Consider the following 65,577-nt stretch of genomic DNA (forward strand, 5'->3'; position numbering starts at 1 on the left):
GATATTTGAGAATGAATCAATGAGTTTAATTGTTTCTTGTAATGATGATGGGGGGTCTTGCAAATATAGTAATATATCATCAGCGTAAAGACTAATTTTGTGGTGCATGTTTAGTGTTTGAATTCCTTTAATGTAACTGTTTTGTCGGATGGCTGCTGCTAATGGCTCAATGAAAATGGTGAATAATGAAGGGGAGAGTGGGCATCCTTGTCTTGGTTTTTTGAGTTGATGAATAGTGCATTAAATTAAAAAGTCTGCGTGTGTTATTGGACGAAAGTCTACCTTTGATGAAACCGGTTTGATCTGGATGGATTATAGATGGTGTGACTTTTTCTATTCTATGTGCTAGTGCTTTGGCGATGATTTTAATGTCTACATTGATTAGGGAAATCGGACGATAACTTGACGGTGATGTTGGGTCTTTATTTGGTTTAAGAAGGAGTGAAATAGTGGCTGTGTTCATATTATCTGGGAGTTTTGATTTTTGTTTTGATTCACTAATCATACGGATGAAAAGTGGTGATAAAATGGACCAAAAATGTTTGTAGATGTTTTTGTAAATGTTTTTAATTTAAAACTTGCATCAGTATCATGGATAAAAATGTTAGTACACAAACCCAATGTAGCCTAAGGTTTAAAGGTATTTGAGCACAAGTAGGCCAAATAGATTTAAACACTATTTATACTTTTTTATATTCCAATAATAATAATAAAAAAAAATCATTCAAGATTGAATTTTCACTTTGCTAACCCGCATCGTACAATGGCATGTGTAAGGGGCCCACTGAAATTGAGAGTATACAGGGCCCAGAATTTGGTGCAACGCCCCTGCCAACATTATATAGCACAAAGGCATATCTGATTTTTTTTTAACACAATGTGTGTGCATGGCGGTGATTAAAACCTAATTTACTTCAATAAAGTTTACTATACATGCTATTCTTGTAATGAGCGTCAAGGTGTGGAGGCGCTGCAAATTCCACATATGACAGTACGTCATAGATTCGTAGAAAAAAATTACAGCTGGAGGCCATTTATCGCGCACAAAGTCCTTAATTCATTCTGCAGTTATAGCATCATAGCCATGGCAAAAAGAAAACAAGGCAGTTTAATTAGTTTTGGTTTTATTAAGAAATTGTGTAGTGATGACTGATTCACCTGCTGCAAGCACTTAGAGCTCCCACTGTGACAACGCAAGAAGCTGAAGAAAAGTCATCTCTGGCTGAAGATGGTAACAGCTCGTCAGAAGGAGGTCATTATCCTAACCCCTCTTGCTCTGAGTCTTCTCTCCCGTTAAACTGGAACAGCCAGCAGTGGAGAGACTAGAAGAGCCGAAATACATGGCTGTTTGTTAAGGATGGAAGCTTGGCGTGCATTGCATGTAGGGATGCAAAAAACCTGTTTCTGTCTGAAAAGGTACCTGGCACGCACTTGTCAGAGGAGTGGATTAATGGGGAGGAAACAAGCAGCTCTGCTCAGAACAAGTTGCGAAAAAATATATATAAACACAGGGACAGCATTGCACACAAGAGGGCCATTGATTTAGCAAAAGGTGATTGTGCCAAATAAAGTAATTGAGGTGGATTCTAAATTAATGGAGGAGACTGCAACGTCATTCAGGTCCGCCTATATGGTGGCTAGGGAAAGGCTGTCTTCTTGACCTATCAATTTGTGTTGATAAAGTATAACAGTGCATATACAGTTGTAGCTGTTATATATCTTTGTAAGTCATTGTAAGTCCTTTTCTGAGACACTCGTGTCGATAATGTATAATAGTGAATACACTTGTAGCTGTTGTAAATCCTTATTTGAGGCATGCACAACCCCACCTCCCCAAAACAAAAAGTGGGCTCCCCCAAAAGACACGGTATAGTTTGAAAACTGCACACATGAATATTTTTTTAGCATATATAAATTATTTAAAGCTCTGTATGTTTATGTAAATCTCCTGTTGCATATTTAAACAGCAGGCATGAGTCAGTTTACACATTCATCTGATCACTAGAGGGAGTGAAGAATCACTTCAGTTCAGTCAAACTGTGCTGAGAAACAAACCATGATCTCTTCATCTTTAGTGCTGCTTCTGGCCGTCATATCCATAAGTTAGTCTGATATATCATTTTGTTGATCGAAAGATCATGATCTCTTATTTACAGGTATTATTTGATTTGATACAGGTATTGATTCATATGAACTCACTCAGCCTGAGTCTCTGACTGTCCGTCCTGATGCCACTCTCACTATCAACTGTAAAGTCTCATATTCAGTTACAAGTGAGCGTACAGCCTGGATTCGTCAACCTGCAGGAAAAGCTCTGGAGTGGATTGGAGTCATCTATTCTGGTGGAAGCTTATATTACAAGGATTCTCTGAAAAGCAAGTTCAGTATCACCAGAGACACTTCTAGTAACACAATAACACTGCAAGGAAAGAATATGCGAGCTGAAGACACAGCTGTGTATTATTGTGCCAAAGAAACACAGTGACAGACTCCAACAGACTCCCTGTACAAAAACACCATCATCATATCACAAATTAAGTATTTATTTATTTATTTTTTTATTTTATATAATTTTCCTTAGTATGACTTTTACAGGTGCATAGCAGTTGTCTGAAGCTCATCAAAAATTCTAGACATTAATTCAGCTGGTCAAAAAACAAAAACAAACCTCAAGGCAAGCCTAATAAATATGTAAACTTATACCTGGCCTTTAAATATGATTATTTATTATATCTCGGACTTCCTCCAACAATGCTAAATTTTTATAGAAATGAGAAACGTTAGCAGATTATCATACTTGAACTGGTATAATGGTTTTCTATGCTACGTAACTTATAACATTTTTGGCTTGTCCAGTGACTGTTGCCAAAACTAACGTTATGACCCACTGGTGCCGAAAGTTTCTTCATTCATTTAAGATTTGTAACTTACCTTACCAACTGCAGCCATATCCTCTTCTCTTTCTCATCACAGGGAAAGCGGTAAAATGAGAGTTGAATGTGACTTGTTTGTTTTTTTTACTCTGATCTATTCAAACAACACAGGACACAGCACTGCGGCATGGTACAGTAAATAAAAAAGCAAGCGAAAGCGGTAGAAAGAGGTCCTGGTTTTTGGACCCCGGAAATGGAGAGGTTACGTCACGACTTAACAATCAGGGCCCGGTTCCCCAAAACATTCTTATCACTAAGTAGTTCTTAACCTATTCCTTAACCTCTCTCTTAACCTTATGGCACGATTCCCGACACGTTCGTACGCTAAATATATCTTCTGTAAGTCATACTTTCGTAAGGTTGGTCTGGACCATTCGTAAGCTCTCTCTTAGCGTTGTTTGAGCTCAAGATGGTACTGTACAGCAGTCTTTAGAAATCAGCGCAGCGAAGTACAAGTCAAACTATGGTATGTTGACAATGTTTTGGCTCAATAATGATTTTATGTTATTTTTTAAGACTCATAATAAATTATGTTCTCAATGGATACAGGCCTATTTATGAAGTTGACTTTATGTGGTGGTAATTAGCCTAGGCTTTTTCGTAATGTAATTAAAGCGAATTGACAATAAATTTTTTGATAATTAAAATCTGCCAAACAATTTGGCTCTAAATGGCTAAGATCTATAAATGGATAATCATGGTTGTGTCCAGTAAGCGACCATAGCAGCGATCCAACGTGTCCTTGTATTGAATCAAAGACGGAGCCGGACGCGGAGCCATTAAGTCCATGTCAAATTGAGATCATTTCTACCCAGCCAATCACGGCCGTTGAGCAGCATTAAGCGTCATCGCGACAGCTGCTCTCCTCGCCAAGCCACACATCGTGGCCAATAGACGTGCAAACTCCAGCTCGCCTCGTTTGATACAACGATCGTGCCGCCCGAGACCGAGCTCTCGTTGAGCGCTGGATTGCAGCAGAAAGAATCCAAACAGCCTGGGCTGAACAGTTCTCACCGCGGCTCAGCCTTTCACCACGGCGTTCCGGCCGAGTGGCAGTTTGAGGCCGCTTCCTCTAGGGGCGCAGACCGCGCGACGTTAACCAATACATTTCCAGGTGAAGACGCTAAAAACAGGTTCTTCTTTTTCTTCATTGGATTTTTACGGCAGTTGGCATCCAAAGCGTTGCATCTAAAAGCAGGTTCGCGGCTTATGTTTGTTAAACGACGTCATAACGCAGTTTCCGTCTTCTTCTACTAGTGTTTTATGGCGATTTTGGCAAACCAGCGTAAAGGTGCTTTACCGCCACCCGCTGATCTGGAGTTTGGATTGTACATAGATTTGGACTACAGGTACAAACGTTCCTTCGGATGATTATGCCACTTTTAACCATGAAGCAAAGGCATTACATTCGCCTTACTGCGCATGTTTAAACCTCACCGAAATGATACAGACATAAGTTCGATGATAAAAAAAAAAAACCTTGTAAGTCTCTTGATAAAAGCGTTTGCTAAATGCTTAATTTAATTTTACATTTTAATTTCTGTGCAAGTCTTCTGGTAGGACTAAATCATTTAGGGACCTATTTCACCATTCACTGGCGTGATCACTCAAAATTAATCTAAAACGCATCTGCCCTCGTGTTTTGATGCAGGATAGCAAGCCTGAGTAAAATTACTGTCGCCTTTTAAGGACCGTAATACGAAAAAACTGGCAAGTAAATATCTTTAGAAACCACTTGGAAGGGAATAGCACATAACTGCTGTTAACCCATTTGCTGCAAGCATCGCCAACGGCCCCAGTCTATTATCGTTCCACTTTCACAGCACGTTAAACATCACACTCTTATTTGATCTGGATATTCTAAAGACTTGGCTTTTATATTTCACCAATATTTCGATAAAACATAATTTCAGTGATAATTTTCCATCATGTCAGGAAAACTATTCCCATTCCTGAACGGTAAACGTCGAAGTGTTAGCTCATGGACAAATGTTGATCATGGATCTAGTCAGAAAGAATCATGAACAGAAACATCTTTATTTTGGGTATGTAATTTCTGTCTTCTGTCCAAAAATGGGGGGTGACTGGTAAGGGGTTAACGTTACTGCTATAATCATGTCTTTAGGTACAACGTCTTACAAGACTAAACATGCTTCATCGTTTCCAAAAGCCTCTGTTTCCACAGTACATACTACAACGTGAAAACAGCGTTCCAAACGTATCCGCTCGGGAGACCGTCTAAGAGCCCGGAGGCAAAATGAGAGGAAAGATGCTTTTCCAACAGGAACATAATAAGGTGGACAAGGCTTGCGGAATTGTCAAATCAGGCAACCAAATGTTAAGCTGGTTACACAGTAGGCTACCCATTCATTTTTAGCTTGCCCCATCAAATGTCACTAACCCTTTTTTCTCTTCCCACAGCCAACATCTACAGCAGGCGAAGCAAGTAGCCTTTCCTGTACCTCCTCACTGCCGCAGCAGTGTCTGCTCCCGCAGGAGCCTTTCCCGTTCTCCCGACTGCTGCAGCACTGTCTGCTCCCACAGGAGCCTTTCCTATAGCTCCTCACTGCCGCAGCAGTGTCTGCTCCCGCAGTAGCCTTTCCCGTATCTCCCCACTGCCGCAGCAGTGTCTGCTCCCGCAGGAGCCTTTCTTATACCTCCTCACTGCCACGCAGTGTCTGCTCCCGCAGGAGCCTTTCATGTACCTCCTCACTGCCGTAGCAGCGTCTGCTCCCACTGGAGCCTTTCCTATACCTAAATATATATATATATATAAAAAAAAAAAAACCCACACATCACCTCCGCTTAAAGGCATGCCATGCATCCGTGGTTGCGTTGATAGCATCATGTATCGACAATAGCCAAGACGATATTAGGCCCATTCTCCAACCAACGTTTTTTATAATAATCATTAGGCGGCCTATCATAATTCGGCTATCAAACCGCTCCGTTATCCCATCTCAGCACTGCATTTCACGCTCGCCCCTGTAGGTGGCAAAGAAGTCTCCATCCACAAATAGACATACATCGTTTGCAGATATAAGGTATTCCATCGTACTTTAACAGGTAATCCGATATGTGCCATTTTTTAAAGGAGCTCTCACTTACGGAGTTTAATGCCACAGTTACATTAGAACACATCTCATTCTGGTTTCAGTGGTGGCGCGTTGGTCCCATCATGAGGCATGTGGTCCGGAGCGCGTACAACCAAGGCATCATTTCAACCGCACTCACTCCAAATATATGCACTTACCGGTTTTTGAATACCTTATATTCAAGGCATTAGTTTACATCCATATTAGAATTAAATCATTGGACTTTAAATGGAATCTACTGTCGTATATATATATATAAAAAAAAAAAAAAAATTCACAGGACAAGCGAGATGACAGTAGTGCCGACTACATGAACTAGCAGTATTTAAATATAGTATTTTATACTTAATGCCAGTTATCAGTACGTCCAAAAGTATATTTTTCGATTATTGGTGATTCCATAGGCTCTTTTTCGTGCACCAAATAGTAAGCTCAGACAAGTATAAGGAATCTTTCACTTACTCCACCCATGCACGATTACATCGTTGATATGTACCATCAATCTCACGTGCTGACAATGACCACATCGCCGATACATGGCACCTATTTGGGGTACACTGGCACAGGAAATCCAATTTATTTTTGCACGCTTAATTTCGAATACTATGACTGCACCAAGATTTTTTGGACTCATTATCGGAAGCAGCTCATTGGATTTGCTAAACAATTATTCAAGTAAGCCTCACAGCGTCTACCCTCGTAGACAAACAAATCATCCTTAGTATCGAACTCCCTGTCAGGCGCTGCAAGAGTGCTCCCGTTTGAGCCAACCTTTGCCTTCTCCGTTCAACTATAAGCAAAGCTTACTCGTATGAGACCACAAGTATTAAAATCCTGTCAGATGCTTTCCCGCTTAAGCAATTTTGGACTTTCCATCCGACCACCAGCGAAGCCCCCCAGAAAAACAAATTCAGTCAGCAACACTTACCTATCGAACACCGACGAGTACATTGCAGCTAAAACAAATTTTCCCTCCGATGGCAAGATGTACCCATCCAATACCGCAAGTTACACTTTTGCCGAACACTAACGGGTGCTTCGCAGATAAAACAATCTTAATTTTCCCTCCGATGGCTGGAGAGACTACTCATCTGGTGTCGCAAATTTAATAAAAAAAAATGATAAAAAAATAAAATAAAAATAAAAAATAAATAAATAAATAAAAAATAAATAAAAAGACACTGGATGCCGGCCATAGCCTCCCGGCCAGATAACCTTACCTTTTTCATTCCTATGGCCGGCAAGGCTTCTTTCTTCGATGCCAAGAGCTCGAGCTCCCATCGGATGCTGACGAGAGCTCCCGACCAGACAACCTCACCTTTTCCATTCTGCGGCCAATAAGGCTTAACCGTTCGTTGCCAGGAGCTCACACTCCCTTCGGACGTAGGTGAAAGCCCCCGGCTACCTGCTTTGCCATTCTGTCTTACGTACGGAAAGGTTTACCCATCCAATGCATTGAATCAGGGCTCCCATTGAATGTAGGTGAGAGCTTCCCGTCTAGACAACCTTACCTTTTCCGTCCTTTGGCCAGCGAGGCTTAACCGTTCGATCCGGGAGCTAAGCTCCTGTCGGATGAAGGTAAGAGCCTCCCGGCTGGACAACCTTTTCCGTCCTTCAGCCAGAGAGGTTTACCCGTTCGATTCCTGGAGCTAAGCTCCTATCGGACGTCGGTCCGATCCTCCCGGCTAGACAACCTGACCTTTTCCATCCTTGGCCAGCGAGGCTCACCCGTTCGATGCGAGTGCTCCCATCGGACGCTGGCGAGAGCCTCCTGGCCAGCCAACCACGACCTTACTACGTGGTTTAGGTTACAAACCTACAAGCAAGCTGTTTGATGCCGTAAGTACCAAACACACAACATGTCTCTTGCCGGGAGTAGCAAACTCCCATAAAATGCTGACGACAGCCTAACGACCACACAAACTTACCTTTTCCATCCTACGGCCTGCAAGGCTCACCCAGTTTTTGGGGAACAGGAAGTCCCCGCTGGACACTGGCAAGAGCCTCCCGGCCACCTATGGTTACCTTTTCTGTCCCACATCCGGAGAGGCTTACCCGTTCGATGCGTGTGCTCCCTTCGGACGCCGGCGAGAGCCTCCCGGTTAGACAACCTTACCTTTTCCTTTTCTATGGTCGGCGAGGCTTACCCGTTCGATGTGTGTGCTCCCTTCGGATGCTGGCGAGAGACTCCTGGACAGACTTGCTTTACGTTTCCACTCTACGGTCGGCGAGGCTTACCCGTTCGATGTGTGTGCTCCCTTCGGACATCGGTAACAGTCACGCAACTTACCTTTCCATTTGACGGTGGGCGAGGCTTAACCGTCCGACGCTACGAGTCTCGTCCTCTCGCCAAATCCTGCAAAATATAAAAAATAAAAAAAATATAAAAAACTCTCAGCTACCCTCAGCTACTCTCACATCTTTTAACCCCGCCTGGCGAGGCTTACCCGTTCGATGTTCTGAGTTCGAGGCCCCATCGGATGCTGCGAGAGTCCTCCCAGTCGGGTTTTCCTTTCCAACTCTCCCCGTCCGCCGAGGCTTACTCGTCTGATGCGTGTGCTCCCTTCAGACGTCTGGATAGAGTTCTCCCGGACGGGCCTATGCTTGAGTCGTGAGTCTCATCCATCCAATGCCATGAGTCGGGATCTCCCTTCGGATGTCGCCAGAGTCCTCCTTGTCGGCCAGCCCAAATGTTTTTATCTGCCAAACCGAGAGGACCCAGACGTCCGTCATCCTGAGTCTCAATCTCCTGTCGGAGGCTTCATGGGCCCTCTCGGTCAGTGTTAGGCTCTTCACCCACTGAATAGCAGGGGCTATCAGCCAGTAGGGCCCGTACGCCGACACCGTGACCTATTCTGGTTGAAGCAACTCGGGTCCTCCCGGTCGGGCACCACAACCACGCTGCTCCTCCTCATCGGCCGGTAGGGCTCACCGTTCATTGCCAAAAAGCTCCAGTTGAGCATCGGCTCGAGCCTTACCGACCGGGTGCCAACAACCACGTAGTTCACTAGCTGCAGCCGGTAGGGCCTACTCTCCCAATGCCCAAGTCGCTCCCTCCGGAGTACGTAGGCCCTTCCAGCCTGCCTATGAGATGACTTCTCAGAAACCAAATCAGCCCCCGCCAGTACTCTATGTTTTTTGGGGGGGCATTCTTTAAACTGGCGGCTGTCCTCTTGTACATTTGCCTTTTTGGGGGGTACTCTAGGTTCGGGCCATTCCCGAGCTCGGAGCCAAATACGCATACAGCACGCCAAATACGCATACCATACCTCAGCTAATTATATGTAAGCGTGAACTAGTGAAATGTAATTTACTAATAAGATTTTGGAGGAGCGCGTCAGAAACTTATCCTAATCAGCACAGGTGGACCATAATCAAGTAATCAGTCCCATAGTATAAATATCGCTTACTTACCTCTATCCATTGACGGTTTATTAGCATCCCTCCTCCACCCCATCTCCTCACTTCAAGTTCACTCTATAAATAGATGGGGAAGGGGGGGTACTCTAGGTTCGGGCCATTCCCGAGCTCGGAGCCCTTCCCCGGACAGCACGCCAAATACGCATACCATACCTCAGCTAATTATATGTAAGCATGAACTAATGAATCAATACACACTTTTCATCCAGCTGAAAATGCTTTACAATATTGAATAATCATAGTTGTGTAACATTTCTGAACATTAAAATATGTTCTCATAAATGTCCGATGTTCACATCTTATTAATTTCTGTTAAAATTTCTGTTTTTTATACACATATGCAAAGAAGAGGCTGGAGGAGGAGTTCATGCAAACCTGGGATGTTTATCTCTCATAAACTATTTCTGTTCACTGATTGTATGTGGCTTTTGTTAAAGAACATCATTAGCAATGGCAACAATAATTAATTCAGTCCTGATACTACTGTTTTTAAATGGTTGGTTATTTTCTGAATAATAATATAAAAAATTGTATATTACTATATAAATAATATTTGCAAGTACATAGTTTAACCTTTTTTAAACCTTTAACCTTTTTTTTTTTACAGCTATTCATTGCCAGATCTTCACTCAGTCTGAAGCTGTGGTAAAAAGACCAGGTGAATCTTTTCGTCTGGTGTGTACTGCCTCTGGATTTACATTCAGCAGCTCCTGGCCATCTGTAGTGAGACAGGCAGATGGTAAAGGACTGGAATGGGTTTCAACTATCGACACGTCCAGTTCGAAGTACTACTCCCAGTCAGTTCAGGGCAGGTTCACAGTGTCCAGAGATGATTCCAGCAGTCAACTGTATCTACAGATGAAACAGCCTCAAGACTGAAGACACTGCTGTGTATTACTGCGCTAGAGAGTCACAGTGAATGAGTTCAGTGTCAAAGCAATACAAAAACCACCTTCACTGTTGACTTCACTGATGCTCCAGATGTACTGTTCCTTTTCCAAGAGGTGGCGCTCTTGTCAAGCAATTTTTGTTGATGTAACAAATGCCACCGACTGCTTACATTTACTTGTTTTCGTGACAGAGAAAAAGACAGTCTGATTTTGAAATTCTGATGAAACAAGAAATTCTGAAGAAACATGAAAGAGGGGAAGATGTGGCCTAGTGGTTAGAGAGTTTGACTCCTAACCCTAAGGATGTGGGATTGAGTCTTGGGCCGGCAATACCACGACTGAGGTGCCCTTGATCAAGGCACTGAGCCCCCAACTGCTCGCTGGGTGCTGCAGCATAAATTACTGCTCTGTGTGCGTGTGCACTTTGGAAGGGTTAAATGCAGAGCACAAATTCTGAGTATGGGTCACTATGCTCGGCTTATGTCAAATAAGTAAGCCTTAGAGTAACTTCATCACAAATTATATTCTCATGTTTATTCGTTTGTAAAAAAAAAAAAAAAAAAAAATGATGCTTATGATGCAAATCTCCTTCCTTATGTAAACAGGTGCATGCGGACACAGTAACGAGCTCTTTAAGTCCTGCGGTCTAGATAGAGTCACAGGTCCCACCTGAGAGACAGAATCATGTACTTTAGATTATTGCTAATGTTTTTATCTACAGCATCCAGTGAGTAACAGTATCAACACTATACGGGCTTATAAGGGAGTGACAATAAGTGCACAACTCATTTCAGTTAACATTTTTTTTTTTTTAATGTAGAACTGTATGCCAGTTCTCCACTTGCTCTTTGTACAAAAGAGGAGTATCTGCTTTGTGGATCAATAGGACAAATAAAGCTGTGTGAACTTCAGACCATGATCTTCTCTTCAGTTCTACTTCTGCTGGCAGCAGCTGCATCATGTGAGCTTCACTCCTTTTTTATTTAAACTCTAAACTAAAACAATGAAATAAGCTTTATAACTGTTAGCAGAAGTTTTGTGACACAATTAATAATAACAACACACTCTCTCATTGTTATTTTCAGGTGGTGTTTTCTGTGTTGAGCTCACTCAATCTTCATCTATGGTTGTAAAACCTCAAGAATCATTCTCCATCTCCTGCAGGATTTCAGTATTAGGTCATTGCATTAATTGGATCCGTCAACCCACTGGAAAAGCACTGGAATGGCTTGGATATATTTTTTATTGATGGTGGCACTTACATTAAACACTCAAAAAAAAAAAAAAACAAGATCAGTTTCACCCAGAACACACGGGGAAGAATTGAGAGACCTCAGAGTCAGCTGTGTATTACTGTGCAGGATACACACAGTGACTAAAAAAATAGCTACAGTTGTGTGCAAAAACACATTGAACTACATCAACTTGTTCTATTCAACTAAAAATATTATTTATTATGACTGAATGAATATGACTATACCAACAAAAGTTATTTTTATGGTAAGATCAAGGCATAAATAGTTCTTTAAGGCAACACACTCATTGCAGTGTACTATACAATTCCACTTATGAACCCTGTCTTATCTGTGTGAGGGCAGCGAGATTTGTGAGTAGCCTACAGTACATATTTTTCAAGACTTTCTTTTATTAATCAAGTATAATCAGATAAATAATTTTGCATTATCATTAACAATTACTATAAGAACTAATATCCCTACGAAAGTTCTAAGTGGCCATTGCATTATAATTTTTTCCTTCTTGTTTTCTCGTTATAACGACTTAATTTTCTCTAAGAAGTTACAAAACTGCGCCAGCAGGTGGCACTATAGACCTGAATATAACTTATGGGGTGTTGTACACTATCCACACGGACCTTCCTCGTGATCGCTATAACTTGTGCATTCTTGTTCTGACATTTAATTAATTCATAAATGTTAATTGAATCAATATGATTATTTAGTGTATTAAGTTCTTGCTAGATGCATGAGTTTCACCAACGCGTTCTGTGTCATAAAATAACTGCTCATCAAAACCAAGGTTGACGTCACTGTATTCTGTTTGCACTTATATCTTTATTTGTGCTTCATTCAGGCACATGATAAGCGGAGATGTTCTTTTCATCTAAAGTAGGCTATTTGTGATGTGCTTCTTTTCCTTATTATTAAATTTTATGGTTAACCATATTGGTGAGAAATGTGATGTATATGTAAAGTGCATAGGCTAATTTAATTCAGTTTTGTTCTATAGTGTTGTAATCTTTTTTTCTGCACACACACACACACGCACACTTCACGTATACATGAACGCTCTTTTCAAACAGAAACTTGTAACGCACGATATATCTGTCACAGCATATAATAACTACTAAAAATGACAAATTATATATAATTTTATTACAAATAAAGGTAGAATTAAAAGTGAGGTTAATCAAAGCAGCTCTAAAAGATCTTAGAATAGTTTTACATCCTTCTGAAGTGTTCGCGGTGTTGCCATTTAAACATGTTAATTACAAAAACAAAACGTTTAGTGTACTGTCTCTGGAAAAAATCAACAGTGATTGATCCGCCTTTATTTATGTATAGACGTTATTACCTATATATAGGCGAAGCAAAATTGGCTGAAATAGGCTACAGTAAGAGCGCCGGCATGGTTGTCCATCAGATGCCTATCAAAGTTGAATTCGTTACTATAGCAACAGTAAAAACTGTCAAGTCGTTATAACGAGAAAACGAGTTCTTTATGTCGAGGTAACGAGAAAATCAAGTCGTTAAAACGCAGTGGTGTCAAAAGTACTGGCATTCATTACTCAAGTAGAAGTATAGATACTAGGGTTTAAAAAGACTTTTGTAGAAGTTGAAGTATCAACTCAAGCTTTTTACTCAAGTAAAAGTGTAAAAGTACTGGTTTAAAAAACTACTTAAAGTATAAAAGTAAAAGTAATGTAAGGGAACAAATGCCATTAAGAACAAAAGCTTAGGCCGCACCACAGGGGCCTATTGTGCACTACCCCACCGCCTCAAAAAACATTTTTCTAAAGGCCATAGGCCATAATGACTATAATGTTATATTAAAATGTTAATGTTGAAAAATTTGGGATGCACTAGGATTCCTGTTTCAGCCGCATATATGAAAATACAAAAATGGTGTGCACATCCCAAACATCCAATTAGGACACAGGTGCAAGACAACTAAATGATATAGACAAATAAAGAAGTGAAGTCTGAACACTGAAAACTACTGCTCCAGAGGAATTTAATTAAGCAACGTTTTGACCTTCAGGTCTTCCTCAGCCGCATATATGCCCATTTAAAATGAACGCACTTTAGTACAATGCAAATACATTAAAGGACTAGAGATATGATGAATGCCATTAAGTATTGTTATGGTGCAAAAAGTCAAACTTCAGAGGCTTGTCATCAATAACTTTTAATGGAATGTTTATGTACATCCAAGATTAGCTGCAGGAATCTGCGAGGGCAATGGACAAGAACATTGGTGCAGGCTTAGTAACAATTACACTTGTATGGTTGTCTATTTACAGTAAACATTATAGTGCTGTCAAAATGAATGATTAATCCAAGTGATTAATCAAAAACTAAAACTGAAAAAGAAATCATAATCCTGATACTTTCTTGATTGATAGCTTCTTGTATTTGGTACATACGTCTGCTATGTCCAGTGTTCGGGGGGTAACGAGTTACAAAGTTGGTATAGCCTACTTATCACAACATTGTCAATCGCATCGTCAATCGAAAACGCTAATTTATTAAAACGTCTCGCTACCGAACTACGTACAGTAGCTTAATTTGTGGAGGACGAAGAAAAAGCACTCATTTGGTAAATGAGCCAGTGAGAAATAATAACTTTTAATTAGGGTCCAGTGCCTTTTCAATACTTTTAAAACGGTACCGGCTCCTAAACGGTGCCTGAACCGATACTTTAAAAAAAGAACCACAAAAAAACTATGGATAACTTTAAAGAACATTACAAATATTAAAAATAAATCCATAGCTTGTTGTGCAAGTTGTGCTTCCCTTAATCTAAGGCTAATAAATGTATTTCACAGTCTGGGTCATTATTTAATACAAAACCACACATAATGTTTCTACTGTATCTCTGCCACTCACTCTGATATTTAGTTAAGATGAGTGCTGTCTGTCACTGTCTTTTATCAGTTCTGTGAATTACTGTATGGTCATTCTTTATAAAGTAGCAACAATGTCGTTTTTAAAATACAGTACTGTGCAAAAGTATTATGGAAAAAATAGTATTTTCTCCCCAAAAAGGGTTTTAAGCCAGTTATTTATATCTGTAGTGTGTCAGTAGGAAATATCAGTTTGCCATTAATTTTAATAATAACCTAGTGCGATTTTGAATGCACAAGCAGTCTGACAACGGCAAAATGAATGTTTGGAAATGTAAACTGATATTTTATACTGACACACTACAGCAAAATATATAAATAACTGTCCGAACACCATTCTTTTAAGTGAAAATACTAACGTGTCTAAGACTTTTGCACAGTAGTGTATGTATAAAGTACGTATGATTAAATTAAGTATATTTAAATAAGTTTAATTAAAGTATGTGTTCGTTCATATGTGTTAAGGGCTAGATTTTCGCTGGAGGAAACGGCTGTGGTTTGATGAGCGAAAACTTTACAGACGAGAAACCGACTGCTACCTCGTGACCTTTTGTAAACTGTATTTATGACAAAGAACTGCACAGATATGGATATTCTAACAATCTAAACACATACCTTGTGTCCTCTGTTTGTTTAAGTGCGCATGCGCTACTCCCGTTCGCGGTCTGCGCCTCTGCGGATTGAAGAGCGCGCTGAAAGACGGGAGGAGACCGGTCTGACGCTGGTTTCATGTGAAATTTAAGCCGACTGACTCTGAGGCGATCGGATACCGGTTCCATACCCAACCCTACTTTTAAGAAATATATTTTTTTGATAAAAGAACCCAAAACTGTCTATGTCCTGGTTGGACTGTGATGTGATTTATGTCACGTGCAGGTGCGATGGATCGCGTACAGACCAATAGGGTGTCGGAATGGTTTATACTTATCCAACCACAATCAAATTCACTCCATCCGGATGGCGCGTTTTATCTGGATAGGTTTTTTTTTTTTTTTTTTGAATGATGACAAGCCGGAATGAAAACAAGCCGAAATGAAATAGCAGTAACGAAGGTATTTTTAAAATGTAAGGAGTAGAAAGTACAGATACTTGCCTGAAAATGTAAGGAGTAGAAGTAAAAAGTCGGCTGAAAAATAATCACTCAAGTAAAGTATAGATACCCCAAATTTCTACTTAAGTACAGTAACGAAGTATTTGTACTTCGTTACTTGACACCTCTGTTAAAACGAGAAAACGATTTCGTTTTGTCGAGATAACGAGAAAATCAAGTCGTTATAATGAGAAAACGAGAAAATCAAGTCGTTATAATGAGAAAACGAGTTCATTATGTCGAGATAACGAGAAAATCAAGTAGTTATAACGAGTAAACGAGTTCGTTATGTCGAGATAACGAGAAAATTAAGTTGTTATAGCGAGAAAACAAAAATTATAATGCACTGCCGCTTAGAACTTCTGTAAATATCAGATGTTTACGTCAATGCAAATCTCAACCCTTAACAGGAGGACACAGACAGAATAAAAGCTCTTTGTATTGTGTTTTAAAGCAGCACAGTGAAAATACAAGCATCATCATGTACCTTACATCAGCACTGCTAGTTTTAGCAACTGCACCCTGTGAGTATACTACTCTGTGTGTATGTATATATATATTTGTGTATGTATGTATGCATGTGTATATATATATCAAATGTGGAGTTTAGTTTGTATTATAGAAAATTTATATTTGTTGTTTGTAGGTCTTTTCTGCATTGAGCTGGATCAGCCTCCTGTAAAGGTTGTAAAACCAGGAGAAACATTTACCATCTCCTGTAAGATCACTGGATATTCAGCCTCAGGAGGTGGCTACTACACAAACTGGATCAGACATTCAAGTGGAAAACCCATGGAGTGGATTGGATATTTCTATACTTCCAGTAGCAATCTAGTCACAGATTCTCTGAAAAATAAGATCAGTTTCTCTTCTGAATCCTCCAGCAACGCAGTTATATTAACAGGAAGGAATTTCAACACTGAGGACACAGCTGTGTATTATTGTGCTCGTGATGCACTGTGCCAAAAACTGCCACAGGACCTGAACAAAAACTAAACGAAACATTTTTTCAATAAACAGTTCCTTTTCATATTATAAAGTAGTACATATTTTCACACAATAACCACAGTATTGTAAAATCAAAGCAAATAAATAAATGAATATCGAAGACTGAATTAGTCAGGTGATGTTTTAGCCTTTGTAAATACTCCTTTGTCAAATTCATCTACTAAATGGCATGTAATAACCTTGAATGCTCAACTGACCCATTGTAAGAATAATTTATATGCCAGAAGAGGATACCCTTCTTTAAAAAAAAAAAACTTTTACAAAACACCTTTAGGTTTTGAACACACCCACTATGTTTTTCACCATGCATTTGCAAATATATCAATGCAAACTCAACTGCCATATTTTCTATTTAAAACTAGTAAATGAGAGATTTATCTGAAAAGGAGAGACAATGCTTTCTCTAAAGCTCTTTGTGTTGTTGGCAGCCATACACAGTGAGTGTTTTATTTATTTTTAAAGAGTAACAGTAACTGTCTCCAGTGCTTCCTACAAACTGATCTGTGTATGTAGTGGATTCACTCTTAGTGATGATGCACTGGATCCGCCAGGAACCTGGAAAAGGACGGGAATGGATCTTACACTATTATACAGACTCTGCAAAAGCTCAGCTCAGATTCACAGCATCTAAGAACAGCTTTAATTTCTATCTGCATATGAGTCAGTTAAATACATTAAAGTGATAAACTGAAAAGTAGATTCCAAATTGCAAGAGACATTTCCAGCAACACAGTGACTCTGCGAGGACAGAATATGCAGACTGAGGACACATCTGTGTATTACTGCACCAGAGAGAGAACACACAGTGATACAAAATACCAGCAGTTCTGGTCAAAAACATCTTGAATGAAAAGAGCAATAAAAAGTCCCCATACATACTGTAGGAATACAAAAAAACGGCCCACGAGATCATTTTGTCGAGGTAACGACATCCATTTCTTGTGGCCACGACTTCTTTTGTTGAGGGATAAAACATGTTTTTCTTGAGGCCACAAGTTTAATGCGTGACCTGCATGACCATAGCAACCCGGGATTATCAGAGATGGATTCATTAATATTTTATTTTGAATTAAGAAATTATTATATTATTTGTCATAGAAAATATTTGATTTTTTTAGAAGCAATAACGAAATACAGGTGTTTCCCGAGGGTCACACATCAGTAAATAAAATAACATTTAATTTATAAGTTCAATGCCATAAATGTTTTAATAAGAGCAATAAATTATAATTTTGTCACTTCTGTTCAACTGGTTTTCAAAAAACTATCAGTGTTAGTGATGTTGATAAAAGATCCCTGATATAATAATAATAACATGAGGAGAAAAAAAGCAGTATTGCATGATTAGGTAATGGAATAATACAGTTCATTTTACATCATAGTTTTAACTTAACTTAAATTTACAGTCAAAACTGTTTACATTTTCTGCTCATTGACTTTATCCATGTAAATAATTACATAATTAAATTCAAACCTAAAAGCCTTTGTTGAAAATAATGTTCAGGACAGGGTTATGCACATTAAGTTCATTAGCTCTGTGCGATTATGTAAATCTCCTGTTGCATATTTAAGCAGCAGGCATGAATGAGTCAGTTTACACATTCATCTGATCACTAGAGGGAGTGAAGAATCACTTCAGTTCAGTCAAACTGTGCTGAGAAACAAACCATGATCTCTTCATCTTTAGTGCTGCTTCTGGCAGTCATATCCTGTAAGTTTAGTCTGTTTTCTGTGTAATACTTCATTTTGTTGAACAAAAGATCATGATCTCTTACTAACAGATATTATTTGATTTGATACAGGTATTGATTCAAATGAACTCACTCAGCCTGAGTCTCTGACTGTCCGTCCTGATGCCACTCTCACTATCAACTGTAAAGTCTCATATTCAGTTACAAGCTATCATACAGGCTGGATTCGTCAGCCTGCAGGAAAAGCTCTGGAGTGGATTGGAATCATCTGGAATAGTGGAGGCACAGACTACAAGGATTCCCTAAAGAGCAAGTTCAGTATCAGCAGAGACACTTCCAGTAACACAATAACACTGCAAGGAAAGAATATGCGAGCTGAAGACACAGCTGTGTATTATTGTGCCAGAGACACACAGTGACATACTCTAACAGACTCACTGTACAAAAACATAGTCATACTGACATTACAGTATTTATCATGCTTTTTCCTTTAACTGACATTCACTGATCTTCATCAAAACAACAATTACCTAATAAAATAAACAAAACAATTAGATAAAATAAATAAGCACTATAATCAGAAACTATGTTTCAACAGAAAGTCAGTAAAATCCATTATATTTTACATAATTTTGCTCTCATCCCATTAGAAGAGAACAAAGTTTTACTGTTGTCTCAGAAGAGGTAGTAGTTTCAGCACTGTTTGATCAGCATTAGCCGCGTTTCCACTATCGAGCTTAAACCGGGCATGCTAGTGTGTGCCAGGGCCAGTCGTGTTTCCACTGTCACTTCCGGGGCTTGATCGTGCTTTGCCAGGGCTTCCTCGGGGCCAACGGCCAGGGTTTTCTGGCCCGACGAAAACCTTGGGCCAAAGCAGGCCAGTTGGGGCTAGAGGAGGGGTTATGAACAAAGGCGGAGTTTCTCCGTGTCTGGAGAGCATCAGCGCGGATCATTTCAGAAAGATAACAGCTTTAACACCAGCATTAAAGACTTTTTAAAATAAGTTGAGTTCAAAACTCACTCTTAGTCAGCAGCGAGTTTGAAATAACTTAATAATAACTAAACAAGACAGAAATATTTATGAGCGATGTAAAAGACTACGCACGCTAAACATTAAGTTACCATAGTAAACATGGTAAATATGACCGCTTGGATAAATCAGACGTCAGCTTCTTATTCTCTATCACAATTGTGTATAAGTAGCATTTTATCTGTTGTCTCGTTTCAAGAGTTCAACTCCACGTTGCACATCATCAAAATAAAATAATGATTTTTGTTCGGGAGCTTTTATAAAAATAGAGAGTCTGCGCTGCGGATCATTTCAGAAAGATAACAGCTATAACACCAGCATTAAACACTTTTTAAAATAAGTCAAGCTCAAAACTCACTTTCAGTCAGCAGAGAGTATTTGAAATAACTTGATCCAATGTGGATTATAATCACCATACAAGGCAGAAATATTTATAAACGATGCAAAAGACTATGCATGCTGGGGATTAACATTACCATAGTAAACATGGTAAATATGACCGCTTGAAGAAATCAGATGTCAGCTTCTTATTCTCTATCACAATCGTGTATTTATTTAGTAACTTATATTATCTGCCACAAGCCTCTTCTCGAGAGTTTAGCTTTCATATCATATCAAGCTTTTATAAAAATAGAGATATTATCATTCATTCTATATGTGGCTACAAACAGAAACAGACTCGACTGAATAAGCAGGCTATTTTCATAAGCGTTAAAAATAAATAAATAAAATAGAAATAAGTGTATTTATGTGTGATTAATTTTGAGTCCTGATAAATTAAATCAATATGATCAATGTATCACTTATTCTATAGTTAAAACATCGATGCTTTTGAATTTGAATATATAATAATAAAGCATGGAAACAAATGGTCGCATCATGTTCGTTTTGTGATCACGCATGTACCAGTGACTTATTTCGTAGTTTTCTGATAACTTCTCTTTGTTGGTGAAATTTTGAGGTTGCATGACGTTGTTCTGAGAGGCGTGTAAAGGACATGTTTTAGTGACGCGCAGCAGAGCTTCAGGCTCTACTGTGGAAACCCTGCGCTATTCTGGCCTCCGTGCTACTGGCCCGAGGCTATGAGCCCCGCCCGCCCCGCTTTAAGCCCTGGCTCGCACTGGCCCGACAATGGAAATGTGGCTATTGAGGGTTTGATCGTCAGATCTGTGTCAGTCAATGAACTGAAGTGTTTATTCTGTCTGTGTGATGTGAGTCAGGAGGTCTGTAAGAGATGTGAGCCGCCTGCTTAAACACCAATAGACTGCAGTAATCTGTCAAGAGAATTTATACAGTCATAGACAATTTTCTGCAATTTCATATTTGATAATATTGATATTTTAATTTCATATTAAAACAAAAAGCACTAATATTAAAAACCATTAAACAAGATACAATTAAAAGTAATGCAACACAAAGATGGAATTTATCACTAATAATAGCAAAATAATGCTGTCTGTTTATATAGATCAAACATTAACAACAAACAAATCTCAATCTGGTCAGCATTTTAAATAATCAGTTCTGTGAATTGAATATGCAAATCAGCTTACTTCTTTAAATGTGACAGTTCATCTTTGTGATCTGAACAGACATCTGAACTCTGGAAACTAAGGCTATCTTTCTGGTTTAAACTTTACATACACCATGTTTAAAAGGTGTATTTTATTTGTACTTCTGAACGTTTTACCACGTAAGTCACCACAAACAACAACAGTGCAAAAATGTAACAATATACTTCATTACATTTAATATTGTTTCTTTTTCCACAGGTTTTGAATGTCAGACATTCACTCAGTCTGAAGCAGTGGTTAAAAAACCAGGAGAGTCTCACAAACTTACATGTACAATAACTGGATTTACTTTCAGCAGTCTCAGACTGAGCTGGATCAGACAGAGCCCTGGAAAAGGACTGGAGTGGATTGCATATATCAGCACGTACAGTACTCCAATCTCCTATTCTCAGTCAGTTCAGGGCAGGTTCACAGTGTCCAGAGATGATTCCAGCAGTCAACTGTATCTACAGATGAACAGCCTCAAGACTGAAGACACTGATGTGTATTACTGCGCTAAAGAGTCACAGTGAATGAGTTCAGTGTCAAAGCAATACAAAAACTACTTCCTCATTCACATATGGTGATGAATATTGACTGATCAACCGCATTCCATCACATAGAAATATTCCATTTTAATGCACATTCTACCTTTGCTAGGTTGTTAATAAAAATTTACAATATTCAATTTCATGTGTTTCCAATACTACACTGATTCTGTGTTAGCAGAGCTATGTTTGATTTATGCATGCAAACTGTGAAATGCTGTGATCCATTCTCAATCTCAGTTCTCATGACCTAAACAGGTTACTGAACAACATTCAAGATGACAAATGCATCACATAATTACTAACTAAACAGTATCACGTGAGCAGGAGGATGTTGTTATCAGTAAAGTACAGCTGAGATTTGGTTGTAGGTTTGAAGATGCGTGTTTTTACAGCCGTGGTTATATTCACACCAGAACAGTTTGATTAATATTAAGTTCATATTGAGTAATTTGACTTTTAGACACAGTGTTGCCTGTTAATCGCTCTGTCAACTAAAACAACTCCTAAAGAAGTCAAGGCAAAATAAACCACCGCTTCTTTGTGAAACAATTACTTCCTGAATCCTGAATAATTCAGGAGGGTTTTTGAATGAATCAGTTTGATGAATGTCTCAAAGATTCACTCAAAAAGTAACTTGTCACTACTAACTGTCATAACAATTTACCCTGCAGACAGAGTCACTGCAAAATCCTCATCAGTTAATGCACAGACTCATTCTGGAATGAGAAAACACATGAAAAACAGACAAATCTAATACAAAGAACGGTACATTACTGTATAATGTGAGTGATCAAACATGTAATGATCATATTTATTTCTCTTTTGAAAGCATGAAATCACTTTTACAGTGAATCAACAACAGGCTTTTAACAGTGTGCATGGTTCCTAATCATAAATGTTACAGTAATTACTTGAAGTAAATACTTATTTAAAATAAAGTTCATCGTATAATGTCACATAATCTCAGAATTCTTGTTGTTTGAGCGTATGTTCACCAGGTTTGATGATAGTTGTATATTTTCACAGACAGTTATATTGTCAAATTATATTTACAGACTTGACAAAACCATTCAGATATTGAAATATGCTGAACTGCATGCAAAATCTAATTCGTCTCAAACCATAATTTCACAACACCACAGTAAAAAAAAAGGGTACAATGAAAAAAAATTCTGTAAGTAATTTTCAAATGAAAATGAAATGAAAAAAAAAAAAACATGATAAACACAAACACTAAACTTTTAATAAAATAATCTGATAGGCTATATGTGTATAATTTAATAACATATAGCCTAGTTTGATATATGAATTGGATGTTCGTCAACGATTGCATTCAGTCGGAGAATACCGTGTTTACAGCTCCGTAAAATAAACTACTGGAAGCTCTGTAGGTTTGCTGCATAGACCTACAGCTAAAATATTAAAATTACAAACACACAATAACATTTTCAGTTACTTCCATTTCTGAGAAAAAAATGTAAATAAAATACTGTAGTCCTAAACAGAACATGCGAGCTCAATCACGCATAAATAAAATTAGTGTCTCTAAAATGTGTTTGCGTTAAACTTGTTATTAACATATTAATTTTGACAGGCCTACTTGAAATAAAATACATTTTAACCAAAGTAAAATAAAATGTTAAAAAAGTTAAAGATTTTATACAGCTAGTCCACATTTCTGAATTTAATGCCTTATATGTTTTAATATAAGCAATCAATTATATATTTTTGTCACTTCTATGTGTTCAAATTTTTTTAATTAAATTAATTTTGAGTCCTGATAAATTAAATCAATATGATCAATGTATCACTTATTCTATAGTTAAAACATCGATGCTTTTGAATTTGAATATATAATAATAAAGCATGGAAACAAATGGTCGCATCATGTTCGTTTTGTGATCACGCATGTACCAGTGACTTATTTCGTAGTTTTCTGATAACTTCTCTTTGTTGGTGAAATTTTGAGGTTGCATGACGTTGTTCTGAGAGGCGTGTAAAGGACATGTTTTAGTGACGCGCAGCAGAGCTTCAGGTTCTACTGTGGAAACCCTGCGCTATTCTGGCCTCCGTGCTACTGGCCCGAGGCTATGAGCCCCGCCCGCCCCGCTTTAAGCCCTGGCTCGCACTGGCCCGACAATGGAAATGTGGCTATTGAGGGTTTGATCGTCAGATCTGTGTCAGTCAATGAACTGAAGTGTTTATTCTGTCTGTGTGATGTGAGTCAGGAGGTCTGTAAGAGATGTGAGCCGCCTGCTTAAACACCAATAGACTGCAGTAATCTGTCAAGAGAATTTATACAGTCATAGACAATTTTCTGCAATTTCATATTTGATAATATTGATATTTTAATTTCATATTAAAACAAAAAGCACTAATATTAAAAACCATTAAACAAGATACAATTAAAAGTAATGCAACACAAAGATGGAATTTATCACTAATAATAGCAAAATAATGCTGTCTGTTTATATAGATCAAACATTAACAACAAACAAATCTCAATCTGGTCAGCATTTTAAATAATCAGTTCTGTGAATTGAATATGCAAATCAGCTTACTTCTTTAAATGTGACATTTCATCTTTGTGATCTGAACAGACATCTGAACTCTGGAAACTAAGGCTATCTTTCTGGTTTAAACTTTACATACACCATGTTTAAAAAGTGTATTTTATTTGTACTTCTGAACGTTTTACCACGTAAGTCACCACAAACAACAACAGTGCAAAAATGTAACAATATACTTCATTACATTTAATATTGTTTCTTTTTCCACAGGTTTTGACTGTCAGACATTCACTCAGTCTGAAGCAGTGGTTAAAAAACCAGGAGAGTCTCACAAACTTACATGTACAATAACTGGATTTACTTTCAGCAGTCTCAGACTGAGCTGGATCAGACAGAGCCCTGGAAAAGGACTGGAGTGGATTGCATATATCAGCACGTACAGTACTCCAATCTCCTATTCTCAGTCAGTTCAGGGCAGGTTCACAGTGTCCAGAGATGATTCCAGCAGTCAACTGTATCTACAGATGAACAGCCTCAAGACTGAAGACACTGCTGTGTATTACTGCGCTGAAGAGTCACAGTGAATGAGTTCAGTGTCAAAGCAATACAAAAACTACTTCCTCATTCACATATGGTGATGAATATTGACTGATCAACCGCATTCCATCACATAGAAATATTCCATTTTAATGCACATTCTACCTTTGCTAGGTTGTTAATAAAATTTACAATATTCAATTTCATGTGTTTCCAATACTACACTGATTCTGTGTTAGCAGAGCTATGTTTGATTTATGCATGCAAACTGTGAAATGCTGTGATCCATTCTCAATCTCAGTTCTCATGACCTAAACAGGTTACTGAACAACATTCAAGATGACAAATGCATCACATAATTACTAACTAAACAGTATCACGTGAGCAGGAGGATGTTGTTATCAGTAAAGTACAGCTGAGATTTGGTTGTAGGTTTGAAGATGCGTGTTTTTACAGCCGTGGTTATATTCACACCAGAACAGTTTGATTAATATTAAGTTCATATTGAGTAATTTGACTTTTAGACACAGTGTTGCCTGTTAATCGCTCTGTCAACTAAAACAACTCCTAAAGAAGTCAAGGCAAAATAAACCACCGCTTCTTTGTGAAACAATTACTTCCTGAATCCTGAATAATTCAGGAGGGTTTTTGAATGAATCAGTTTGATGAATGTCTCAAAGATTCACTCAAAAAGTAACTTGTCACTACTAACTGTCATAACAATTTACCCTGCAGACAGAGTCACTGCAAAATCCTCATCAGTTAATGCACAGACTCATTCTGGAATGAGAAAACACACGAAAAACAGACAAATCTAATACAAAGAACGGTACATTACTGTATAATGTGAGTGATCAAACATGTAATGATCATATTTATTTCTCTTTTGAAAGCATGAAATCACTTTTACAGTGAATCAACAAACGGCTTTAAACAGTGTGCATGGTTCCTAATCATAAATGTTACAGTAATTACTTGAAGTAAATACTTATTTAAAATAAAGTTCATCGTATAATGTCACATAATCTCAGAATTCTTGTTGTTTGAGCGTATGTTCACCAGGTTTGATGATAGTTGTATATTTTCACAGACAGTTATATTGTCAAATTATATTTACAGACTTGACAAAACCATTCAGATATTGAAATATGCTGAACTGCATGCAAAATCTAATTCGTCTCAAACCATAATTTCACAACACCACAGTAAAAAAAAAGGGTACAATGAAAAAAAAATTCTGTAAGTAATTTTCAAATGAAAATGAAATGAAAAAAAAAAAAAACATGATAAACACAAACACTAAACTTTTAATAAAATAATCTGATAGGCTATATGTGTATAATTTAATAACATATAGCCTAGTTTGATATATGAATTGGATGTTCGTCAATGATTGCATTCAGTCGGAGAATACCGTGTTTACAGCTCCGTAAAATAAACTACTGGAAGCTCTGTAGGTTTGCTGCATAGACCTACAGCTAAAATATTAAAATTACAAACACACAATAACATTTTCAGTTACTTCCATTTCTGAGAAAAAAATGTAAATAAAATACTGTAGTCCTAAACAGAACATGCGAGCTCAATCACGCATAAATAAAATTAGTGTCTCTAAAATGTGTTTGCGTTAAACTTGTTATTAACATATTAATTTTGACAGGCCTACTTGAAATAAAATACATTTTAACCAAAGTAAAATAAAATGTTAAAAAAGTTAAAGATTTTATACAGCTAGTCCACATTTCTGAATTTAATGCCTTATATGTTTTAATATAAGCAATCAATTATATATTTTTGTCACTTCTATGTGTTCAAATTTTTTTAATTAAATTAATTTTGAGTCCTGATAAATTAAATCAATATGATCAATGTATCACTTATTCTATAGTTAAAACATCGATGCTTTTGAATTTGAATATATAATAATAAAGCATGGAAACAAATGGTCGCATCATGTTCGTTTTGTGATCACGCATGTACCAGTGACTTATTTCGTAGTTTTCTGATAACTTCTCTTTGTTGGTGAAATTTTGAGGTTGCATGACGTTGTTCTGAGAGGCGTGTAAAGGACATGTTTTAGTGACGCGCAGCAGAGCTTCAGGCTCTACTGTGGAAACCCTGCGCTATTCTGGCCTCCGTGCTACTGGCCCGAGGCTATGAGCCCCGCCCGCCCCGCTTTAAGCCCTGGCTCGCACTGGCCCGACAATGGAAATGTGGCTATTGAGGGTTTGATCGTCAGATCTGTGTCAGTCAATGAACTGAAGTGTTTATTCTGTCTGTGTGATGTGAGTCAGGAGGTCTGTAAGAGATGTGAGCCGCCTGCTTAAACACCAATAGACTGCAGTAATCTGTCAAGAGAATTTATACAGTCATAGACAATTTTCTGCAATTTCATATTTGATAATATTGATATTTTAATTTCATATTAAAACAAAAAGCACTAATATTAAAAACCATTAAACAAGATACAATTAAAAGTAATGCAACACAAAGATGGAATTTATCACTAATAATAGCAAAATAATGCTGTCTGTTTATATAGATCAAACATTAACAACAAACAAATCTCAATCTGGTCAGCATTTTAAATAATCAGTTCTGTGAATTGAATATGCAAATCAGCTTACTTCTTTAAATGTGACAGTTCATCTTTGTGATCTGAACAGACATCTGAACTCTGGAAACTAAGGCTATCTTTCTGGTTTAAACTTTACATACACCATGTTTAAAAAGTGTATTTTATTTGTACTTCTGAACGTTTTACCACGTAAGTCACCACAAACAACAACAGTGCAAAAATGTAACAATATACTTCATTACATTTAATATTGTTTCTTTTTCCACAGGTTTTGAATGTCAGACATTCACTCAGTCTGAAGCAGTGGTTAAAAAACCAGGAGAGTCTCACAAACTTACATGTACAATAACTGGATTTACTTTCAGCAGTCTCAGACTGAGCTGGATCAGACAGAGCCCTGGAAAAGGACTGGAGTGGATTGCATATATCAGCACGTACAGTACTCCAATCTCCTATTCCCAGTCAGTTCAGGGCAGGTTCACAGTGTCCAGAGATGATTCCAGCAGTCAACTGTATCTACAGATGAACAGCCTCAAGACTGAAGACACTGCTGTGTATTACTGCGCTAAAGAGTCACAGTGAATGAGTTCAGTGTCAAAGCAATACAAAAACTACTTCCTCATTCACATATGGTGATGAATATTGACTGATCAACCGCATTCCATCACATAGAAATATTCCATTTTAATGCACATTCTACCTTTGCTAGGTTGTTAATAAAAATTTACAATATTCAATTTCATGTGTTTCCAATACTACACTGATTCTGTGTTAGCAGAGCTATGTTTGATTTATGCATGCAAACTGTGAAATGCTGTGATCCATTCTCAATCTCAGTTCTCATGACCTAAACAGGTTACTGAACAACATTCAAGATGACAAATGCATCACATAATTACTAACTAAACAGTATCACGTGAGCAGGAGGATGTTGTTATCAGTAAAGTACAGCTGAGATTTGGTTGTAGGTTTGAAGATGCGTGTTTTTACAGCCGTGGTTATATTCACACCAGAACAGTTTGATTAATATTAAGTTCATATTGAGTAATTTGACTTTTAGACACAGTGTTGCCTGTTAATCGCTCTGTCAACTAAAACAACTCCTAAGGAAGTCAAGGCAAAATAAACCACCGCTTCTTTGTGAAACAATTACTTCCTGAATCCTGAATAATTCAGGAGGGTTTTTGAATGAATCAGTTTGATGAATGTCTCAAAGATTCACTCAAAAAGTAACTTGTCACTACTAACTGTCATAACAATTTACCCTGCAGACAGAGTCACTGCAAAATCCTCATCAGTTAATGCACAGACTCATTCTGGAATGAGAAAACACATGAAAAACAGACAAATCTAATACAAAGAACGGTACATTACTGTATAATGTGAGTGATCAAACATGTAATGATCATATTTATTTCTCTTTTGAAAGCATGAAATCACTTTTACAGTGAATCAACAACAGGCTTTTAACAGTGTGCATGGTTCCTAATCATAAATGTTACAGTAATTACTTGAAGTAAATACTTATTTAAAATAAAGTTCATCGTATAATGTCACATAATCTCAGAATTCTTGTTGTTTGAGCGTATGTTCACCAGGTTTGATGATAGTTGTATATTTTCACAGACAGTTATATTGTCAAATTATATTTACAGACTTGACAAAACCATTCAGATATTGAAATATGCTGAACTGCATGCAAAATCTAATTCGTCTCAAACCATAATTTCACAACACCACAGTAAAAAAAAAGGGTACAATGAAAAAAAATTCTGTAAGTAATTTTCAAATGAAAATGAAATGAAAAAAAAAAAAAACATGATAAACACAAACACTAAACTTTTAATAAAATAATCTGATAGGCTATATGTGTATAATTTAATAACATATAGCCTAGTTTGATATATGAATTGGATGTTCGTCAATGATTGCATTCAGTCGGAGAATACCGTGTTTACAGCTCCGTAAAATAAACTACTGGAAGCTCTGTAGGTTTGCTGCATAGACCTACAGCTAAAATATTAAAATTACAAACACACAATAACATTTTCAGTTACTTCCATTTCTGAGAAAAAAATGTAAATAAAATACTGTAGTCCTAAACAGAACATGCGAGCTCAATCACGCATAAATAAAATTAGTGTCTCTAAAATGTGTTTGCGTTAAACTTGTTATTAACATATTAATTTTGACAGGCCTACTTGAAATAAAATACATTTTAACCAAAGTAAAATAAAATGTTAAAAAAGTTAAAGATTTTATACAGCTAGTCCACATTTCTGAATTTAATGCCTTATATGTTTTAATATAAGCAATACATTATATATTTTTGTCACTTCTATGTGTTCAAATTTTTTTTATTACTTACAGTCACAATGTCTGCAAACTGTTTACATTTCTGCTCATTGACTCTGTCCCTGTAAATAAAGACCTCATTAAATTCAAAACTAAAAGCTTTTAAAATCATGTCCAGGACAATGTGATGCATGTGAAGTTCATTAGCTCTGTATGATTATGTAAATCTCCTGTTGCATATTTAAACAGCAGGCATGAGTCAGTTTACACATTCATCTGATCACTAGAGGGAGTGAAGAATCACTTCAGTTCAGTCAAACTGTGCTGAGAAACAAACCATGATCTCTTCATCTTTAGTGCTGCTTCTGGCAGTCATATCCTGTAAGTTTAGTCTGTTTTCTGTGTGATACATCATTTTGTTGATTACAAGATCATGATCTCTTACTAACAGGTATTATTTGATTTGATACAGGTATTGATTCATATGAACTCACTCAGCCTGAGTCTCTGACTGTCCGTCCTGATGCCACTCTCACTATCAACTGTAAAGTCTCATATTCAGTTACAAGTGAGCGTACAGCCTGGATTCGTCAACCTGCAGGAAAAGCTCTGGAGTGGATTGGAATCATCTGGAGTGATGGAAGCTTGTACTACAAGGATTCTCTGAAAAGCAAGTTCAGTATCAGCAGAGACACTTCCAGTAACACAATAACACTGCAAGGAAAGAATATGCGAGCTGAAGACACAGCTGTGTATTATTGTGCCAGACGTACACAGTGCCAGATGCTAATAGACTCCCTGTACAAAAACACCATCATCATATCAACAGAGGTGTTAATTATAGGGCCTAAAAACTCTGCTTGTAATAACCTAGAACACTGTCTAAGACTTGATGGTTGCTCTGTCAATTCTTCGTCATCAGTTAGGAACCTAGGTGTGCTATTTGATCGCAATCTTTCCTTAGAAAGCCACGTTTCTAGCATTTGTAAAACTGCATTTTTCCATCTCAAAAATATATCTTAATTACGGCCTATGCTCTCAATGTTAAATGCAGAAATGTTAATCCATGCATTTATGACTTCAAGGTTAGATTATTGTAATGCTTTATTGGGTGGTTGTTCTGCACGCTTAGTAAACAAACTACAGCTAGTCCAAAATGCAGCAGCAAGAGTTCTTACTAGAACCAGGAAGTATGACCATATTAGCCCGGTCCTGTCCACACTGCACTGGCTCCCTATCAAACATCTTATAGATTTTAAAATATTGCTTATTACTTATAAAGCTCTGAATGGTTTAGCACCTCAGTATTTGAATGAGCTCCTTTTACATTATACTCCTCTACGTCCGCTACGTTCTCAAAACTCAGGCAATTTGATAATACCTAGAATATCAAAATCAACTGCGTGCGGCAGATCCTTTTCAAATTTTGGCGCCTAAACTCTGGAATAACCTACCTAACATTGTTCGGGAGGCAGACACACTCTTGCAGTTTAAATCTAGATTAAAGACCCATCTCTTTAATCTGGCTTACACATAACATACTAATATGCTTTTAATATCCAAATCCGTTAAAGGATTTTTAGGCTGCATTAACTAGGTAAACCGGAAACAGAAACACTTCACATAACACCCGATGTAATTGCTACATCATTAGAAGAATGGCATCTACGCTAATATTTGTCTGTTTCTCTCTTATTCCGAGGTCACCGTGGCCACCAGATCCAGTCTGTATCCAGATCAGAGGGTCACTGCAGTCACCCGGATCCAGTACGTATCCAGACCAGATGGTGGATCAGCACCTAGAAAGGACCTCTACTGCCCTGAAAGACAGCGGAGACCAGGACAACTAGAGCTCCAGATACAGATCCCCTGTAAAGACCTCGTCTCAGAGGACCACCGGGACAAGACCACAAGAAACAGATGATTTTTCTGCACAATCTGACTTTGCTGCAGCCTGGAATTGAACTACTGGTTTCGTCTGGTCAGAGGAGAACTGGCCCCCAACTGAGCCTGGTTTCTCCCAAGGTTTTTTTCTCCATTCTGTCACCGATGGAGTTTCGGTTCCTTGCCGCTGTCGCCTCTGGCTTGCTTAGTTGGGGTCACTTCATCTACAGCGATATCATTGACTTGATTGCAAATAAATGCACAGACACTATTAAACTGAACAGAGATGACATAACTGAATTCAATGATGAACTGCCTTTAACTATCATTTTGCATTATTGACACACTGTTTTCCAAATGAATGTTGTTCAGTGCTTTGACGCAATGTATTTTGTTTAAAGCACTATATAAATAAACTTGATTGATCATATCACAAATTAAGTCTTTCTGATCATTTTTCAAAGTGTAATCACTAAAAATAATTTGCACCGAAATATGAAACCAATGAAACTCAACAATCATAAATCTTTGCAGTATTTCACCAACACAACTTCCTGTCATGATTCTGCCCTCGTGTCCTTGATTTTTCCTAGTCTTGAGGCAGGATCAGGACAGACCCGTGTTTTGTGTACAAGCGCATGGCCTTGTCTTTGGGCCATGTGCTTGTGTTGTCTCGTTCCCTTGCCCCGCCCCCCTTGTTAACCTAGTCGTGTCTTGATTGTCCCATCTGTGCCACCTGTCGTGTCTTGATTGTTCCCCCTATTTAGATCTCCTAGTGTGCTCTGTCTTGCGTCGGTTCATTGTGATTTGTGTGTTCCTCACCTGTGATTGAGATATTGTATCCTGTATAACCGTGAGTGTTATTTGTAGTTAGTGTTCTCCTGTTTTGAGTCTTTGTTTATCTTGATTAATCAGTCCTGTTTAGTTATTGTTGTATCTGCCCTAGTCCTGTTTTCCCCCTCGTGGGTTTTGTTTTCCCCTTTTTTGTTAAATAAATCCTGTTTCGTTACTTCCTGTCTGCACCTGAGTTCCTCCCTTACCAAAACCCTGACAGAATGAACCGACCACGAAGGAACTCAGCAGACAGGAGGCAATGCTGGATGGCATCAGCCAGCCAGCGAGATTGTTTTGAGGGCTCTTGCCTTGTGGTGTTCCGGGGGACCAGGGGAGGTCGTTCCGGAGCGAGCGGGCGAGAGGAGGAGCCCCAGAGGTCCCCACCTACCCAGCTGCCAACGATCCCAGAGGGTCGAGTCCTGGCCGTGGCAACCCTGGGGGAACAGGCAGATCCCCCCCAGAGTCCTGAGGCGCCTTCCACAGCCAGCAGTCTCCCCATGAAGCGAGGGAGACGATTGTCGTGGGAGTCAGCTTCAGAGTCTTCGGCGTCCGAGGCTGCCCTACCCGAGATCAAACTCCCCCAACCCGCCTCTGACCCGGCTGTAGCCTCTGCACCGCGCCCGAGGAGGAAGAGGAAGAAGAAGGGGCCTGCCGGTCCTGTGACCCTGTCTCCTCTCGAGCCAGCAGGGGTGAGCGTGCCCGTGCCAGCAGCGGTGAGCGTGCCCGTGCCAGCAGCAGTGAGCGCTGGCGTGCCCGTGCCAGCAGCGGAGAGAGCTGGCGTGCCCGAGCCAGCAGCGGAGAGAGCTGGCGTGCCCGAGCCAGCAGCGGAGAGAGCTGGCGTGCCCGAGCCAGCAGCGGAGAGAGCTGGCGTGCCCGAGCCAGCAGCGGTGAGCGTGCCCGAGCCAGCAGCGGTGAGCGCTGGCGTGCCCGAGCCGGCAAGGAAGAGCGCTGTATGCAAGTCTGCAGTCGTGAGAGCGGAGGAGAGAGCCGCGGCCGACTCTGCAGCAAAGACTCTTGTACAGTCGGTCTCATCTCATAAGGAGATGCCAATTATCCTAGCTGCTAAAGCCTTTTCTGATTATTTGTCCCGTCTTGTCCAAATTTTAGAAATCCCCGTCAGTCCTGTCTTGTCCCCTGACCCTGTCCCCAGAAGTCCCAAGTGTCCAGCCGTTGTCTCCCCGTGTCCTGTTGATGTGGCCCCGTGTCCTGCTGATGTAGTCATGTGTCCCGTTGATGTGGCCCCGTGTCCCGTTAATGTCCCCCCCGTGTCCAGTAGATGTTGTCCCCCCGTGTCCAGTAGATGTTGTCCCCCCGTGTCCAGTAGATGTCGTCTTCCCGCGTCCCGTAAGTGTTGCCCCGCGTCCCTTGTCTGCTCCTGTCATGTCCCCTGTCAGTTGTCCTGAGACCCCTCCCCGCCCCTCACCACCCAGACCTGCCCGTACCCCCCGTCGTCAGCCTTCGTCCTGTCCTCCTAAGATTCCTACCCCTCCCACCCGCCCTGGTCTGTCCCCCATGAACTTTGTGGTCCCGCCCCCTCCCCTTCCCTGTTTATTTTTGATTTGTCACCCCAACCCTGCCGTTGTGTATTCATGTTTGCCCTTGTTGTTGTTCGTCATGTCTTGTTGGTTTGTGTCTGTGTCCCAGTCTGTCATGTCAGTCGTGTCCCGTGTTTGATGTTCCCTTGAGGAGCGTCTGGAAGCCGCTCCTTAAGGGAGGGGTTCTGTCATGATTCTGCCCTCGTGTCCTTGATTTTTCCTAGTCTTGAGGCAGGATCATGACAGACCCGCGTTTTGTGTACAAGCGCATGGCCTTGTCTTTGGGCCATGTGCTTGTGTTGTCTCGTTCCCTTGCCCCGCCCCCCTTGTTAACCTAGTCGTGTCTTGATTGTCCCATCTGTGCCACCTGTCGTGTCTTGATTGTTCCCCCTATTTAGATCTCCTAGTGTGCTCTGTCTTGCGTCGGTTCATTGTGATTTTGTGTGTTCCTCACCTGTGATTGAGATATTGTATCCTGTATAACCGTGAGTGTTATTTGTAGTTAGTGTTCTCCTGTTTTGAGTCTTTGTTTATCTTGATTAATCAGTCCTGTTTAGTTATTGTTGTATCTGCCCTAGTCCTGTTTTCCCCCTCGTGGGTTTTGTTTTCCCCTTTTTTGTTAAATAAATCCTGTTTCGTTACTTCCTGTCTGCACCGGAGTTCCTCCCTTACCAAAACCGTGACACTTCCCCCTTGCTATTTGCTAGTTCTTTACAATATCTGGAAGATAAGATTTACAGGTCATCTTGTTATTTAACAGTAGCCAAAAAAACAATATTACCAATTTTTTTTTCCCCACAGATATAATATAAAAAAGGAAAAGATTATTTAAATGGAAATTAAATAAAATTTAATGAAAGAAGGAGATTCAATACTTTTCTCGCAAACAGTCAGGGCCGTGCACAGACCTTTTGAGGGGCATGTGCTGAAACTGAAAAAGGGCACCCCCCCCTTTTTTTATATCAAGATTATTTAGTAAGCCTGCATAAAAGTAAGAAATGGTCACATCTTCATGACAAATTCAATAACACAAAATAATAGTCTCAAAAGCTTTAGATTTATTCACGATTAATAACAACCATAATAATATTAGATAATTAGATAATATAGATAAACAGGGTTTTAAGGGCTTCTTTAAACCTAATTACAACAGCAACCTTCTGCATGTATCTGGCAAAAATTTGATACTGTGGTGGACCAGGGATGTTGGTCTCTTGAAGGTCTCTTATTCACTAAACTTTCCCTAAAATAAGCCAGCAATGAAAAAATAAATAAAAATAGTGTGAAAAGTACAGTTGCAGTGAAAAGCATTTCTGAAGGATCATGTGACACTGAAGAGTACTAACTGCAGTAATGATGCTGAAAATTCAGCTTTGATCACAAAAATAAATTACATTTTAAAATATTCAAATAGAAAACAGTTATTTAAAATTGTAAAAATATTACACAATATTACTGATTTTGCTGTATTATGGATCAAATAAATGAACCCTTGGAATGAATCATGAAATTACATTCTGTATGATAAAATATAAAGATTTCAGTGATCTTCTGTAATTTTTTTTTTAGTTACTACATTACTGTAGTAAAACCATGTTTTACAACATTTTATACAAAGAGTATACAGAGAGTATACCATAACATGATTAGCCTAAATGTTAATAAATTAAGTGTATCATCAATCATAAATCAAAGAAGAAATTTCTTAGAAATATGTTATCTAGGTGACGAGGATCACTCGTCGCTGTGTAAGTTCCATTACGAAACAGCGGGGGCGCACCTGTTATGATTTTTCGATGGTAAAAACAAATTATATGTTGTTGTATTACTTATCAATATATCGTTTTTGACCAGCGAATGTGTGCAAATGTGATTTTTTTTCCCTTTTTTTTCATCTAGGTTACAAACTAATTTTTTTAGCTATATAGACGGAGCGCTCAGTTTTTCCTGTGGTAAAATGCATTTGGCCAAATTAGCATTTTATAAAAGATGAAATGCAACTGTATGCACAGGCTGTGTTGGCTATGTATTGGCTATGACTAGATGGCAAATGCTAGCCCTCTCTCAGGCGACGTCCCACATGTCTCAGTCAGTGAGTCAGTCAGACATCAAATAAATAAAATATGAGCCTTTATAGACAGTGTTTAGTAGTACTTATTCAAACAACAAGATATTTATTTACCCTTCGCAAAACTGTTCAGCTCAGCTGTTGTCTACTGTGTGGCTGCAGTGGAACTTCAGTTGATTCAATGAATATAGAGGGGGCGGAGTTATCAGCTTACTGACCGCTTGAGGATCGAATTAGATTTACACAAGCTCGTTTTAAGAACTTTCATTTGGTAAAACAGACAGACAGACGTAAAGGGTGACCAATAGCATTGATTAAAAAAACAAAAAAAAACAAAAAAAACAAACAAAAAAAAAACACCAAAAAAAGGGCACTTCTGAGTGTAAGGGCAAAAAGGGCATGTGCTCTGCACAGCTTGAGCCCTACCTGTGCACGTGCCTGCAAACAGTGGCATATTTTATACATTTTAAAGCTCCACCCAAATGTAAATGATATTACAGACAGTATTTCTACCAGCAGTGTTCAATGAGATTATTGCAGTGACCTTCCTGAATCATTTGAAATGGCAGACATTTCATTCTTATTTTTTCTCCTGATATGTTGTACTAGTATGTATAGACAGTCTGTTTGTGTGTGTAATAATATTTAATTCTGGCTTCAGATTTCATTAATAGATGTACTGTATATATGATAATGCTGACAGGCCATTATATAATTTTGTTTTAGGTGTTAACGGTCAGAGCTTGGAGTCCATCCCATCAAGTCCTGTCACCAAAAAGCCTGGAGAAACTCTGAATCTCTCGTGTAAAGGATCTGGATTTGATTTTGGACGGTACGGCATGCACTGGATCAGACAGTCAGCAGGACAAACATTCATCTGGATAGGGGTTATCTGGTATGACGCCAGTAAAACGGTGTATGCTAAAAGTGTAGAGGGACGAATAGAGATCACTAGAGACAATCCAAACAGCATGGTGTACCTGAAACTCTCTGGTCTGACAACAGAAGATACAGCTGTATATTACTGTGCAGGATACACACAATGATGTAGAAGAGCACTGAGCTGTACAAAAACAGACCAGGGAGGATAATTAGATTAAATATAATAAAATAACAACAGTAACAGCAGATGGCGCTGCAGCACAAGACAACTCTGAGCCAAAGAAACAGACCAAAGACATCTTATCCTAGAGGATGATATGCTGGCCAATATTTACCTATATTTACCTAGAATATAAGCTATTTAAATGCCATGATTGCTGATACATATGAATGACCTTAAGTGAATATATAAGAAAAAACAAATATCTAGTTGATTTAAATGTGTTATATTGTTAATGTCACAGAGGTCAGTGCTGTCTTCTGAAAGAAAAAAATGTAGATACTCATTTACTGGGTTGCATATGCAGTACTGTATGCAAATATATCTCTCCTCCTTTTATTTGAGTTTTAAGATGAAGAGAAGCAGCTTGTTCTCACTCGTCTCAAACCATGATCTCTTCATCTCTCTGGTTGTTGCTGCTGCTGGCAGCTGTTTCTCGTAAGTCTTTAATGCTTCTTTAGAGATAATTCATATTAAAACACTCATGGTTATAAATACTGTAGACCATATTTTCCCCTCAGGTGTCCACTGTGTTGAACTGTCCCAGACTGATTCTATGGTCTTAAGTCCTGGTCAGGTTTTGACACTGTCCTGTAAACTCTCTGGATATACAGTGTCTGACAGAAGCTACTGCACTCACTGGATACGGCAGCCTGCAGGAAAAGCTCTGGAATGGGTTGGATACATATGTGGTAGCGGTAACACATATTACAGTGATAAACTGAAAAGTAGATTTCAAGTCTCCAGAGATTCTTCCAGCAACACAGTGACTCTTCAAGGACAGAATATGCAGACTGAGGACACATCTGTGTATTACTGCGCCAGACTCACAGTGACACAGAGCAGCTACTGTCTTGTTCAAAAACCACTCTAACACTCGGCACACAAATAAACAGCTTTATGCTATCCTCACTAATAATAATTACTGATTCAGTTCAGATGCAGATTAAATACTCATAAATGCTCATTAAGTATTAAGAAAAATGACCCAGATATTAGTGTACTTTCTTTATAAAAAATGTACAATATTGTTAATAAAGTTATAAAATATAATTATTTTTCATTATTTCAGATAGTGAAGTCTATTTTTATGGTTTAAAAATCTTTCACACAGTCTAGATATTATTAAATGAAAAAATTAGTTATAAATGTTGGTATTGTCATAGTAAAGAGCAGTTTTGTAGTTTAATAGTTAGAATGTTATAAGTTAATTTGATTAAGGAGCAAATCATTTAAAACAAATCTGATTAAAGTTTAAGTTGTACCACAAAATCTACTGGAACCTGCAACCTGGAAAAGCACTGGTGTGGATGGGCCGTATTTGGAGTAGAGGACAAGGACAAGACTATGCCAAAAGTTTTAAGGGATGAATAGAAATTATAGAAAGTAAAAAACAAAACAAAAACATGGTGTATCTCAAACTGTCTGACTGACAGAAGAGGACTCAGCTGTGTATGTCTGTGCAAGACAAGCACAGTGTTGTACAAATAAACTTGTGGTGTAAAACTGCAGTTCTCATCTGTCACGAGATAAAGTTAATATCACAAACATTATAGTTTATATTAGGCTTGGAGTGAATAAAAACTAAATAAAGACTGTAGCTTTAAATATTTCATACTAATCAAACATCGAAAGATCAGATCAATGTAATAGATATTAATAAGCGCTGGATTCTGGTTATCCTCTGTGTAAGTGTAAAAGATAATCTCAGTAATCTTACATCATTTCCTCATTATGCATATTCAAAAGAGTCTATGACAGGCTGCAAGTATTAATATCCCGCTGAACTGAATGAAGCTGTAGAGTCATAAACATTCACAAGATGAAGAATATACCCGCATTACTAATATTGTTCAACTTAAACTCTGAGTTAATAAAGTGTGTGAGACAGAGAGACAGACAAGAGCCTTGAAATCACCAGAGATGAAAAGCATGATGTATCTGAAACTGTCTGGACTGACAGAAGAGGACTCACAGTGATACTAATGTATGTGGCAACATGATTCAAAAACTGGTCTAGACACACTTTTACTGTAAAACTGCAGTTCTCTTCTGTGAAAGTAGGTTGCAGTCGAACACATTGTCCACTACACAGTGACACACAATCACAGAAACAGCGACTCATACAGTCAAAATATTTGTTTTAAACTTTTCAAAACTTAAAAAGACAATCAAGATTCATATTAATTTCAAACACTCTAATTCACTCTAATGAAGTGTTATGAATCTTTAAATGCATGACAACTATATAAGCTTTGTTTATGTGTGTACATGCAATATAATGCACACATAAGGTCCTTTTGTCAGTCAAGTCTACCGCTGGATCAACACAAAAGTAAATTCATTCTGTAGCATATCATCAAAGAGCTTTAACTATTTAATACTCTGTATGTGAAAAGGTAAATGTCAGTATACTTCTCGTGAACAAACATTCAATGATAAGACACATATGTACAGATGAATGCAATGTTTAATAATAAGCAGCACACAAAACAAGAAAATAATACATTTTATGCAAAACTAAAGAAGATTGCATCATATAGCTGTTCATGTAGCCAGAGCTGCAAGTTTTGCTATTGATGTTTCATTGTAATGACTGTTTCTTGGGTTATAACACTGTCAACCCTTCATTAGACCCCTATACTGACATTAAATCTGAATTATGGGTAAGTATGTCATGCTCCTATAATGTGGTAAAACATTGTGTGCTTGTTTTTATACTTTTCCTATATAATGACAAAGAAGGCAAAGTATGTAAACCTCATACATAACCTCACATCTGTTGTGTGTGTATACTTTCTAAGCATATTATAGTGGTAATAGCAGGAAATGAAAGGCAGAACTCAAATTAGCGCTCAAACAACAGGCTACATGTTGTTTGAGCGCTAATTTGAGTTCTGCCTTTAATTTCCTGCTATTACTTAGTATTGTCTGTGCAGTGCAGTTTTGTTTTTGAAATATGCTGCAGTTGTCTGCAGGGATGAATATGAATACATGAAGCAAAATATTAAATCAGAGTACATGCTTTTGTTTGTGAAGAGAGAGGATTTCCATGATACAAATCTCTCGTGCACATGCACAGTATAAGCTGTAGCTGCCTCAGAATAAACAGCGGATCATATTTTAGTCTTTACTAATTATTGTATGATATCAGATGTTATGCTGAAATGTGAATTGCAGCTTACTGAAATGTATAATCTCTGATGTAATTCACCAAACATTTTTTCAGCACTATATCACCTGAAGTTACATTTACATTTATCAGTGTCCACAGCTCAAAAAAGAACCTCAGGGAAGAGCATATCACATATCACTGAATATTGTGAATGTATTGTTAGAGATCAACTATATTATACATACACCACCCATTTATCCTTTTTCCATTTTTACCTGAACTTATTAATAATAATATTTTTACAATCTTTTGAGGCTATTTTGTAAAAAAAAAGAATAATTTACTTTAATAATAATTTAATTATAATTAGCCGTCACAACATCAGGTTCTTTATTGTCATCAGTTTCACGAAGAACCTTTAACATCCACGGAAACTTTACATTCCACAAAAGGATCCTTATTAGTGAAAAAGAGTCTTTAGATAAAACAATCTTCATACTGAGCCAAAAAATGGTTCTTTAAACAAATGTTCACTGAAAGGTTCTTTGGGGAACCAAAAATGGTACTTCTATGGAATTACTGTGAAAACCCCCTTTTCAACCTTTATTATTATATATATTTTTTTTAAAGGAGCAATTACACTGCTATGCTCGTACACTGGTGATGGTTTGTCATATCGTTCTTTAATAGTTTGATCCTTCAGTCATAATTGCACTTTGTGACCCCCCCCCCCACCCCCCCAATGCAAATTAAAACAACTCTGGACATCTGTTTAGTATTTATGTGCTGCTGACTGGATCTGAAGTGTTACATCACCACTGTCAAGATGAAGAATACACTCTGCTTACTGCTGCTCTCATTCAGCCTACAACGTGAGTTTTCACACGTCTATTAACAGATCTACGGGAAAAGATCTACTTAAATCAGTCTTTTCAATCTTCTTTTTAGGCATAAAATGTCAAAGTATGGAGTCCATTGAAAGCACAACTGTGAAGAAGCCTGGAGAAACTCTGACTCTGTCCTGTAGAGGATCTGGGTTCAGCTTTGACTGCTGTAGCATGCACTGGATCAGACAACAAGCTGGAAAACCACTTGTGTGGATGGGACGTGTTTATAGTGACAGCAGTCGCTATGAGTACTCTGAATCCTTCAAAGGTCGAACTGAAATCACCAGAGATAATTCAAAGAGTATGGTGTATCTGAAACTATCAGGCCTGACAGCAGAAGACTCAGCCGTGTATTATTGTGCAAAGCAAGCACAGTGACACAAAGGTCTTGTACAGCTGAACAAAAACCACACTGACTGTTTTCTCTGTGGTCACTACAGTTTATCTCTTGTTACTAGAAGTCAACAGATGGCAGCAGAGAATAAAAAATCTATAAAGCACAGCCTGATGAAAATATGCTGTTAAATATGCAGTGAAGTTCACTATAAAAGCTTAAACATGACAGCACAAAGGCTCTGACTCCTTTAACACAATGGGTGTGTTTTTCTATGTGTAGATTTGTGTTAGTGGTTAAATATTTTACAGTGACATTTGTTTTCAGGGCACAACTTGCAATAGAGGCCTTTAAACCTTCTAGTGCAGTTCCAAAAGAAACGTTTACTGAACTACTGCTATTGTTGCTGTCACAAGTTTTATCAGTTATTTCAAGCCTTTAAAAAGAATTAGAATTGTTGGGGAAGAACATTATGTCAAATTGATTCATGCCAAGTATATAAAAAAATTAAAATACTGAACAAAACATGTCTTAGAGTCTCTAATGAGAGCAATAAATCATATGAATCCAACCATTAATATTTTTGTTGCATGTAAATTTGATTAAAAGCTCTGTGCGATTATGTAAATCTCCTGTTGCATATTTAAACAGCAGGCATGAGTCAGTTTACACATTCATCTGATCACTAGAGGGAGTGAAGAATCACTTCAGTTCAGACAAACTGTGCTGAGAAACAAACCATGATCTCTTCATCTTTAGTGCTGCTTCTGGCAGTCATATCCTGTAAGTTTAGTCTGTTTTCTGTGTGATACATCATTTTGTTGATCAAAAGATTGTTAACAGTTTCTAAATGTCATGATCTCTTATTAACAGGTATTATTTGATTTGATACAGGTATTGATTCATATGAACTCACTCAGCCTGAGTCTCTGACTGTCCGTCCTGATGCCACTCTCACTATCAACTGTAAAGTCTCATATTCAGTTACAAGTGAGCATACAGCCTGGATTCGTCAACCTGCAGGAAAAGCTCTGGAGTGGATTGGATTCATCTGGAGTGATGGAAGCACAGCCTACAAGGATTCTCTGAAAAGCAAGTTCAGTATCAGCAGAGACACTTCCAGTAACACAATAACACTGCAAGGAAAGAATATGCGAGCTGAAGACACAGCTGTGTATTATTGTGCCAAAGAAACACAGTGACAGACTCCAACAGACTCCCTGTACAAAAACATCTTCATATTGACATTACAGTATTTATCATGCGTTTTCCTTGAACTGATATTCACTGATCTTCATCAACACAACAATTTCCTAATAAAATAATCAAAACTATCAGATAAAATAAATAAGCACTATAATCAGAAAGTCAACCGAAAGTCAGTAAAATCCATTATATTTTGCATCATTTTTCTTTCATCCCATTAGAAGGGAGCAAAGTTTTACTGTTGTCTCAGAAGAGGTATAGTAGTTTCAGCACTGTTTGATCAGCATTGAGGGTTTGATCGTCAGATCTGTGTCAGTAAATGAACTGAAGTGTTTATTCTGTCTGTGTGATGTGAGTCAGGAGGTCTGTAAGAGATGTGAGCCGCCTGCTTAAACACTGATAGACTGCAGTAATCTATCAAGTGAATTTATACTGTCATAGACAATTTTCTGCAATTTCATATTTGATAATATTGATATTTCATATTAAGACAAAAAGCAATTATATTAAAAAACATTAAACAACATAGAATGAAAAGAAATGCAACACAAAGATGGCATTTATATATTTAATTATAGCTAAATAATGGTCTGTTTGTATAGATCAAACATTAACCACAAAAATCTTTATCTGGTCCAAATATGTATCAGCATGTTACATAATCAGTTCTGTGATTTGAATATGCAAATCAGCTTACTTCTTTAAATGTGACAGTTCATCTTTGTGATCTGAACTGGCATCTGAACTCTGGAAACTAAGGCTATCTTTCTGGTTTAAACTTCACATACACCATGTTTAAAAAGTTTATTTTATTTGTACTTCTGAACGTTTTACCACGTAAGTTACCACAAACTGTAACAATATACTTTACGTTACATAAAAAAATTTAACAATATACTTTTTTTACATGTTATATTGTTTCTTTTTCCACAGGTTTTGAATGTCAGACATTCACTCAGTCTGAAGCAGTGGTTAAAAAACCAGGAGAGTCTCACAAACTTACATGTACAATAACTGGATTTACTTTCAGCAGTCTCAGACTGAGCTGGATCAGACAGAGCCCTGGAAAAGGACTGGAGTGGATTGCATATATCAGCATGTACAGTACTCCAATCTCCTATTCCCAGTCAGTTCAGGGCAGGTTCACAGTGTCCAGAGATGATTCCAGCAGTCAACTGTATCTACAGATGAACAGCCTCAAGACTGAAGACACTGCTGTGTATTACTGCGCTAGAGAGTCACAGTGAATGAGTTCAGTGTCAAAGCAATACAAAAACTACTTCCTCATTCACATATGGTGATGAATATTGACTGATCACCCACATTCCATCATATAGAAATATTCAATTATAATCACATTCTACCTTTGTTAGGTTGTAATTAAAAATGTAAAATTTCACGTGTTTCCAATACAACACTGATTCTGTGTGTTCACAGAGCTGTGATTGATTTACTCATGTAAACTGTGAAATGATGTGATCTGTTCTCAGCCGTTCTTTAACCTGCAGTGGCTCATGACCTGAACCACATGTTACTGAACCACATTCAAGATGACAAATGCATCAAATAATTACTAACTAAACAGTATCACGTGAGCAGGAGGACTGTTGTTATCAGTAGAGTACAGCTGAGATTCGGCTGTAGGTATGAATATCCATGTTATCACAGCTGTGATAATATTCACAACAAAACAGTTTTATACAACAGTTTGATTAATATTAAGTTAATATTGAGTAATTTGACTTTTAGACACAGTGTTGCCTGTTAATCGCTCTGTCAACTAAAACAACTCCTAAGGAAGTCAAGGCAAAATAAACCACTGCTTCTTTGTGAAACAATTACTTCCTGAATCCTGAATAATTCAGGAGGGTTTTTGAATGAATCAGTTTGATAAATGACTCAAATATTCACTCAAAAAGTCACTTGTCACTACTAACTGTCATAACAATTTACCTTTGAGACAGAGTCACTGCAAAATCCACACCAATGAATGCACAGACTCATTCTGGAACAAGAAAACTGAAAAATAAATTACAAAGAACGGTACATTACTGTATAATTTGAATGATCAAACCCCCAAAATATAAAAAATATATTTATTTATATTTTGAAAGCATGAAATCACTCTTACAGTGAATCAACATAAATCTTCTTTAAATAGTGTGCATGGTTTCCCTTTTAACTTTGCAGAACCCAAAGTAACTTTGGAATTAAGGACACAGAAGCCTGCTTGTTTGAAGAGGAGGCGGTGTTCTCAGCTTCTTCTGAAGAGAGGGAAAGACAGTTTAAGGCAAGTGAACTTCATAATTTCAAGTTATCTGTTTCTTAAATTTATTTAAATTTATTAATTAATTTATTTATTTTTTAACTAATAGTAAAAGAATGTTTGCTTTTGTAGATGTTGGGACATAGGACAGCATCATTCTTTTGAGATTTATGTAAGTTATTTTTAGAAAATAAATATTTCTGTTGTCTCTTGCCTGTTTAATTCACATTTTGATACAACAACAGTGTGATTAAATGCTTAAATTTCATGAAAACTTTCTGTATGTGTTTTTCATGGCAGAACTCAAATCATCTTTGGAGTTGTTCAGTTCAATTCAAGTTTTTTTGTATAGCGCTTTTTACGATACAAATCATTGTAAAGCAACTTTACAGAAAATTCAGTTTCTAGTAGCTTGTCAGTGGTGACTGTCAGGTGAAAAGAAAATTAATTTTCTAAAAAACTTAAAAAAGACGTAGTCAACCAGATGATGAACACTATTAACAACTATTATTATATGATGCAGTCACACTTGTAGCAATATTTGTAAGTTCTGTTTGTTGATTCAGGGTTAGCATCATCTGAGGTCCTCTGAGAGGTTTGCATCATCTCTTCTCAGGTGTTCTGGGTCCAGACTGGAGCTTGTGTAATCCTAGCAAAACAGAGAAACAAATAGAGACATAATTAGCATAGCTGCTGTTCCAACCAAGTGAAATTAATTAGTTTAACCCAAGATAAAGAATAATAATGCGCATTTGATCAGATACAACTGCAGTCACAAATTATGAGATGCATTATTCGAATGATTGGCGAAGGAGATGTGTTTTTTATCTAGATTTAAACAGAGAGAGTGTGTCTGAACCCCGAACATTATTAGGAAAGCTATTCCAGACTTTGGGAGCCATATGCGAAAAAGCTCTACCTCCTTTAATGGACTTTGCTATCCTAGGAACTACCGAAATTCAGCATTTTGTGACCTTAGGGAGCGTGTCGGATTGTAGCGTGGTATAAGTTAGGTATGCAGGAGCTAAACCATTAAGGGCGTTATAGGTAAGTAATGATAATTTGTAACTGATACCGAACTTAATAGGTAGCCACTGTTAGACTGTAGAGGAAGTATCAGTACATCCGTCTAGTTGCAAATTGTAATCCAAGAGATTCTGTGTACTGTTTTTAGGTACAATAAGTAATATCTCTGTCTTATCCAAATTTAATAGGAGACAATTATTGGTCATTCAGTATTTTACATTTTTAACACACTCTGTTAGCTTACATAATTTAGAAGTTTCATCTCGTCTCGTTGAGTAGTAACAGTGGAAACTAATCCTGTATTTTCTAATATTTATTACCAAGGGGCAACATATATATTGAAAATAGCAGAGGACCTAGCACAGATCCTTGTGGCACTCCATATGTTAGGGTGATAAATAAGATGATTCCCAATTTAAATAAACAAAATGGTAGCGATCGGACAGGTCTAAACCATCTTAGAGCCTGCCCTTGAATACCTGTATAGTTTTGTAAATGATCTATGGTGTCAGACGCAGCACAAAGATCAAGTAAAACTAGCAATGAGATGCAGCCTTGATCTAATTCAAGAGGCAAATCATTTGTAATTTAAACAAATGCAGTTTCTGTGCTATGGTGGGGCTTGAAACCTGACTGAAATTCTTCATACATATAATTTTTTTTTTGCAGGCAGGAGGGCAAATGAGCAGACACAACTTTCTCAAAAATTTTATACATAAATGGATGATTTGAAATAGGCCTATAATTTGCCAGTTCACAAGGATCTAGTTGTGTTTTCTTAAGCCTAAGTAGTTACTGTACAAACAACTACCATTTTTCTCCAAAATGACACACATTTCAGATAAGATGTTTTGTCACATAACAAAGGATGCCTTGAATGTCATGAAAATGACAATAACAAATTTTTGACCAAAATTGCAGTTACTGCCTTTTTGCTTTGTAGGGCAGTATAGCTGGACATGCTGTTTTCCCATGCAATTCTAAAATCTTCCAAGTTAGTTTTTCTTAATTTGGCTCAAGACTACGAGTTTCTTTCTTGCGAGAGTGAGTATTAATGTTATACCATGGCACAGTATGTTTTTAACCTTTTCAGTTTGATGGAGGCAACAGCTTATAATGTATTAGAGAAGACAGTGCCCATGTTGCCAGTCTTTTCATTAAGTTCATTTGTATTTATGGGTACACAGAGCAGTTGAGATAAATCAGGCAGGTTATTAGTGAATCTGTCTTTGGTGGCCGGGGACAATAATTCTGCTCAGACGGTAATGCAGAGCCATATAGTTAATATCAGTGATACGCAGCATGCACAATACAAGAAAATAGTCCATAATATCATCACTTTGAGGTACGATATCTAAATCAGTAAGATTGATTCCATGCGATATAATGAAATCTAGTGAATGATTGAAACAATGAGTGGGCCCAGTTACATTTTGCTTGACTCCAAAAGAGTTTATTAGGTCATTAAACACAATGCATCAGATAATTATCACTTTATCAACAGTTACCAAAAGGTCTGAGAGGAAATCTGCAAATTCTTTTAGGAATTCTGTATACACAGTACCCAGGAGAGGGGGTTCAGCGAAAAATCGGCAGCTGTCAGCAGGAAGTGGCTGTCACTGGCAGCAGGAAGTGGCTGCCAATAAAACCGGATGGCAGCTGTCGCTATACCCGGAAATTGGAGGAGGCTGCCGGCGGCAACAAGACAAATAAATTATATACACTTATGATTATGTTTAATACTTTTTTAAATAAGTATAAAGGTCAGTATTGTATATTATTTGATTTAAAATATTGATCAAATATAAACAAAGAAATAAGATCATTTTGCTAAACGTTAATTTCCAGCTGAATGTTTATGCATGTATCATTGTTTGTGTGAAATAAAACAATATTTATATACGAGAGTGGCACGTACTGGGTGTATGTTGTATATTTATTATAGGCTATATACACAAATGACTGAAAAGAGAGAAGTCTCAGAGACCTTTATTTAAAATCATAATTTGCGGTTATATTTGTAGTATTTCAAGAAACTATATATATATATATATATATATATATATATATAGTATAAAGTAGCTGTTAAATTTGTAACTGGGTTAGTAAGTTGTCAAAGTCAGTGCTTTACAATGTAAACCGTATAAAATATATCCAGTAAGCAAGCAGACTAAAATATCAATCAGAATCACTAACAACAATCCGGAGGTATTTTCAAAACTCTTAGATCAGAACTGATGAGGTATACAGAGTTACTTCTCCAGCATCTTGCACCAATCACTGTAAAACCCAGGGTGGAGGTGCATCTCTCCTCATTTTCCTCTTGCAACATGGTCAAGTCAAGCATCGTTTATTTATATAGTGCTTTTAATAATACAGATCAAAGCAAAGCAACTTTACAGTATTAAAAGGAAAATAGTGTGTCAGTCAATAATGCAGAAGGACATTAGTAAACTCAGTTTGTAGTCAGTTTAAAAGGCAGTTTATCATTCAATTCAGTGATGTCATCCTTCAGCTCGGTTCAGTTTAAATAGTATCTGTGGAATCATTTGCAATCATGTCAATGATATCACTGTAAATGAAGTGACCACAACGAAGCAAGCCAGAGGCGACAAGGAACCAAAACTCCACCGGTGACAAAATGGAGAAAAAATAAGGTCTTTACAGGGGATCTGTATCTGGGGCTCTAGTTGTCCTGGTCTCCGCTGTCTTTCAGGGCTGTAGAGGTCCTTTCTAGGTGCGATCCACCATCTGGTCTGGATACGTACTCGATCCGGGTGACTGCAGTGACCTTAGAATAAGAAAGAAACAGATTAATATAAATTGAAGATGTTAATATCTATACGATGTTTGATAGGGAGCCAGTACAGGGTTTACAGAACTGGGCTAATCCGGTCATACTTCCTGATTCTAGGAAGAACTCTAGCTGCTGCATTTTACTATTCATAAGAAAATGGTGACTTTAATACCTAAATTGCTTTATTAACAGTAGACATGCATGCACAGCCATATTAATGATTATTCCCATTGCATCTTGTCATCAAGATGCACATCATTAATGTGTTTTTTTTCTTTCTAAATGCATGTTTACAAAAGCTACTTCAATGTTCTAAATTTAACTACAGCCTAATCCTGGCTTAATCCAAGCCCTGTCTGTGAAACTAGACCTAAAAGTTATAAGGAATTATGAACCGGTCCATTATATTTTGTATAGATAACAATAAAATAAAAAATAAAAAAATAATTGTTTTGCATTCACATGCTTACAACTTCAACTGGTACACAGAACAGTTCTGCACATGCATAGTATTAGAGAAAACACACCTCAATAGTGCAAAAAGAAAAAAAAAAAACTTATTTTAAGAACTCTTAAGTTAATGTATATCACACAATCTCCTGAAAGACTTAACATGCAAAAATATATGGTTAGTGTTGCAAATGTATCTTCTATCATTCCAGTCAAACAACATTCTTTTATATTATTCAATAGACTGTTAACACGCTAACAAACGTTAATATTTAATGGTACGTCAAACGTAATTTGAAGTTAATGGTAGGGCCCTAACAAGGTACACAAACAACGTTGCTACCACTAATTAGATTTCATTGAACAATTAAACCAAAGTAGACACCAAGTCTACCAAGTCGTTCACCAAGATAACAATTAAAATCAAACTTACAACGCAAAAAAAACATTAATTACTCCGATGACCAATTTCTGAACAGTTTGATCAATCGCAACCATTACTGAAGCGTTTGGGTGCAGTTATATCTGATTGGTTGCGCCCACGTTGGTCGATACTGATTGGCTCCCACCGAATGGCAGGTCCCGCCTACCATCCGGCTGACAGTTACTGCCTTCCGGCTGTCAGTTACTGCCTTCCGGCTGTCAATGGCAGCCACTTCCTGCTGCCAGCTGCCGATTTTTTATCTGAACCCCTGCTGGTACCCAGAGCAAGAGACACAATATATTTCTTTTGCATATTTGAGAGTGTAACATTAAGCAATATTCTGCAATTTCATATTTTATAATAATTTTATTCTAATTTCATATAAAAAGCAATTATATTAAAAACCATTAAACAACATAGAATAAAAAGTAATGCAACACAAAGATATATCTCTAAAAATAGCAAAAATAAAGCAATTGAAATGAGTTAAACCTATATCCTGTTTTCTGGGTAACATTGAGAATATCACTATATATTGTTGCAACACCTCCACCACGACCAGTCTGACGTGGCTCATGCTTATAACAGTAGTTTAGAGGAGTAGACTCATTTAGACCAATATAATAATTTGGTTTTAGCCAGGTTTCAGTCAAGCAGAGTATATCAAAACTATTATCTGAGATAATTTCATTTACAATAACTGCTTTGGGTGTGAGTGATCTAATGTTTATAAGCCAAAATTTTAAGACCTTTTTTTTTTGCACATTTATTTTTCTTTTTTTTTTCTGGTTTAATCACGATAAGATTTTTTTCTAGATCCTAGATTAAATTTATATTTTGACCTCACTATTCAGGGAACAGACACAGTCTTAATAGATTGGACAGAGCAAGTACTTCTATCATTTGGAACAAAAGTCATAATAATAGTTATTTGAGAATTGGCCTGCTATAGTCATATGTAGTAAAGTTTCCTGGAGATGTTGTCAGAGAGCAGCTCCGCTCCGACTCTGCTGGGGTGCAAGCCATCAGCACGAAAAGATTAAACAAATAGTATAAACAAATATAAAGTAAACAAATAGCTGTTGCTGTTCTTTACACCATGACAATAACAATTCATTTAAAGCTAGTCTACTGAACTTTTTGTGTCCTCGTCGATACGTGGGCAGTGGTCCTGACACGATGATTGTCGGCGCTGTGGGCGATGACTAGCAACGAAGGACATAAATTAAGAGAATATAAAATATATATTTTTTTGTGTTCCAAAAATTAGCAGAGTTTGTATGGGTCTGGAACAACATGGGGGAGAGTACATTTTAATTTTTAGGTGAAATAACCCTTTAAAGAGCAGCACTCCACGTACATGAGAATATATGAGTGAATGTCATGACTGTTTTAATGTTTCAGTAAAGAAGTAGTTTTCTGAAAGCAATATATTTATTCAAACAATATGTAATGCCCTCAGACTAGTGCTGCCATTATAGCATTCTGGAGCTCTGTGGACCCGAGACATTAAACATAAAACCAGTTATTTACCTGTCCTTAAGGATGTGAATACACCTCTATCTGAAAATGGATAGTTTGATTAAATGTTTTCTTTTTTCAAAATGTCTTTCTCTTTTAAGGCCACAGATGAAGAACAGGTGGTGACTGGGATGAATACTGGTCAAAGAAGAGAACGTCCTTTCCTCTAAACTGACGCAACAGTGGTTTTAAAGGAGTACACTGCTCTGGATGATGTAGAAGATGTCACATGCTGATGGGGCTTCATCATGACTACATCAGTTATTCTGAAGAGATCATGAAAAAATTGACAGTGATGCATGATCTGTATTCATGGACTATGAAACAAACTGTAAGTGTATAATTTTTAAAAACACAATGTCAAATGCTTGTTCGGTGTTATTTAGTAGAAGAGTTTACACTGTCATTCATACACATGCTCACATTCTTTCACACACACATGCATCTGTTAAATGTTATTATATCAGTGTTAATTTTGTGGTTTATTTGTGAACTGTCATGCCAGAATAGTTCATAAAGAACTTAACTAATTGTACATTCATTGTATAATAGTGATTTTGTATATTTTTATACAATATATAAAATTTACCAATAAAAGTCAAATTTGATCTTAAAAGTTATATTCAGCAAATGTTCAATGCTTTATTTGTGAACTCTGTAGCTGTTAATGCCATACTTTTCTGCATTTTTTCTGAGATGCATTTTACTTTTTGACTGTTTTCTCGTTTTTAATAAATATTTACCTTTTTATAGTTATTATTTGTGTGTAAAAGTGATTTTAAAATGAGCAAGATTTGTAGGTTTAACACCTATAGCTCAATTTGGATTAATTTTAGCCTGGCAATGTAGTAATTTTAAACCATAAAAAAGCAACCCAGCATGCTGGGCTAAACATAATACTGTAACCCAACTGGTTGGGTTCGTCCCTTTTTGACCCAGCGATGGGTTGTCAAAATAACCCAAATTGGGTTGTTTTCAACCCAGCAGTTTGTAGAGTGTATGTTCACTGGGAGTTACATTGTCAAAGTAAATTTACAGACTTAACAAAACCATTCAGATGTATAATACTGAAATATGCTGAATAGCATGCTAAATATTTCTCTACAAAAAGCAGCTTGTTCTCATTCGTCTCAAACCATGATCTCTTCATCTCTCTGGTTGTTGCAGCTGCTGGCAGCTGTTTCTCAGCTGAAGTCTTCATACTTCCTTAGAGACGCTTCATGTGGCCTTCAGGTGCCTTACTGTGCCCAGAAATGGACAAATGCCTGATTAAACTATCAGTAACATGCAATAACATTTACAGTTACTTCTATTTCTGAGAATTAAAAAATAAAAATAAACTACTGTAGGCCTAAACAGAACATGTGAGCTGCGTCAATCGTGCATAAATAAAATTAGTGCATTAAAATGATTTTGTGTTAAACTCATTATTATGGCATTAATTTTGACAGCCCTACTTGAAATAAAATAAATTTTAACCAAAGTAAAATAAAATAGAAAAAAGTATACTTTTTTACAGCTAGTCCACATTTCTGAATTAAACGCCCTATATGTTTTAATATAAGCAATACATTTTTTTTTGTGTGTTTAGCTTGTGTTTACATTTTTTTATTACTTACAGTCACAATGTCTGCAAACTGTTTACATTTCTGTTCATTGACTCTATCCCTGAAAATAATGACCTCAATAAATTCAAAACTGAAAGCTTTTTAAATAATGTCAAGGACAATGTGATGCATGTGAAGTTCATAAGCTCTGTATGATTATGTAAATCTCCTGTTGCATATTTAAACAGCAGGCATGAGTCAGTTTACACATTCATCTGATCACTAGAGGGAGTGAAGAATCACTTCAGTTCAGGCAAACTGTGCTGAGAAACAAACCATGATCTCTTCATCTTTAGTGCTGCTTCTGGCAGTCATATCCTGTAAGTTTAGTCTGTTTTCTGTGTGATACATCATTTTGTTGATTACAAGATCATGATCTCTTACTAACAGGTATTATTTGATTTGATACAGGTATTGATTCATATGAACTCACTCAGCCTGAGTCTCTGACTGTCCGTCCTGATGCCACTCTCACTATCAACTGTAAAGTCTCATATTCAGTTACAAGTGAGGAAACAGGCTGGATTCGTCAACCTGCAGGAAAAGCTCTGGAGTGGATTGGAATCATCTGGAGTGATGGAAGCACAGACTACAAGGATTCTCTGAAAAGCAAGTTCAGTATCAGCAGAGACACTTCCAGTAACACAATAACACTGCAAGGAAACAATATGCGAGCTGAAGACACAGCTGTGTATTATTGTGCCAGACGTACACAGTGACAGACTCCAACAGACTCCCTGTACAAAAACATTGTCATATCACAAATTAAGTCTTTCTGACAATTTTCCAAAGTCTAATCACTAAAAATAAATTTAACCTAAATAAAGAAACCAATAAAACTCAACAATCATAATTGTTTTTGCAGTACTTCACCCTTGCTATTTGCTAGCTATTTACAATATGTGGAAGATATGATTTATAGGACATATTGTTATTTAACTGTAGCCTTGATTACTTCATAAGCATCACAATAATATTTGGATCTACTGAATAAACATTAAAAAGTGCATGACATTTACTGAAGAGTTCAGTGAACAGTAATTCACAGATTTGAGAAAGTCCCTGAACTACGGAAATTGTTAAAATGTAAAAAAATATAGAACTTGTGAGCATTCGTATTCAAGTATGTTTGAAAAAAATATATAGATATAATGTAAAAAAAAGATAATGGAAAAAAAAAGATAATGGAAATTAAATGACAAAATATTATGGTAATTTAATATTCAATAGTGTTCTCACTAACAGTGGCTAATTTTTTTATTATTAAAGCTCCACCTAAATGTAAATGATATTACATACAGTATTTCTACCAGCAGTGTTCAATGAGATTGTAGCAGTTAACCTTCCTGCATCATTTGAAATGGCAGACATTTCATTCTTATTTTTTCTCCTGATGTGCTTTACTAGTATGTATAGACAGTCTGTTTGTGTGTGTAATAATATTTAATTCTGGCTTCAGATTTCATTAATAGATTAATAGATGTACTGTATATATGATAATGCTGACAGGCCATTATATATTTTTGTTTTAGGTGTTAACGGCCAGAGCTTGGAGTCCATCCCATCAAGTCCTGTCACCAAAAAGCCTGGAGAAACTCTGAATCTCTCGTGTAAAGGATCTGAATTTGATTTTGGACAGTACGGCATGCACTGGATCAGACAGTCAGCAGGACAAACATTCATCTGGATGGGGGTTATCTGGTATGACGCCAGTAAAACAGTGTATGCTAAAAGTGTAGAGGGACGAATAGAGATCACTAGAGACAATTCAATTATTAGATTAAATATAATAAAATAATAACAACAGTAACAGCAGATGGCGCTGCAGCACAAGACAACTCTGAGTCAAAGAAACAGACCGAAGACATCTTATCCTAGAGGATGATATACTGGCCAATATTTACCTATATTTACCTATAATATAAGCTATTTAAATGCCATGATTGCTGATACATATGTATGACCTTAATTTAATATATAAGAAAAAACAAATATCTAGTTGATTTAAATGTGTTATATTGTTATTGTCACAGAGGTCAATGCTGTCTTCTGAAAGAAAAAAAATTAGATACTCATTTACTGGGTTGCATATGCAGTATTGTATGCAAATATATCTCTCCTCCTCTTTATTTGAGTTTTAAGATGAAGAGAAGCAGCTTGTTCTCACTCGTCTCAAACCATGATCTCTTCATCTCTCTGGTTGTTGCTGCTGCTGGCAGCTGTTTCTCGTAAGTCTTTACAGCTTCTTTAGAGATACTTCATATTAAAACACTCAAGGTTATACATAATATTGACCATATTTTCCCCCTCAGGTGTCCACTGTGTTGAACTGATCCAGACTGATTCTATGGTCTTAAGTCCTGGTCAGGTTTTGACACTGTCCTGTAAACTCTCTGGATATACAGTGTCTGACAGCTACTGCACTGGCTTCATTCGACAGCCTGCAGGAAAAGCTCTGGAATGGGTTGGATACATATGTGGTAGCGGTAACACATATTACAGTGATAAACTGAAAAGTAGATTTCAAGTCTCCAGAGATTCTTCCAGCAACACAGTGACTCTTCAAGGACAGAATATGCAGACTGAGGACACATCTGTGTATTACTGCGCCAGACTCACAGTGACACAGAGCAGCTACTGTCTTGTTCAGAAACCACTCTAACACTCGGCACACAAATAAACAGCTTCATGCTATCCTCACTAATAATAATTACTGATTCAGTTCAGATGCAGATTAAATACTCATAAATGCTCATTAAGTATTCATGAAAAATTACCCTAAACATGAGTGTACTTTCTTTATAAAAAATGTACAATATTATTAAGTAATAAAGTTATAAAATATAATTATTTTTCATTATTTCAGATAGTGAAGTCTATTTTTATGGTTTAAAAATCTTTCACACAGTCTAGATATTATTAAATGAAAAAATTAAAATGAATCTCTTTTATAATAATGCTAGCTAGTTATAAATGTTGGTATTGTCATAGTAAAGAGTAGTTTTGTAGTTTAATAGTTAGAATGTTTAAGTTAATTTGATGAAGGAGCAAATCATTTAAAACAAATCTGATTAAAGTTTAAGTTGTACCACAAAATCTACTGGAACCTGCAACCTGGAAAAGCACTGGTGTGGATGGGCCGTATTTGGAGTAGAGGACAAGGACAAGACTATGCCAAAAGTTTTAAGGGATGAATAGAAATTATAGAAAGTAAAAAACAAAACAAAAACATGGTGTATCTCAAACTGTCTGACTGACAGAAGAGGACTCAGCTGTGTATGTCTGTGCAAGACAAGCACAGTGTTGTACAAATAAACTTGTGGTGTAAAACTGCAGTTCTCATCTGTCACGAGATAAAGTTAATATCACAAACATTATAGTTTATATTAGGCTTGGAGTGAATAAAAACTAAATAAAGACTGTAGCTTTAAATATTTCATACTAATCAAACATCGAAAGATCAGATCAATGTAATAGATATTAATAAGCGCTGGATTCTGGTTATCCTCTGTGTAAGTGTAAAAGATAATCTCAGTAATCTTACATCATTTCCTCATTATGCATATTCAAAAGAGTCTATGACAGGCTGCAAGTATTAATATCCCGCTGAACTGAATGAAGCTGTAGAGTCATAAACATTCATAAGATGAAGAATATACCCGCATTACTAATATTGTTCAACTTAAACTCTGAGTTAATAAAGTGTGTGAGACAGAGAGACAGACAAGAGCCTTGAAATCACCAGAGATGAAAAGCATGATGTATCTGAAACTGTCTGGACTGACAGAAGAGGACTCACAGTGATACTAATGTATGTGGCAACATGATTCAAAAACTGGTCTAGACACACTTTTACTGTAAAACTGCAGTTCTCTTCTGTGTCAAGTAGGTTGCAGTCGAACACTACGTTGTCCACTACACAGTGACACACAATCACAGAAACACAGTGACTCATACAGTCAAAACATTTGTTTTAAACTTTTCAAAACTTAAAAAGACAATCAAGATTCATATTAATTTCAAACACTCTAATTCACTCTAATGAAGTGTTTTGAATCTTTAAATGCATGACAACTATATAAGCTTTGTTTATGTGTGTACATGCAATATAATGCACACATAAGGTCCTTTTTTCAGTCAAGTCTAGCACTGGATCAACACAAAAGTGAATTCATTCTGTAGCATATCATCAAAGAGCTTTAACTATTTAATACTCTGTATGTGAAAAGGTAAATGTCAGTATACTTCTCGTGAACAAACATTCAATGATAAGACACATATGTACAGATGAATGCAATGTTTAATAATAAGCAGCACACAAAACAAGAAAATAATACATTTTATGCAAAACTAAAGAAGATTGCATCATATAGCTGTTCATGTAGCCAGAGCTGCAAGTTTTTGCTATTGATGTTTCATTGTAATGACTGTTTCTTGGGTTATAACACTGTCAACCCTTCAGTAGACACCTATACTGACATTAAATCTGAATTATGGGTGAGTATGTCATGCTCCAATGTGGTAAAAACATTGTGTGCTTGTTTTTATACTTTTCCTATATAATGACTGTAATGCTTTACAAATCTCCATATACATCGGGAAGAAGGAGGCGGAAACCGGCGCACAATCAAAATCATTTTAATATCCAAAATAAATACAAAACGGCGCACCAGCCCCTCACGGCCGACTGGTGCGCATAAATAAAAAGCACACACATTAAAATAATGTCCCAGGCCTGGTCCTCTCTCGTCCTTCACGGTCGTCACTCCAGTTTTATATCCTTCCATCTCCTACGTGGGACTCGATACTAGCGGTGAGGCTCAGGTGTAGCTCATCTCCAATCACTACACCTGGCCTCACTCCTCGTTCCCACGCCTCTCGGCCCCGCCCCACTCGCCACATACCCCCATCGCCCCTCGCAGGCCGGGGGGTAACCTCGAGACTGCGCTCTACCCCCCCCCCTCCGGGGGAGACCGCTCACGGGGACCTGCGGGAACCTGGGGGTAGGACAGACGAGGCGAGAGAAAAGGAGATGGAAGGAGGAGCGACAGGGACGAGAGAGGGGAGAGAGGAAAAAAAAAAAAAAAAAAAAATCCGGTTCCCAGACGCACTGCTGCTCGACCCTCCACCGGCTGGGTGATCTCCTCCGCGGTGCCCGGCGGTGGCACTGGACGGCCCTCGGCGGACGGCACGACACTCCTCCGCCGCCCGGTGGACGGCGACGGCTCCTCCGATTTTGGGCAGCGGCAGGAGTCCCCCGTTCCCTGCCCCTCCGGATTCCGTCACGGAGGCGGCAGGCTCCGGCCCCCTGGCGAACGGCGCCGACTCCTCCGCTCCCTCACGGACGGCAGCCGCCCCTCCTTGTCGTGGGCGGTCGGCAGCGAGCTCGCCCGTCCCCGGCAACTCGCTCCAGCCCACCGCCTCGAGCGTCCATGGCGGCACATACCTCGCCTGCTCGAGGGCACCGCGGATTCACCACAGCGGCGAGGGATCTTCAGCAGCGCGTCCCTCCTTCTCCCGGGCTTCGGCACCACTGTAATGAACACAAATCTCCATATTCATCGGGAAGAAGGAGGGGGAACCGGCGCACAATCAAAACTCATTTTAATATTCAAAAGTAAATACAAAACGGCGCACCAGCCCCTCACGGACGACTGGTGCGCATAAATAAAAACCAAAACATAAAGGAATGTCCCAGGCCTGGTCCTCTCTCGTCCTTCACGGTCGTCACTCCAGTTTTATATCCTTCCATCTCCTACGTGGGACTCGATACTAGCGGTGGGGCTCAGGTGTAGCTCATCTCCAATCACTACACCTGGCCTCACTCCTCGTTCCCACGCCTCTCGGCCCCGTCCCACTCGCCACAATGACAAATAAGGCAAAGTATGTAAACCTCATACATAACCTCACATCTGTTGTGTGTGTATACTTTCTAAGCATATTAAAGTGGTAATAGCAGGAAATGAAAGGCAGAACTCAAATTAGCGCTCAAACAACAGGCTACATGTTGTTTGAGCGCTAATTTGAGTTCTGCCTTTAATTTCCTGCTATTACTTAGTATTGTCTGTGCAGTGCAGTTTTGTTTTTGAAATATGCTGCAGTTGTCTGCAGGGATGAATATGAATGCATGAAGCAAAATATCAAATCAGAGTACATGCTTTTGTTTGTGAAGAGAGAGGATTTCCATGATGCAAATCTCTCGTGCACATGCACAGTATAAGCTGTAGCTGCCTCAGAATAAACAGCGGATCATATTTTAGTCTTTACTAGATATTGTATGATATCAGATGTTATGCTGAAATGTGAATTGCAGCTTACTGAAATGTATAATCTCTGATGTAATTCACCAAACATTTTTTCAGCACTATATCACCTGAAGTTACATTTACACTTATCAGTGTCCACAGCTCAAAAAAGAACCTCAGGGAAGAGCATATCACATATCACTGAATATTGTGAATGTATTGATAGAGATCAACTATATTATACATACACCACCCATTTATCCTTTTTCCATTTTTACCTGAACTTATTAATAATAATATTTTTACAATCTTTTGAGGCTATTTTGTAAAAAAAAGAATAATTTACTTTAATAATAATTTAATTATAATTAGCCATCACAACATCAGGTTCTTTATTGTCATCAGTTTCACGAAGAACCTTTAACATCCATGGAAACTTTATAAGGCTCCTTATTAGTAAAAAAATCTTTAGATAAAACAATCTTCATACTGAGCCAAAAAATGGTTCTTTAAACAAATGTTCACTGAAAGGTTCTTTGGGGAACCAAAAATGGTACTTCTATGGAATTACTGTGAAAACCCCCTTTGCAACCTTTATTATTATATATATTTTTTTTAAAGGAGCAATTACACTGCTATGCTCGTACACTGGTGATGGTTTGTCATATCGTTCTTTAATAGTTTGATCCTTCAGTCATAATTGCACTTTGTGACCCCCCCCCCACCCCCCCCAATGCAAATTAAAACAACTCTGGACATCTGTTTAGTATTTATGTGCTGCTGACTGGATCTGAAGTGTTACATCACCACTGTCAAGATGAAGAATACACTCTGCTTACTGCTGCTCTCATTCAGCCTACAACGTGAGTTTTCACACGTCTATTATCAGATCTACGGGAATACAGATTCCAACTTAAATCAGTCTTTTCAATCTTCTTTTTAGGCATAAAATGTCAAAGTATGGAGTCCATTGAAAGCACAACTGTGAAGAAGCCTGGAGAAACTCTGACTCTGTCCTGTAGAGGATCTGGGTTCAGCTTTGGCTGCTGTAGCATGCACTGGATCAGACAACAAGCTGGAAAACCCCTTGTGTGGATGGGCGGCAGTGGCTATGGCTACTCTGAATCCTTCAAAGGTCGAACTGAAATCACCAGAGATAATTCAAAGAGTATGGTGTATCTGAAACTATCAGGCCTGACAGCAGAAGACTCAGCCGTGTATTATTGTGCAAGAGACTCACTGTGACACAAAGGTCTTGTACAGCTGAACAAAAACCACACTGACTGTTTTCTCTGATGTCACTAGAGTTCAACAGATGGCAGCAGAGAATAAAAAATCTATAAAACACAGCCTGATGAAAATATGCTGTTAAATATGCAGTGAAGTTCACTATAAAAGCTTAAACATGACAGCACAAAGGCTCTGACTCCTTTAACACAATGTGTGTGTTTTTCTATGTGTAGATTTGTGTTAGTGGTTAAATATTTTACAGTGACATTTGTTTTCAGGGCACAACTTGCAATAGAGGCCTTTAAACCTTCTAGTGCAGTTCCAAAAGAAACGTTTACTGAACTAATGCTATTGTTGCTGTCATAAGTTTTATCAGTTATTTCAAGCCTTTTAAAAAGAATTGTTGGGGAAGAACATTATGTCAAATTGATTCATGTCAAGTAGATAAAAAAAATTAAAATACTGAACAAAACATGTCTTAGAGTCTCTAATGAGAGCAATAAATCATGAAGCCTACCATCAATATTTTTGTTGCATGTAAATTTTATTAAAAGCTCTGTGCGAATATGTAAATCTCCTGTTGCATATTTAAGTCAGTTTACACATTCATCTGATCACTACAGGGAGTGAAGAATCAGTTCAGTTCAGTCAAACTGTGCTGAGAAAAAAACCATGATCTCTTCATCTTTAGTGATGCTTCTGGCAGTCATATCCTGTAAGTTTAATCTATTTTCTGTGTGATACATCATTTTGTTGATCAAAAGATTGTTAACAGTTTCTAAATGTCATGATCTCTTATTAACAGGTATTATTTGATTTGATACAGGTATTGATTCATATGAACTCTCTCAGCCTGAGTCTCTGACTGTCCGTCCTGATGCCACTCTCACTATCAACTGTAGAGTCTCATATTCAGTTACAAGTGAGCGTACAGGCTGGATTCGTCAACCTGCAGGAAAAGCTCTGGAGTGGATTGGAATCATCTGGAGTGGTGGAAGCACAGACTACAAGGATTCTCTGAAAAGCAAGTTCAGTATCAGCAGAGACACTTCCAGTAACACAATAACACTGCAAGGAAACAATATGCGAGCTGAAGACACAGCTGTGTATTATTGTGCCAGACGTACACAGTGACAGACTCTAACAGACTCCCTGTACAAAACGTCTCAGGTTACAAATGTAACCTTGGTTCCCTGAGAACAGGGAACGAGACAATACGTCAACGACGCTATGGGGAACGCCTCAGGTGTGACAGGTGTCTGAAATCAAATATCAACTCACAGCAATCATGCTGACCGGCGACAGCCGTGAATCATCAGCTTGAATGATGAGCGTGCGACCTGGATATAAAAAGGGCGCCTTGAAACCATGACAATATCCTTTCGTCTGAAGGGACTGTTTGGTGGGCAGACCCTGAGGCATGGCTGGGAGACGTATTGTCTCGTTCCCTGTTCTCAGGGAACCAAGGTTACATTTGTAACCTGAGACGTTCCCTTTCGAAGGGAACTTCGACAATACGTCAATGACGCTATGGGGAACGAAATACCCACGCCGCCATGCTAAAGGGAGTGCATGCCCAATGGCAGTGACAACTGTCAGAACCAGCAATTCAATGAACGCTAGAACCACTCACCCTCAGGTCACACAGGGCTGTCAGTGACAGCACTTCCTACGGTCATAGCCCAAGCTATATGATACCACAGAAAACCTCCATAAACATAGTTTAGTGAAAGGTCTACCTGGGCCTGCTCAAGGGCCTAGGACCACAACTTCAACTTCTTAGAAGGGGTCCCTTCTAGGGAATGTGGCTAGGGAACCCGAGGGAACCCCAGCCAGTCACTATTCAGGGGAATGTACCACCTGAAATGCCACCAGGCAGGCCTGACCTGGTGTCACTACATAAGACACTAAAGACTGGCCACTTCCTGTCTGTCCGAAGACAGAGCCTCTGGACACTTGCATTTAGGAAGGCATCCAGCCCGAGGAACTGCGGAGCAGGCAGTGAATCACTCGGCCCGGATCTCAGAGACGGGATATCCTGGAGAGTATGACTCAGCATAGTGCTTTACAACCCTTGCCAGCGAGGGGAGTTTCTCTACTCGATCCACGGATCTACCCAGTGTTTGTGTTTCAAAAACACTGAGGAGGCCTGTGAGGGCCTAAGGACTGATCTAACTGGGAGGCCTCATGAGAGGCCTACGACCGACTGACCAGACTCAGGAGACCACATACTCACATTGACTCTCAGTGAGGGGAGCATAAGATCTACCTGGTAGGCAACCAGGCTGTAGCAGGATAAAAGGTTCCAGGAGGGAACCCGTAGCAGAGAATAAAAACTTGAGCCGAGCCAGGGTGCAAACTCACCTCCGGTAGCTGCCTGATAAGGACTGCTAAACTGAAAGTAAGTGGCCACTAGCTTACAAAACCCAGCATCACCATGAAACTACTCCCAGGGAGACCTGGATAGGCCTACTACCTGACAACCACAGTATGTGGGAGCTCACAGTATGTGGGAGCTCACCTTCAGAGAGGCCTGGTGAAGCCTACTATCTGATAACCACAATATGTGGGAGTTCACCTACAGAGAGGCCTAGAGAGGCCTACTACCTGTTACCAGATAACCACCTTAAGTGGAAACTGAAAGTCATTTGGAACTCAACTCCAGGGAGGCCTGGTGAGGCCTACTACCTGACAACCACAGTATGTGGGAGCTCAACTTCAGGGAGGCCTAGCGAGGCCTACTACCTGATAAACACAATGCAGGAAAGCTTACTTTCAGGGAGACCTGGAGAGGCCTACTACCTGAAAACCATAGCTGATAGTGAGCCAGACTGGCAGTCCAGTTGACTGTCTTTGGGGCTTTGCCTTCAGGGAGGCCTTATGAGGCCTACTACCTGACAGTTCAAAGAAGCGGGAATTCAACTCCAGGGAGGCCTGTGGGGCCTGCCACCTAGTAACCACAGTATGTGGGATTAAACCCTCAGGGAGGCCTAGTAAAGCCTACTACCTGACCACCACAAAATGTGGGAGCCCACCTTCAGGGAGGCCTGAAGAGGCCTACTACCTGAAACAGTCTAATCAGCTGGATGTAACTGCTGCTGGGGACTCGCCTAACAGGGAGGCCTGGTCGAGCCTGCTAGCTGATAGCGAGTCTATTCTGCTACTTTAACGAACACTGCTGGAACCATACTATTAAAAACTTTTCCTATAGTTTTGTCCAAGTGTATGTTCCACAATGTTGCGACCCACCTCAGAGGAGGCCTGTTAAGGCCTACTAATCAGCAGTGAGCCTTCTGCCCGAACTACCAGGGCCAACCACCGAAGGTGAGCTGGCCTAGGAGCCCTATTGGGGGCTATTCCGTCAAGGAGGCCTGCTGGGGCCTACTACCCAACTGTGCAGCCTTCGCGGCAGAAATGGGGAGGACTGGGGAGTAACAACCATATGCCCCTGCAATGTTAGACAGGGAGCAGGCCTGCAAGTGGCTCCAAAGGGTGACAGGGATTTGTCCTGCGCCCAGCCTAGGGGAGCGGGGGGCTAAATTGCAAGCCAACCCACTTCAACCCGTCGGTCGAGCGATTAGCTCAACGGGCTGAGTGGAGCCAGCTCTAGAGGCCAAAAAACATCTCTGTTCGGCAGGGTCTGACAAACTCTCACTTCGCAGAGCGAAAGATGGCCTAACCCTGCCAGACTGATCCTACCTCAGCTACCACCCTGCATTACTCTATCTCCCCTGAATGCAGAGAAAGGGGCGGGCCTTGGCCAACAACTCCCATTTAAGGGAGGAGGCTGAAATCAAGGGGAGGAAGCCTAACACATAATGAATGTGGCAGCTATACTTAGCAACAAGCCTCCAACATCCCTAGCATAGCCTAGGCCAGCTACAGAGGCGGCCCGGATGGGGGTCTGACCTACAAGCATAGATCTACCTGAGGGCTCGGAGGAGCCACAGCCTACTTGATTGAGAGGCCGTGAAAACACTCAACCTACTGAAACCCAACAGAGCTCGGGGAGCGAGTACTCAGGATACCAATGTCACAAACCGATAGGCAGGACATCTATCTGAAGATCTATCTGAAATGCCAGCGTCAGTCTAAACCTAAAGCAAAAAAGTTTTTTTTTTTTTTCTTTTTTTTTTTTTTTTAGGAAGACCAACTACTCTACCCTCTGGGTGGCTAATAGCCCTGAGGCTAAACAGAAATGAGCGGTGGCCCACCACGCATATAAAATGTTATGACAGGAAGGCCATCACATACTCAGCACAGAAGCCAAATCTTCTTTGAGCGTCTTCCTAATTCGTTCTAGCCACCAACTGGGGGAGGCTTCAGGGCCCTAAAGTCCATACTTTAATTGCTCCTCTAAGAATGACCCCCTAGGTCTATTCAGGGAACAGGGTCTGTAGAGAAATACAATCAGTGTTAGTTATACACACAGAATTTTACAAACCAAAAGTTCACCTGCGGCGTGCGGAGTGAAGACTCGCCAGAGAGTTCTCAATGAATCTGGGGTCCACCACTTTACATGCCTAAAAGAGGCACTCACATCAACCAGTTTGCTATGGTGGGCCATCAGAACATAGTTCTCATCATAAGGCCCATCCCCAGTGCTGGTGTAACGTAAACGCCTGGGGAGTCAAGAAGAGGGAGAGGGCTGGTAGAAAAGGCCCTCCAGGGAGATCAAACCCTATTTCCGCTGAGTGTTGCAGCGCTTGTGCTGAATGACCTCTCTTAAGTCCTTCTTTTTGCGGGAGGCCCGCCTCCTCTGTGTCCTACTCCTCCATGGAGGGGGGGCACGAGAGGCGACACTAGACCTCTGGTCCTGCCTACGGTCTCAGACCAAGACGGACCAGGTCCTCCCGCCTGCCTGAGCTGGGGCCCGGATCTCAGAGGTATACAGGTCTTATATGCAGCTGAGTGCGCCTTCGCTCCCTAAACTTTCCAACCACCACCTCAACAGAGGTGCCAAAAAGTTTAGCATGCGAAACTGGTGAATCAAGGAGAAGGGATTTTTCTTTCTCCTGATATCAGCCAAGTTGAGCCACAGATGTCTCTCTGTGGCCACCATTGCCGCCATCAATCGGCCAATCGCGGCAGCAGTCTGTTTAGTGGCCCGGAGGGACAAATCTGTGGTCCGGCGCAACTCAGCGACTGCCTCAGGGGACAGCCCTGCCCCCTGGTCAGCCGATGACGCGTCCGAGAGGTTAACGCCCCTCTCGAGACTGTCAGCGAGCTCCATCTGGGAGCGGGACCCGATCCGCGAGGACCAGACGCTGAACTCTCTTCCCTCGAGAAGAGAGCCCGACGAGACTGGAGCGTTCTCATAGGAAAACGCTCACAATTTGCACAGGATGCTCCCTCGAGAGCATCCTGTGCGTGCTCTTCACCCAAACAGTACACACACATCTCGTGAGTGTCACCCGGCGACAAATATCTTGGGCACGGGTCAGCACATTTCACAAAACTTTTAGGACTTGCCTTAGATGTGCGTTTCATTTCTTCGCTTCACAATTTGCACAGGATGCTCCCTCAAGAGCATCCTGTGCGTGCTCTTCACCCAAACAGTACACACACATCTCGTGAGTGTCACCCGGCGACAAATATCTTGGGCACGGGTCAGCACATTTCACAAAACTTTTAGGACTTGCCTTAGATGTGCGTTTCATTTCTTCGCTGTAAGCAGACGTTTAAATCAGACAAAACAGTCCCTGAAGACGAAAAGGATAT

General features: G+C 38.7%; 1 protein-coding gene and 9 gene segments (V, D, J or C); all 10 read left to right on the forward strand.

The window, feature by feature from the left end:
• The first annotated feature begins 16,039 nt into the window (after window positions 1-16,039).
• LOC113072690 (Ig heavy chain V region 3-6-like) lies at window positions 16,040-16,585 on the forward strand. The segment is given in 2 exon segments: window positions 16,040-16,096; window positions 16,219-16,585. Coding segments are annotated over 2 exon segments (393 nt in total).
• Window positions 16,586-18,176: 1,591 nt separating this feature from the next.
• LOC113072692 (Ig heavy chain V region 5A-like) lies at window positions 18,177-18,690 on the forward strand. The segment is given in 2 exon segments: window positions 18,177-18,291; window positions 18,383-18,690. Coding segments are annotated over 2 exon segments (351 nt in total).
• A 10,863-nt stretch (window positions 18,691-29,553) lies between these two features.
• Window positions 29,554-36,692, forward strand: LOC113072693 (Ig heavy chain Mem5-like). The gene is made up of 3 exons (XM_026245658.1): window positions 29,554-29,706; window positions 29,798-30,103; window positions 36,373-36,692. The coding sequence occupies exons 1-3, from the start codon at window positions 29,664-29,666 to the stop codon at window positions 36,690-36,692; spliced, it is 669 nt and encodes a 222-aa protein (XP_026101443.1). The 5' UTR covers window positions 29,554-29,663.
• Window positions 36,693-37,092: 400 nt separating this feature from the next.
• LOC113072689 (Ig heavy chain V region 5A-like) lies at window positions 37,093-37,653 on the forward strand. The segment is given in 2 exon segments: window positions 37,093-37,186; window positions 37,270-37,653. Coding segments are annotated over 2 exon segments (402 nt in total).
• A 2,974-nt stretch (window positions 37,654-40,627) lies between these two features.
• Window positions 40,628-41,165, forward strand: LOC113072691 (Ig heavy chain V region 3-like). The segment is given in 2 exon segments: window positions 40,628-40,735; window positions 40,812-41,165. Coding segments are annotated over 2 exon segments (363 nt in total).
• A 582-nt stretch (window positions 41,166-41,747) lies between these two features.
• On the forward strand, window positions 41,748-42,291 carry LOC113072687 (Ig heavy chain V region 5A-like). The segment is given in 2 exon segments: window positions 41,748-41,867; window positions 41,979-42,291. Coding segments are annotated over 2 exon segments (351 nt in total).
• Window positions 42,292-52,658: 10,367 nt separating this feature from the next.
• LOC113072694 (Ig heavy chain V region 5A-like) lies at window positions 52,659-53,100 on the forward strand. The segment is given in 2 exon segments: window positions 52,659-52,701; window positions 52,793-53,100. Coding segments are annotated over 2 exon segments (351 nt in total).
• A 1,460-nt stretch (window positions 53,101-54,560) lies between these two features.
• LOC113072695 (Ig heavy chain V region 5A-like) lies at window positions 54,561-55,043 on the forward strand. The segment is given in 2 exon segments: window positions 54,561-54,609; window positions 54,694-55,043. Coding segments are annotated over 2 exon segments (399 nt in total).
• A 4,338-nt stretch (window positions 55,044-59,381) lies between these two features.
• LOC113072688 (Ig heavy chain V region 914-like) lies at window positions 59,382-60,116 on the forward strand. The segment is given in 2 exon segments: window positions 59,382-59,489; window positions 59,570-60,116. Coding segments are annotated over 2 exon segments (348 nt in total).
• Window positions 60,117-60,528: 412 nt separating this feature from the next.
• On the forward strand, window positions 60,529-60,990 carry LOC113072696 (Ig heavy chain V region 5A-like). The segment is given in 2 exon segments: window positions 60,529-60,571; window positions 60,683-60,990. Coding segments are annotated over 2 exon segments (351 nt in total).
• Window positions 60,991-65,577: the final 4,587 nt, after the last annotated feature.

This window comes from Carassius auratus, unplaced genomic scaffold (assembly GCF_003368295.1).
Source record: "Carassius auratus strain Wakin unplaced genomic scaffold, ASM336829v1 scaf_tig00009927, whole genome shotgun sequence".
NCBI lineage: Eukaryota > Metazoa > Chordata > Actinopteri > Cypriniformes > Cyprinidae > Carassius > Carassius auratus.

Coding starts and splice junctions, on each gene's coding strand:
- LOC113072693 (XM_026245658.1), top strand. CDS start 29,664: ATGATCTCTTCATCTTTAGTGCTGCTTCTGGCAGTCATATCCT. Junction 29,707..29,797: donor GCTTCTGGCAGTCATATCCT/GTAAGTTTAGTC, acceptor GATTTGATACAG/GTATTGATTCATATGAACTC. Junction 30,104..36,372: donor TTGTGCCAGACGTACACAGT/GCCAGATGCTAA, acceptor ATTTTGTTTTAG/GTGTTAACGGTCAGAGCTTG.